We start from the raw sequence: 68,674 nt of genomic DNA, 5'->3' as shown, positions 1-68,674 counted from the left end.
CTCTAGACTGTCAATCCCTCATAACGACTTCTGCAGGAGTTGTCGCGACTAGGAAGAGGAGGAATCGGTCCCCCCACTTCTTCTGCCACTGCCCGGCCCTTGGAAATCGCCGTCAAACTGTGACCTGCGACAAAGTACCAAGCAAAGAAAACTCTGAGAGCCTTAAACCGTTCTGTGCGCTATTCAAAAGTTGAAGGCACGTTGGCGGCTGATTTTCAAATTCGATTTACTTACTCGTTACTTCAGCTCTTTGGATTATTTTTGTCTGCCCAAATCAGGTTTCTTAATTTCGTCCTTGTAAGTGAGCACTCACGGGAAGCACCGCTCTCATCGACACCACTGCCGGAGACAAGATAGCCATCGTTGTAATAAACTTTTTCACGAGGGAACACATCGGAAAATGGCATGGCTAAATTTAAAAAAAATAACCTTGATTCAGTGTGATACAACATTTCATTGCTCTAGCTCATATAGTCTCTAGTTGTCAAACAAGATGGACTAACACACATGGCTCTATCAATTCGGCTATGGATGCTGATTAAGAATCTGTATACCTTATGCGTTCGGAAACCCATATCTAATCAAATATATCCATCCATATAATAAATCAGTGGTGAAAACGAAAATACATTGAGCACGGAGATATCGCCCTCTACGGAAATAAAACGTTCGGCCAGCAAAACCGAATGAAAGTAGGAAAAGCTACTAACCCGAATTCGGTCACGCAGCAGATCCACAGATAGATCACTGCGCGATAAAGGACCCCAACTCACAGTGCGGAAGGACGTGTAACAAACTTGTAGCCTCGAGTATAAATAAAAGGTATTCAGGTATATTTCGGCGAAAGACGAAAAATAAAAGAGACGAGACGACTCTACAGACGAGACGCTTGTACACTGATGTTATAAAAAGCACAAACATTTTGTATAATGCACTTGACACATTTTTTGATTCTTGTATACCGCTTTCTTATCCGATTAGCTCTGGGAAACCCCTTACCAAATAGATTTAGTCTAAAAAACTTAAAATCAAGGCTTTATACAAAATTTCAATAAGTTGGTTCTCCTACTACTCTCTCTAGTTCTTAATATTCAATGTCATAAGAACTATCTATCTCGATGCAGGATGCCTTTTTCTCAGGACCCTAAACAGTTTTACTGCTTCGTAAACAGTATGCGTAGAATGTCCGCACACCCATCCTCGCTATCATTTCTTAATACGTTGGCAAATAATGATCAGACAATTGCCGATCTTTTTGTCCAATTTTTCCAAACCAACTATTCTGAGGAAAGCTACTCTGGTCATCCGCACCCATACGGTTTACCGAGGTCGAACGTCATTTTCAGTCACTTGTTAAATGAAGTAGGGATACTTCATGATCTTCGACTAGTTAAGCCGGTGTTTTCACCGGGTCCAGACGGGGTTCCAGGTTGTGTACTCAGGTACTGTGCCGAGGCTCTGTGGACCTTTGCTTAAACTATTCACCCTGTCCATTGATTCTTCTTGCTTCCCCCCGATCTGGAAGGAATAGTTTATAATTCCTCTCCATAAAAATGGTAGCAAGTCTGATGCAAAAAATTATAGAGGTATAGCAAAGTTATCCGCTATTCCTAAAATGTTTGAGAAGGTTTTAACTCCGCACTTGCAACATCTCTGCAAGTCACTTATATCTCCAACTCATATACTCATATATGGGGATGATGTTAAACTCCGTGTCCAGTATAAGAAAATTTCATTTCATTATTGCTTGCAATCCGATCTCAATAATTTGTGCCTCGAAATTCAAAATAATGACATTTCATCGTTCCAGCCGCTTGTTGGCTCGCTATACCCAATGCGGTAGTTCTCTTGATAGAATTACCTTTGTGAATGATATTGGTGTTATATTATATGCCAAGCTAAAGTTTTCTGAAAACATTTCTACCATGGTAAATAAGGCCATGAGCGTGCTTGGCTTTATAAAGAGGTGGTTAAAGGAATTTGACGACCCCTATAACAAAGACTCTCTATACCTTGTTCGTCCGATCTTAGAATACGGCTCCTGTGTATGGTGCTCTCAGTACAAAGTACACCAGGACCGTATAGAATCAGTACAGAACAACTTTTTACTCTTTGCTCTGCGGGGCCTTAACTGGGATGCATTTGTGAGAATGCCATCTTACTCTAATAGATTGCTATTAGTAAATCTCCCATCCTTAGTTAACCGTAGAAAAATGATTAGTCTGATTTGTATGCATAGCTTGATGGTAGGGTGACGTAGAAAGCCCTGTTCTGTTTAACCGCATAATCTTCACGATTCCTATTAGATTCACTATGAATATGAATTCACTATGAATTCCCTCTACCAGATTATATCCACCACTAATTCCCTTCCTCTTTCATTAAATTACTAATATCCCCAAACCTTTCTCGTAATTATAAATTATATTTGTGTTTTAAAAGCATGTTTAGTTCTCTTAGTAAGCTAAGTTCTAATTTTCCTGCATGTTCGCGTGCGGTTCGGCTACGCGCCGCGCGTTATGCGGCAGCGCCCTCGATCGGTTGGGCGGGATGAGTTCTGCGTTTTGCTTGGGATCCGCGCATAACAGCCTTCTGCTGGTGTCTCACGAGCCACTTGATGGTGCAGTAATTTCATTAAAAGATGCAGTCATTGCAAATCAAAGTCCAATATAAAGATAAGGCCCAATAAAAAAAAAAACCCGGTTCCGCTAGCTAATCTAACTTAAATAGTAAAATAATATTAGTACTGTAAAATGGGTGATAAGATTAAGATTTGAAAACTTATTGTTAGCTTCTAAAAAAGTTTTATATCCGTATCGTAATTCTCAAAAGCTGCGAACCTTATTTAATTTAACGTATCTCAGTGTTTATTATAAAGTAGAAAAAGAAAAAAAATGTCCTTTCATGAAAATCCAAGAGAAAACATTTATTCTCCTTTATATAGCGGGCAGCCTCTAACCTGTCGCACCTGACTATCGGGGATAGTAGTGCATAGTAGTAGTGTAGAGGGCCTTCGCCCTCGTAGTATGCTCTCCTTCATCCGTAGGTGGCTTCCGGTTTTGGCACACTCGTCAAATTCTCGTTTCCCCAGTGGAACTAACTGGATTCGGTTTAGTGCATCCAATTTCTCACATACGAGTCTCATGGTGGTTTTACAGGATATTTGAAGCGCTACTGCCCGAGGATATTGTCAATGCAGCCCTGTCCAATACCAGGCTCTATTGCTGTTTTAGAAGCTATGGAGTAATGGACGTATGCGATGTTGAAATTGATTGCAGCCAACAGGGAGGCCATTACAGCAGCTGGATTTTTGGTAATGCACACAGGAATCCTCGAAAGATGATGGGAACGAAGGATTCATGACGCTTCGATAGGGAACTGCATGGTCTTCGGGACTGCTAGATAAAGTAGAAAAGTCTGACGTAAAAACCCAGACAAAAAAATTGACGGGTACACATAAAATGATTTTATTGCCATGCATTTCGTAAAAGATTCTGTCAAGAGCTTATACTGACCGAAACGACTACGTTTTTAGTTTTTTCATTAGAGGGATTATTCAACATTTTAATGTCTTAAAAAGATTTGTAAGAAAATGATTTATACCTCACGCATTTTCGATAAGACCTTTCGAATTGTATTGCTCACTTCTATTTTATATACAAATACATTTTGGAAGAAAACTATTTGTACCAACTTTCAAGTGACTAATTTGACGTAATTTTCTAAAGCACCTTTTACGCACAATATGAACAAGTTTTATTAAAATCAACGTACAAAGTAACATTTCAATTATATATTCCATTACTTAATATCGTTTTGTTAAAATGAACTATTTCGGAGTATAAATTAGACAATATTGTTTATTTCTCATAAATAGCATCCACTATTTAATATACACAAGTCATTTCATGTTCTTTAAAATTTATATATAAATAAGTTGATAGTTTTTTAATATACACCATTATATTTTCAAAGAAAAAACCATACTCAAAAATTGCTCGTAATGTATTGTTATAACGCCGTCCATATCAGTATCATGTTGCCGGAATGCAGTTGTTAATGTCTGCAAAAAAATGTGGATCGGATTACTGGTACATATTCCTATGATTTATGCATCTTACAATATTTAATATATTCAGGCACTCCATCTAATGAACCTATTTAACAATTTTATAGCTGTTTTCATATCGCAGTATCAGTTACATATCTTCCTTGCTCTATCTAAAGTCTATAATGATTCGATAGTAACGTGTTCCTTACCTCGGCTCTTTAGTACCGTCAAAATTAGTTGGTTAAAATTTGGTTGCCCTAGCACTGATAATCTAGGAACTAGGCCACACAAACAAGGAAGATAGACAGTCAGACATGGCTATATCGACCCTGCTATTGATGCTGATATGTACGTACATATTTTCTTTATAAACTAACTATTTCATTTGTATATTAATGCACTTGTACCCTATTACTATATGTACTTTATTATCTAAATCTAATATTCATATACAAATGTAACGATCGATTCTTTAAAAAAAAAACTCGGAGAAGATAGATTTGGTATCAAAAAAATACTCACGTAAAGAACAATACAGCACTGTATGAAATCATCAAAAAGAATAGTGCCTCGACCAAAACGATCAAATTTTCTAAGTAAAACGTCGACGAGGTGGTCAGATAAACGGTACCCAAATGAAGTTAGTGCTGTCTTTAGTTCATTTTTGTCAATATTGCCAGAATTATCCCGATCAAATGAACGAAAGCAATTTTGCCAATCCGTCACATATTTCCACAGGGCTCCAAAATCTTGAAAAGATACTGTTCCTCTGTTTTCGCGATCGAACATTCCAATCATTAAACGAACCGTTTCAGGGTTAAATGCAGACCATGTACCATTAGAAAGGGCAACTTGTAGCTCATCGGCTGAGATGTGACCGCTTCTATCCTTGTCCACTCTTAAATGAAAACAATTTAATTTTGGCTTATTTGATTAGTTTCCCAGACTTGCCTCTGAAAAACATCCCAAAGGAATTGCTGATCTGGCATTCCACCCTGGTGATATGACATCGTTTCATACAAAATGTCGTACAGCAGATTTATACGCCTTTTTTAAGTGCATACAATTTATGAATTCTGACTCACGAATTTTGTGCAAACACTATTTTTCGTTGTAATACTATCGATTGGATGGTGAATAGGTCGATAGCTATGCTATTGGGCAAGGGTAGTCTGAGGTTAGAGTTGCGCTTTAAATAGATGAAAGTATTTCGGGTATTCCAGTAATGGTCGTATTCCGCCAGACTTCAACTTTAGAGCTAGTACTCAGATAGATACAGATTTTACTGACCAGACACCAGACATAAACTTAAAGCCTAGTACTCAGATAGATACAGTTTTTACTGATCGGAGAGTGCGTCGCCAATATTGAATCTTAATTTAATTCAGCGGACATAGATTAATAGTGAGCTTTCTACTATCCTATGATTTGTAATTGCTGTCTAGGTGAGCTTGCATGTCTCACTGGAGGTATGAGATTGTACTGTATATTCTGTAATATTAATAAGGTATATGTCCGTGATTGAACAGTGCTCTTCATACCTTCCTAAACACACAACGGGTTGCCGTCGAATGATGTTAACGGCGTTCGCTGTTTCATATTTAAACAAATGTATACCATCTATAGTAAATTTGATTCATTTTAAGTCAAATATGTTTACTTACTTTGGCATTGCTGTGTTTCTGCTTACAGAAGACAAACACGCAATGATATGAAATTAAACTACCGATTTTTTGCAAAACATCGATGCATCACTCAACACGATGCTCGATGCATCGATGTTTTTTTACATCACTAAGAGCGCCTCTAACACAAAAAGTACATATGTAGTGGTCATTCGGATCATTATTGTGTGACGCTGCTTATGTTATTTTCAAAACAATGGAAAAAAGGAATTTCGTGTGCTCATTAAACACTGCGTTTTGATGGGAAAAAACACCGTTGAAGCAAGACAGTGGTCGGACAAACATTATGACACCTCTGCCATAGGCATATCAACATTTATCGACTGGCTGATTTTAAACGCGGTCGTACGGACACTGACGATGCACACCGCTCTGGTCGGCCAAAGGAAGCAGTTGTCCCCGAAAAAATCAATCAGGTCCATTAATAGATTTTGTCCGACCGTAAATTGAAGCTAGATGATATTGCTGAAATCGTGAAGATATCCAAGGGTAGTGTTTTTACCATTTTGCACAATCATAGAGTTTTCTTTTTTCGCGTAACAAGTTTCGGCCTGGTGTCGCTTGGGAAACTTGACGGCGCATCCATTGCACGTCCTAAATTCATACAGGAGATCAACATACTTACGTATAGGCTATTTACATTGACTCGAGCTCGCTATTGACATATGACTTGAGACATTAGAACAACATTTTTTATTTCGTAATGTGAATGTCTGATTTCCTTTAAACATTCTGCCACATGTGTGGTTTCCGAAAGAAACTTATTTTGACAAAGACGCAATACGGTTAAGCCTAATACATATAAATAAATTAACTAACTAAAATAAATCAGACGAAAACAGATATTAGTTATTCACATACTGCATCTTTCAGGTTGAAAAAGAAGTAAAAATGTAATGTATAATTCTGTTTTTGGTATTTTTTATAATGTGTATTCATTGTTAGCAATATTCAATAAAAACTGGTCCGTTGCGTAGGCAGCTCCAAAGAAAAACCTTTTTTCCAAACCATCTAATTGTTAGGGTGTTTTTCAATTTTGGCTTGACTTTACAAAAATATATTTGGTCTTTTCCCGATATTTTTCTTGTGTATGTTTTTTAAATATTCCTTTATATAAGTTTAAAAGCGCATTTTTTACTGTTTGAAGAGTTTCAGCTTCAACGTCGATTTAACTGCCGTAAACTTAAAAAAAAAGATCGATTTATGATATTCAGGCAGGCTCCGTTTTTCATTTACTTTTGCGGACTACGTTTTTAGTCAAAACGTTTCGTTTTAAGGTTTTCCAGTTTTCACATAGTTTTGCTGTTTGCACCAAAAGGAAAATTGTTGTTGCCCTGGACAATTTTTTCCGAGCCAAATTTGAGGTTGAGTTAAAATAAAATTATTTATAAAGAAAGCAAAAGTTAAATTACCCTGATATAGGTGTCATGTTTTTGTTAATGCATAAATCAGTCATCTATTTTTTTCTTTTGCAATTAAGGGCCGTTTCGTTTTATAAAAAGCCGTTTACTTTTCATTTAACGAATATGTTTTCATATTGAAAACGAATAAATCGTGTGGAATGTGAAAACGGGAGCCGCAATTTATGTGTATTCAAAAGTAAATCGGAAAACTTTTGTGAATGTGAAAAACGGAGCCTGGCTGATTATATGGGATTTAATACGCTTTTATGTCAACTTCCCGGGCAGCTTGTTGATCTGACCAAATATTTTCAATCAAAATTTTGAGATTAGGTTAAAAAAATAGTTTTTAAAAGGAGAAAAATCTAAATTGCCCTGCTGTCAAATTTATGTTAAATGCATTAATAAGTCAACCTTTTTTTTCTTTTGCAATTAAAACTTGTTTTGTTGTATTAAAACCATTTATTTTTCATTTCGGCGAGGAAAATGTTTCCGTATTGAAAACAGAAAAAATCTTGCGTTTTAAACGGGAGAGCCAGTTTTGACGTCTTAAAACAAAAAATTTTTTGAAATACCTGCCTGTCTATAATGCTGTATTATTATTATATATCCAAATTATATTTCCAAAGTATGATTCTGTACTTTCCCTGCCGCTCTGCAATGCTGCTACCTGTTTAACCACAAAACCAAACTGGATCATATATTTCTCTCGCTCACACATCCTGCTTATGCGGTAAGGTTTTGTATATCTGGTCTCACTAGTTTTTTTTAAAGTCTCTTGTGGTTTGTCTGTGTTTCGTTTCTGTTTCTCTGTTCCATGAACCAGTTCATTTATTGTTCCCAATATATTCCAATCTGGCCAGTTTCAGTTCATTTATCTGTTTTCAGTCCATAAAGAACGAAAATTCTTTCTCATCGGTCTTCACATATTTGTTTTTTTTGGTGACACTGCGTTTAAGAAAAAATTTTAATTTGTATAAAATAGGCGTGCGTTATTTTAGAGAAATATAATAGATACAAACTTAATATGTCTGAACTTCAGTCATCTTTACTCTTAAAGAAACAATTGGCTGGTAAGTTGAATAAAAATATTTAGTATATATATGCATATATGTATATACATATCAATATGAATGCATATTTATATGAAAATATATATTTTCTAAGTATATACATATATGTACATAAAAATTGCCGTCTTGGTTTGTCTTTAAGGAATAGTCTTTGTATGTATGTAAATACTTATGTACATGTTTAGGAAACTGATTCCATATTACGATGTCACATGTTCCAAGAAAGAAAACTGCCGGGGTAATTTTAATTCAGAAAGATCTAAATTAGTATTTGAATTGGACATATAAACATATGTAAAGTTTTCTTAGTTAATAGTGGTTTTTATTTCGAATGAGAAAAGTACAAAGCTGTATCCAGCCGGATACATAAGTATGCAAATCCATAAATACATCCATCTGTGCATTTACTTTTCCATTTGTGCGAAAAAAGATTTGTATGAGACCGACTTTTTTATGTTTATATTTGCTTGTCGTAGAGTATATGGTTATATTGTACACGTGATAATGTAAGTAGCAACCAGGTATTGTTCAGCATAGACAACCGAGTCGACTTACATATATATGCACATACATGCATATATTTATATGTATGTATGTACATATTTTGTAGCCTTCACCGTGTGTATGAACACATGGATCGGGGAGACTTTCGAAGTTGAAACAACAAAATTTCATCTTCATAGTTCTTTGTCATCAGGTTAGGATAAATTTTGTTTTTATATTCTAGCCACGCCCTCTTGAGTCTCCATAAAGAGAGAAAGTGAAAACTCGTAAATTTATTTTCATTATAATTATCAAACCAAATGGTCGCCTGCCCGTATGAATATCAAAATTGCGGAAAATACACGATTTAGTCCTAGAACAGTACTCACAGTTTACAGGTTTTGAAAGAATATTATAATTTTACGGTATCTCCATCTCTATAATCACGAGCAATGTCATTGCTTTCTTTTCCTATGCAAACTTGTACCTTGGCTATGAAGCTTGAAATCTCTCGAAAGGTCAATATTTGGAGTTCTGTCTTAGACCCCAAAAGCTGTATTTCAGATGCGAATTTTGACTTTTTTTTACCGCATTTAAATGTAGGAAAACCATGGAGGTCGTGGGCACCATAAGATGTAGGTATGTATGTATGTTGCTGTCTCCTTTGGTTTTGTTTTTTTAATATTTTTGATAAATTTGTTGGCAGTGTTATCATTAAAATATTCGCATAATTTATGTTGATACAAAAAATGCCACAAAAAAAACAATAAAACCCATAGACGTTTCTAGGTATTTTCTTCTTTCCCAACTGTCTTTCCCAAATCGTCCAAAATCTCAAAAAATCTTTATCACTGCTCGTAAAATTCGTAAGTGATAGAGGATCTCGGGAAATTTAATTTTTCGGAGTTAGCGGGCAACAATGAGAATTGTAGCAAAGGGTTGTGGTCTTTAAAAAAGACTTTAAAAAAGACTCTTTAAAAAAGACTGAGAAAAGAGAGTCATTTTGTGTGACTGCTTTTAATTTGTAATACAAAAATTGTAAATTGAAGATCTTCGAACTGGCAAATATATATTCTTGGCGATTGTCTATGACTGGAAAATGTTCTCATTTTTAACATTTTAAATGACAAAATATATCCGAGAAGTTTTCCAATATCTGGTTTGCTAGTCTGAAATCTTTTAGGAAGACATTCAAATTTAATCCTGTTACGGGGTTCAGTTTTAACTGTTTCTCTATTGAACCTACACTATAATTATAACCTTAATACACTGAAGGTTGTTACCAAATTTAAATAATTTGAGAGGCATATTTTGTCCCTTTAATTTAACAGCATTAATGTCACCTGGAATTTAAACTCAATCATAAACACTCAATGGCACACGGATTTAAAAAATATGTAATTATTTATATTTGTTTCGTTTCAGAACTAAACAAGAATCCAGTAGAAGGTTTCTCAGCTGGATTAATTGATGAAAATGATATATTCCGCTGGGAAGTCCTAATAATTGGTCCACCAGATACGCTTTAGTATGTCTATATATTTAGATATTTAATGTAAAGTTAAACAGCTCTTGCAATGAGTTTTATGGATTTGATCAGATGTATGCACCGCATTTCCGATCGCATAATAAACATAAAACAATAAATCCCCTTAGTTTATAAAAAAAATAAATTTTGTTTTTCAAAATTGAAACTTTATGTTGCCGATTTAACACAGAAAAAATGTTTGTTCAGATTTGAATTCTTATTGGATTCTTAAAGATACATATGTAGATTCAGATCTAGAGAATCCACGTGTAGTCAAACGTATTCTTAGCATTTCCACGCCTCTCCGGTAAATGGTTTTGTAGTACTCCCAAAAAAAAAACGAATCAAACAACGTATTCTATTTTTTGCTTGGGGAATTTGTTTGAGGTTTTGGAACTTCTATTAGTTGCTGGAATCTTAATCTGGTGAGTTTTGTAGATAAAACCAATTCGAAATGAAATTCGTATAGTTCATCCATTTCTGACATGGCGCGTTGTCCTGACGAAATACTAAACACGCCAACACTTTTTCTGGCGTAGTTGTCTGCTATGGACGACCGAAGAGGTCAGCAGAGCTCCTCTGCGCATATGGGTTTAAATTTAGCATACCAATCACCAATTGCTGCCCTTCCTGGCAAGACAAGATACTTTTTAGCTTCAACGATACAAATGTCTGTAAGAAAATAAGAGTCCAAATAAGATCAATCTGTCAAATGTCTTCAAAAAATATTACCAAAAAATTGGTATCAGTTCCACTTGGGGGACTAATCGGAAACTTATTCCATGTTTATAATCAGCATTCAATCGATTTTGATTTTTGTAAAATAATCGTTTTACTGTACTGCATCTATAGGTTCAGTCTAGAAAGATAATACTTAAGATAAGTAACTTGTTTTACAGTCGGATTAATCGGCTATATTATAAATGTTTATACTTCTTGGATTTATTAAATGTTATTTCTTTCCCTGCAGTGAAGGAGGCTTTTTTAAAGCACATCTTTATTTCCCCAAAGAATATCCGTTGCGTCCACCTCGAATGAAGTTCGTCACAGAAATTTGGCACCCTAATATTGAAAAAAACGGAGACGTCTGCATTTCAATTTTACACGAGCCGGGAGATGATAAGTGGGGATACGAAAAAGCATCTGAGCGCTGGTTACCCGTGCATACAGTGGAAACTATCTTGATATCAGTGATATCAATGTTGGCTGATCCCAACGATGAGTCTCCAGCAAATGTAGATGCCGCCAAAGAATGGCGAGAATCTTATCCTGACTTTAAACGGAAAGTAGCTCGCTGTGTCCGAAAAAGTCAAGAGGAGTGCTCGTAGAAAGTGGATTTGCCCTATATTTGTATATTTATATTAAAAATTTGATACATTAAAAAGAATAACTGAATTAACAGACGAATATTTCATTTTTTTAAACAGGGTTGTAAGAATACTCTAGATTTTGATTAAAAGCAAAAAAATGTTCTAAATTTTTATTTGTATGTTATACCCGAAAAGGACAAATTAAAAAATATTGTCCAAAATTGCATTTTCATTGTTCGCTGACTTTTGAGTGCTGATATATTTATTTTTATTTTTTAGTAACTGTATTATCTGTTTAAGAAGCTTATCTTATCAGAATTCAAGAGAACACTATATAAAACTGAAGCAAAAATATGTCTGCGGCAGCCAAATTTACTTATAATTCTATATCCGGGAACCGGAAAAAGACTCCCGATGCTGACTGACGAATAATCTGCACGTACATGAAAAAAGACTACTATGCGCTATTTTGTATAACCTATACTCAAAAGAAGTATGGGAGGTGTATTAGATTTGTGGTGAATGTGGATGCGTGTAACACCCAGAAGGAAACGTTTCCGACTCCATAAATTATATACATTCTTGATCAGCATCAATATCTATCTAGACTCCTGTGATATGACACTTTAAAATTTTGCCAGGAAAAAAAAGCCTAAAAGGTGCCTTTTATTATTTATACCTCTGTGTTTTGGTTCAGGAAACAGATGTACTCATAGATCTGTATGTGATACCAATGTGTCGCGTTTTCTTCTTTGATACTACATATGTATGTATGTATGTAGTATGTGCTGAAAAGAGGAGCACAATTTAAGGCCATACAAGTAGGAAACAACAAGGGAAGTACCGAATCAAATTTTTCTAGGCTTGTTGATCAATAACACCATTTTTGTGTTTCTTGTGTACGGTGTATTTACTAGGGTGGTCTGATAAGTACTTAACCTAAAAAAGAAAATCGAACATTTTGGAAAACTGGCGATTTATTTCTCAGTAGTGTTGTCTAGTAGAATTTTTATACCGAAAATCAAATATTACAGTGCTACGTAAAATAGGTTTTAATTTGTATCTGTTTTTTTTTTGTGGATTTTTCCTTTTGAGTATTAAAATGTTGTCTACCAGGACGAAGCACTTGGGTGCTGTGGTGAATTTTTATGTCGGGCGTATATTCAAAGAGAACGCAGTACCACTCTCTATCGTTGTCTCTTTTCTGAGTAACGGGTATCTTAGTGTTGGGGAAAGTGTTCTTTAATTTCAAAGTTTCGACTGGTTGGTGCTCAATCACCAAGACGGAACACACTCAGTCTTTTCTGAACTCATCATCTAGACTCTTCGTCACACCTTGACGGATTACTCGTGACTTCAAAATGGAAACATTGTCGCCCTTTTGAGTTGGACTCTTTAGCAAATGTAACTCTTCTCCACTGATATCGAATTAATTCATAATACTGTCGTAATACTTTTACATCGTAATGGCAAACTTGTACGCTCGTTTATTATTAAAATATTTCAGCACGTAATTAGAATCTATTATATAATAAAAGGGTTTCTAAATTTTGCATCTAACTTTGTTTAATGCCATTCTTCACTTTTGAGCACAGCATTGCTACCCACTTGTGTCTAAAAATAGTTGATTTACTCTTTTTTACTCAATTTACTTAAATCTATATTTTTCATAAACGGCCATATCCTTTATGTTTTCGAATGCTTGATTTCTCGCACTCTCTGAATCAATCTGGTCTCAGTATCACATAGTGCATTAATTTCCACAAGATGAGCCTCCCTGCCAATCAGAAGCCCCGGTTGCATAGCTGATAGGGCCGGAACATCAAACAAAGAAATGGGTGCTTGCATACAAATAAACTAACCGTCAACCGGCAGTCCCGCGGACGGGAGCGATCGTAGTGTGGGATGTGGCAGACGGTTTCGCCGAGAACGCTCAGGCTATCGGCGGATAGCGCCTTCATGACCCCATCGAACTCAGAATTAATACGAAGGTCTTTGCTATGTGATAATACCGACAGGTATCGCCGAGAGTACCTAGGCTATCGCCGGACAGTACTTACGGGACCCCGCCGGCCTAAGAGTTACTACGAAGCGGAAGGGGGCTTTGCTAGGCGGAAATACCGACAAGTATCGCCGAGAGTACCTAGGCTATCGCCGGACAGTACTTACGGGACCCCGCCGGCCTAAGAGTTACTACGAAGCGGAAGGGGGCTTTGCTAGGCGGAAATACCGACAAGTATCGCCGAGAGTACCTAGGCTATCGCCGGACGGTACTTACGGGACCCTGTCGGCCTAAGAATTACTAAGACGCGGAAAGGGGGCTTTACTTTGCGGAGAAACCGCGAAACCGTCGGCGGCTTTGGAGAGGTGATGTTGCAGGAGGAGGTCTAGGGTTTCCAGTTTCCGCCACTCGCGCCGTCGAAGGTCGTATGTCGGATGCACGTTGGGTGATCTCCTGTACGACCTTGAATATTTCCTGTAGTCGTGTCGCCTTCTCGTGGGCAGGGTCCGGTTCACTTCCTAATCCTGGAGTCACCTCGTCGTACAAGGCTCCTGGTAGCCTTGGTTCTCGTCCGCGTACCAAGAAGGCCGGGCTGATGGCCGTGGTGTCCGACGTGCTGCTGTTTATGGCCAAGCTCAACTCGGTGAGGAGGTCGTCCCAGGTCCGTTGGTCCCCGTCAACGGGCCCTTAGCCTGGCTCACCTTAAATTTTTGGCAGCTTTCGCAATGTTTCACGTATCGGGCCGCGTCTCTGTAGAGTCCTAGCCAGTAGTATCGTTGGGTTACCCGAGTGGCGGTCTTCCGTATTCCTAGGTGTCCGGCGGTCGGGTGATCGTGGCATTCTTCCAACACTCGCCTACGATGATCACTTGCGCCGCATAACTTCCACTGGTGAGATTCTTCCTCGATTGGTCGGTGTCCAGGCTGCCGGTAGATCTGTTCGTTCTCGATTATGAATTCTCTGCATTCCTCAGGTCGTCACTGGATACGTTTAAACAACTTTTGTATCCAGGGGCAGGAGGGCGGTTCTTCTAAGGTTCGCTGTATGTTGTCGATAGGTTGCCGGGAAAGAGCGTCTGCTACGATGTTTTGGCTTCCGCGTCGGTAAAGCATGTCAAAGCGATACTGTTGGAGTTCCAGAGCCCAACGAGCGATGCGACCAGTCGGATTATTGATCGAGTTTAAGCACTTCAAGGCGAGATGGTCGGTGATGACGTCGAAGTGGTAGCCCTCCAGGTAGCATCGTAATTTCCTGATGGCCCGTGGCCAAGTAGTTTTCTTCTGCTTTCAAGAGCCTTCGACTGGCGTAGGCTATGACCCTCTCCTCTCCGCTGATCTGTTGCGTCAGGACTGCCCCTAGGCCGTAGTCGCTTGCGTCAGTTTGTAGGGCGAACCTCTCCGTGAAATCCGGACAGGCTAAGACGGGGGCTTGGGTTAACTTCTCCTTCAGTTCCTCGAAAGCGGCCTGCTGTTCGTCACTCCAGATCCACCATTTCTCCTTCTCCTGGAGGTTGTACAATTGGTTGTACAATCGTCGCGAAGTTTGGGACAAACCTCCGGTACCACGATGCCACCCCTAGGCAGCGTCGAAGTTCCTTTATTGAACTTGGTGGGGCCAACTGCCGGACGGCGACGATCTTATCTGGGTCGGTTGGTATACCCTGCTCACTAATGACATGTCCCAGGTATACGATGCTTTTCTGGAAGAAGCTGCATTTCTTTTGGTTCAATCTTAGATTCTCTCGCAGATGGTCGACGTGTTCCTCCAACGCCGCTCCTATGACAATGATGTCATCAAGGTAAGCGAAGGCCTTGGGTTCCATCTGTGGTCCGATGACGCTGTCCAAGGCTCGCTGGAACGTAGCCGATGTTGAGTGCAGCCTGAGTGGAAGAGTCCTCTGCCCGGAACGGTGAAGGCGGTACATTCTCGGCTCCCCTCGGCCATAGCGATCTGCCAATACCCGTTCTTGAGGTCCAAAGTCGAGATGTAACGTGCGTTACGGAGCCTCTCGATGATGTGGTTGATCCTGAGCAGTGGGTAGGCGTCGGGCAGTAGGCAGTGATTGCGCGTTGAGTTGTCGGTAGTCTACGCACATCGGCATCTCGCCTGTCTTCTTTCCCATCAGTACGATGTGTGCGCTGTGTGGGATTTTGGTCTACCTTGACCCGCCCATGTCCTTCGGGGCCGTGGTCTTCCAGGCGTAGCGGGTCGTGGTATAGAGCGATGCTGGTTTCCCGTGGGGTCGTTCGCTTTGACTAAGCCGCACGGCTGGGCATGTCTGATTCGGCTCGCGTCTATCGTGTTATATTTTTAGCGCCGCCGGGTCCATCTCGGTCGGGGCTTAGATGCGTTGTCCTTGTATTGCTACTGGGTCTGGCGTGGTCGAGGCTTAGCTCCGTTGTCTTGGTAGGGATACTCTGGGTGGTTTTCGAGGCAGACGGACTGGCCCTGGGTGCGTCCAGCGGTGTCGCAGTCGTCTCCGTCGAATCTTTGTTGCTCCGGACTCATCAACAAAGCTACGACGGAGACGACAGCGACACCGCTGGACACACCCAGGGCCAATCCTTCCGCCTCGAAGAACACCCAGAGCAACGAAGATTCGACGGAGACGACTGCGACACAGCTGGACACACCCAGGGACAGTCCGTCCGCCTCGAAGAACCCCCAGAGCAACGAAGATTCGACGGAGACGACTGCGATACCGCTGGACACACCCAGAGCCAGTCCGTCCGCCTCGAAGAACACCGTGTGGTCGGTGTGGTCGTATCGCATCGTAGGTTTGGTTCAGGTGGCGTCGCTGGGTCTGGCGAGATTCTGGTACTTTGTCACTGGTACATTGCTGGGTCTGGCGTGGTCAAGATTCTGGTACCTTGTCACTGGTACATTGCTGGGTCTGGTGTGGACGAGGCTCAGATGCGTTGTCACTGGTACATTGCTGGGTCTGGCGTGTTCGAGATTCTGGTACGTTGCTGGGTGTGGCGTGTTCGAGATTCTGGTGCGTTGTCACTGGTACACTGCTGGGTCTGGCGTGTTCGGGGTTCGGATGCGTCGGCTTCGTCCGGTGGATCGCTGTTGGATTGGTCAAGCGGGTAGGAGCAGCGGATGCAGTCGTGGGGCATTCGTCACTACAAGTAACCATGCGGGGACGAGTCGAGGAGGGCGTGGGGAATGGGCTGGTTTCCAGCTGGGTCAACTGCAAGTACGCCGCAAAGGAAATCGAGCCCCAGTATGATGTCGTCCACTACCATGGGTAGGACTAATAGAATCACCCGCGTTTCCTGTTGATCCACACGTACCTTGACTGACACTGCTTGCGTCACCTCCTTTGCTGTAGTCCTTATATTCCGCGCATTCCCTCCGGTACTTAATTCCTGTTCGATGCGTTGACTGATGAACGACCGAACTGCTCCCGTGTCGAGGGTGGCTGTCAGTGGTACTCCATCGATGGCTACCAGCACGGCGATCCTGCCTCCTTCCAGACTTAGGGGATGAGTTACTCCTGGGGGCCCTGGAGGTACGTCTCCGACCTGTTCCCTGACGAGCGGAGACTCGGTCCGTTTCCCGACTCGGATAGCCTGCAGCAGTCAATCGTCCGGATGCCGCAGCGGCCACACTCCCAACAGAATAGCACTCGCCGATTCCTGCATGAACTGCTGAAATGACCTTCTTCCCCCTCTTCGTATCTTCCAAGCGCTGAAAGTATCGCGGGGGTAGGAAGAACTCCAAGAATTCTTTCCGGAACTCGGTCGGTTTTCCTTGCATCTGTAACGTTCTAAACCATTCTTCTGCCTTGCCAGTTAGTAGCCCAGAGATGGCTCGCGGCAGTTGTGCTGTGCTTCCGACATATGAGTCCACCCTTTCTTCCAACTGTTCGATGAAAACCAGCGTATCCGAGGGTCCGTCGAACTTCAGGCCCCAATTGCGTAGTTTATCGGCCAGGGCAGCGAAGGAGATTTCTTCCCTTCCGGGTCGCGATGTTCCGGTGCGATGCTGGTGGTGATTGCCACCATGTCGCCGGTCAGTTGTGGTTTCAAGCCGGCCAGAGTCGTCGTGAGCTGCTCGGGAACTCGGGAATTATGATGGATAGGGGCTGTTCCGCACAGATCCGTTCCTTTTGCTCTCGCTGACTCGGTCCCGGCGACGGGGACGTGTTCCTCGGATTTCTCGGGCTGGGCGCGCTGTCGAAGACCATTCCGTGCTCTTTGATCCGTTTTTCGATCGCAGTCGGATGCTCACCGCGCGAGATGAAGGCCGAGATCCTGCTGCTCAATTCGTCCACTGTCCCGGTTTCACCGAGGCCGAATTCCGCGGCGATGGCTTGCAGTTCGTCCTTACGCCGACACGAAATCCACTGTACACCCATGTCGACGCACGGTGGTAGAACTGGCACTTAGACGTCTCTCGCGTTTCCGGCGGTAATATCACGTATTGACCTTCCAGTAGAGTCTTTACTGATGTAACGCACTGGATACCAGAGTCCTAGAGGTTAGTCACGGCGGCACGGCGTATGCACGGTTAACACGGTTGCCTCAGTGGAGGGTGCATCCTGCTGTTGCGTCCTTGGAGTCCTTGCTGCTTGGGGTCCTGGTCGATGGTCGTGGATGTCGTTGGTCTTTATAGTAGCCTTGGGATCGACCTTTGCTAGGCCGGTAAATGGTCCTTGCTATAGTTGTCCTTGTAGTCGTCCTGACTGTTGATCCTTACTAGGCCGGTCAATAGTCCTTGCTATCGTTGTCCTTGGAATTGTCCTTGCGGTCCTGGTCGTTTTGGGTTCGTTGACTTAAGCGCGGAATCTCGTCTCGTGTTGATGGCTGAACGCTGACCGATCACTTTGAAGGCCGGGCATTTACTGACTGCTATCGTTTTGAAGGCCGGGCGTTGACTGACTGCTATCGTTTTGAAGGCCGTGCGTTGACTGCTTGCGCTGAAGGCCGGGCATTGAATGACTGCTCTGAAGATCGGGCGTTGACCGATCGCGCTGAGGGCCGGGCATTGAATGATCGCGCTGAAAACCGGGCATTTACTGATTGCTATCGTTTTGCAGGCCGGGCATTGAATGATCGCGCTGAAGACCGGGCATTGAAGGACTGCTCTGAAGACCGGGCGTTGACTGCTCGCGCTGAGGGCCGGGCATTGAATTGTTCCTTCTGGTTCTGAGTCCGAAATATATAGCCGGGACAGTCGGTCTTCGGGAGGTTTCCGATGCTCGCTCGGCTTCTGCAGCTCACGACTCGCTGCTCGCCGCGTATCGTTCTCTTTCTCAGTCGTCTCGCTGCGGTGTTCTCTACTTGTGTGGGCGCGGCGGCCACGTGTTGACGCTATGGCTACGTAGGTTAGGGAAGCCAGCCTCGGCTGTACATGAATAATGGGCGGCCTCACGGTCGGTTTTACAGACACAGCTATTCCTATGCCTTAATGATGTTGACCGGCCGCGCTTGCGCGTGGTACAGTCCCGACGCCCTCTTCTATTCGCTTTTCTGATCAACTGTTCCCCTTAGCACCCCAAAACGTAACGGAACCCCGGAGTTCCTGTTCGGGCGCCATCTGTAATTTTATTTCTTTTGACAAACATTAAGTCTAACTTTGCGAAATGGTGACCAAAATAGGGATATATATTTGGTTAAACCTTTGAGAGTCTATAATCCACGCTTTTGACTTTTTTGGAAGTGGGTTTCAGTTCAGTTCAATTCAATTTGGGGTTTCTCGGTCCGACCCAGGAGACGACGTTGACGCTGCTTCAGACGCCGCTGGGATATCTGTCCCGTACGGCCTTTGTTGGCTTCTGCTGCTAGAGGCTTCTTCGGTATTGTCGCTGGGATCTTTTTCGGTTCTAGTGTCGTGTCATCCAGCAGTTTGTATTGTACACCGCAATTATCATGACTGCTTACTGTTGTTTCCAGCTCCGATACAGCGGATCCGTAGAAGCTGCTGTCGTTGGCGGTGTGGTAAGAGCCAAAATCGTTGAAGCTTGTTTTAGTGGTCGAGAGACTGCTGGTGGTAGTTTTCTTGGCTAGGCGTGTCTTGCGGGGCCGAAAGTATTCGGGATCCGTGATCAAGGGCATCCTACGATGGCCGTTGCAAAGCACTTGAATTGGACCCTTGGGCTCGGTCTCTTCCTTGAGCGGAAGCGGTTTCATCGATTCCACACCCATGGACATCAGGCCAAAGTGGCGCATCATGGCAAAGGCCTCCCGCTCCACGGTGCTTGTGTCGTTCCAGTCTTCCATGGTGGCGTGCTCTCCCAACGGCTTGGTACCGGCGATCTGTTGGATACGCTCCATCATGGCCAGGCAGTCCTGGATTCCCTTGGTCTTGGAGCTCGCCGGCCCGTGCAGCTTATCAATCACGGCGTTTCGCTTGTTGCGATCCGCTAAGAAGTCGTACGTGTCGCTGGGACGTGGAGTGTACTCCGCCTCGCGCTTCTTCTCATAGGCCATCTGGCCCAGCACAAAATTACAACCCGGCTGTGAATCGAGAAGATCGTCCTCGAAACGTGTAGACGGTTTCCAAGCCATTTTGTATCAAAACTAACTGATTTACAGATGTAAGATTTACAGTTAGGCTGAGCCAACAGAAAGTGCGTAGCTTACTTGTAGCGTTCTAGCCCCCCGACTAAACTGGCAATCAATCGTACAACTTAATTTTAAAAATAACAAAAACTAGGGGAGGGGTATTTTAAAACAAAAAACGCAACTTAAACTGCGTTTTAAAAAAGAGTTGCCGCGAGGAAAGAGAGGAAGCGATCTTGGCTGGGGTACATATCTCAATGTACTCGAGGGTCGAAATTACAGCAATATTTATAATTTGCCGGGATTCCGAATTTCGGTCCGACGATGGGGACGGGGCGACAGTCCCGCGGACGGAAGCGATCGTAGTGTGGGACGTGGCAGTCGGTTTCACCGAGAACGCTCAGGCTATCGCCGGATAGCGCCTTCAGGACCCTATCGAACTCAGAATTAATACGAAGGTCTTTGCTATACGATAATACCGACAGGTATAGCCGAGAGTACCTAGGCTATCGCCGGACAGTACTTACGGGACCCCGCCGGCCTAAGAGTTACTACGAAGCGGAAGGGGGCTTTGCTATGCGGAAATACCGACAAGTATCGCCGAGAGTACCTGGGCTATCGCCGGACCGTACTTACGAGACCCTGTCGGCCTAAGAATTACTACGAAGCGGAAGGGGACTTTGCTATGCGGAGATGCCGACAAGTATCGCCGAGAGTTCCTAGGCTAACGCCGGACAGAACTTACGGGACCCTGTCTGCCTAAGTATTACTACGAAGCGGAGGGGGCTTTGCTAGGCGGAGATACCGACAAGTATCGCCGAGAGTACCTAGGCTATCGCCGGACGGTACTTACGGGACCCTGTCGGCCTAAGAATTACTACGACGCGGAAAGGGGGCTTTACTATGCGGAAATACCGACAGGTATCACCGAGAGTGTCTAGGCTATCGCCGGATAGCGCTCTCGGGACCCGGCCGGACTAAGAACTACTACCACGCGGAAAGGGGGCTTTACTATGCGGAAATACCGACAGGTATCACCGAGAGTGCCTAGGCTATCGCCGGATAGCGCTCTCGGGACCCAACCGGACTAAGAACTACTACGAAGCGGAAGAGGGCCGACAGGTATCGCCGAGAGTACCTAGGCAATCGCCGGACAGTACTTCCGGGACCCTGCCGGTCTACTGGGATCATACAGTGCTCCAACAGATTTCGCCGAGAGCGCCTAGGCAATCGCCGGACAGCAGCCTCGGGATCCTGCTGGGCCACAAACTACGGGAGGGGGATCACGCGGGAACGCCAACAAGTATCCCCAAGGACGCCTAGGCAGTCACCGGACAGCGGCCTGGGATATTGTTGGGTAACGAACTACTGGAGGGAATCATACGAAGGGGGGGCAACAGGTGTCGCCGAGAACGCCTAGGCTATCGCCGGACAACGGCCTCGGGATCCTGCTGGGCCACAAACTACGGGAGGGGATCATGCGGGAGTGCCGACAGGGGTCACCGAGAGCGCATATAGGGATGCCAGTCAATAGAAGGACAATAGATTAAAGCAATATTTCTGTTCGACTTTTGTTTCTAGATTAGGTTTCGTACTTTTAACAAAAAAACTTCGTAGTGACTTTTTTTGATAATCAATATTTATTTATTTGTATGGACCCACCAGAAAATACAATATATTCAACAACCATTACTTAACTAAACAACATAGTTAATCAATAGTTAAGCAATCGGATATGCGTTCAAATCAAAATAATAGAGTACATTCCGATTGATATAAATATTCTTAAGTTTTAGGCAGACAAAGGAAAATATTTTTAAATCATTTGTATTCGATTAAATCAATACTTTGGTAAATGGGAGTCAATCCAATGTTGCACAATGAATATATGCAAAATGATTCAAAAATATTGCTCTATTTTTATACAAGCTTTAAACATTTATAAATATATATGTATGTATGAGTATGTGCTAATTGAAGAAATCACAATATCTCTTGGAAGAATGCATAATAATTTTAGTGATATATGTATGTATGTGTCTGTTGCCAATTAGAATTTAGCTTAACGTATTCGTTGTCCACATGTGTATGTAAATTTTAAATGGTCCCAAAAAGTATTTCCCCAGTTGTTCTATCTCATTATATTTGTGTTTGCTATTTTATTTAAGTTTTATTATTGCATCCTTTCATATCAACGTCATATCTACTACGTCTAGAACCAATTTCTTATATTTGGATGTATAATATCCAGATATTATTAAAAGTAGATAGCTTTAACAATCTTAGCAAGCAATTATTCAATCATAAAGTATAAAAACATTTTGTTCATATTTGCAACCCGTTAGAAATAATTACAAATATAACACAAAACCAATGGCTAATGCCAATATAACATTATCCATAAAAGCTATGTATATTTCATTGCAACTGTGTTGCTATTTGTATGCCAAATTAATAAAGAAAACAGATTTAAAAAAAATAATAATTTTATCTGCATTAAATCTAAATCAAATTAAATCTAAGTATCTTCACTAATTTTACTTGTAGAATGTTCCGTTAAAGATGGAAGTAAAGATTCCGTGGATGGTTGCCTGCGAAAAAATTATGCATTTAAATTGAACATTCTTTTTCCATGCTTGGGAGGACGTACTTAAACCTGTCTACTGACATTTGGTAGGAGCCTGGTGCTGAGTTTGATCGTCCAGCGCGTACGAATCTTTCTAATCGAGAACCGCCTGGTTGTAATGCCTTGCCAGATACACCTTTTATAAATGGATTTCCAAAAGAATGTTTTTTTAACATTGTTTTTATTAATATAAGAGTGTCCAACTTTGGAATGCTGCGGACAACGGAATTTATATCTTCTTCATCAACTTGTACTAGACAGCAGTTTTCTTCTTCAGTGGGCAATGGGTAAACACCGCTTGTGGTGACCCAATCGTTTATCTAAAAATATATAAAACAACATACTTTCATGATACATGATAGAAATATATTTTTATAAAAACCTTTAGCTCTGGCACTGTTATTCTCTGAGTAGCATTTTTTTCTAGCATGTGCAAAATGCATCTTTTTAAATTTTCACTGACTGTTAATTTTTGTGGGAACACTACCGGGTCTTGTTGTATTCTTTCATAGAGCAAGGGAATGGAATCTGCTAAGAACGGCACATTGCCAAAAATTAAGGAATACAGCGTCGCACCCAATGCCCAGACATCTGATGCTCTCCCACAATACACGTTCTGGTAAAAAATATTAAAAATAAAAGTTTATTATACATAACATATTCAAACATTTTTGATATAACCAATAGTGCATACCTGTCCTAATATCAAGGTTTCGGGAGCCCTGAAGGCAGGAGTTCCACCGGTAGAGCCATTGGACATTATAGCATCTTCTCCAAGAAATTCATTGCAGACACCAAGATCTGCTATTTTTATGTGTCCACACTCCGTTAACAACAAATTTCCAGGCTTTATGTCCGCATGGATAATTTTTTGATAGTGTACTGTAATGAAAACAATAAAATACTACATTCGTTTTATGTGCATGTATGTGTAAATTACAACTCAAATGAACCATCTTTAAGTCTTATTCATGATTGTAGTTTTATTTTCGTAATTAGGCGCAGAAGCGCCTAAGATTTTAGCTGAGTATCGAATTGCGATAATTGATGTGGTCTGGTCAAACGTCAAAAACCTTTTTTTCCAAGACGTTAAGAATAACTTTTCGTAATACATGAAAGCCCACACTTACAATATTCCAATCCGAGTAGTGTTTCCCGAAAAATACTCCATACGCGTTCTTCTGACAATGGATTGTCCGTTGGAATTCTAAGAACTTCGCCTTGTTTTACCCATTCGAAAACCATATATAAGGAGTCCTCGATGGGGTCATCTAATACTTCCACTAGCTTGACAACGTTGGGATGATCAAGCTTCTTTAAAACAGCGATTTCTCTGTAAACACGATCCAGCGGAGAAGTTGTTTTCTTAGGACCTCGGCGCATTAAGCCAGCTTGTCGTAAAAGTCGCTTCTTTGAAAGAATTTTCATTGCATAATGGGTGGAATCTTCTTCAGAATATGCCAATTTTACGAGACCATATGAGCCCTACAATTAAAAAATGGAATTAATTGTTAGCACAACCCTTGCAAACCGATCGTTTTCATGTCAGCTATTTATATGACATGGCAGGGATATGTCAAGTTTGCACAGTAACAACGAGATAGACGGATAGATATATACAATATCTATGTATGCTCTTTTGGGGGCTTTCTTTTTTGTTATTATTATTTATCTTTTCTAAACATTTACAAGTTGTTCAATAAAACTACATATGGGAGGTAAAAAAAATTGATTACCTGCCCAATTTGGTCCATTAGTTTGTATTGGTTTAATTGTAGAAAGCTTCCAGATCTTTCTATTGATATTCTCCGTGATTCGCGTAGAGGAGGTCGCCGTCGATTCGATCGAGGACTGCCAAATGGACTGCCATACGGACTATATGGAACATTCGGATAGATAGGACGAGTTTCCATTGATTGAAGGTTTAAAGGAATATGAGGCCGCTGAGCTAAACATGTAGCTTCACAAGTAGACTTATCGAGTTCTTCGCCATTCAAATCTAACAGATGGTCGATACTCTTTGTTAGCTGAGATACAGAGTCGGAAGCTTGCGCTGTTTGGTTTTGATTATCATTGGAATAGTTTTCATTAATGTTTGGTAACAGACGAGATTGTGTTATTTGGAAGCTATTTGGCTCATTGTATATTTCCAACGACTGTGATTTCAGAAAAATTGGTCGTGAATATACGCATTTTAATTGTGGATATTCGGATTCTGGCTTGTTTTGGGGACCGTCAATATCGCTTTGACGAAGATCACAGCAATCTTTTGATTGGACTACATTATGAAATCTCTTGCTACCTTCTAAGAACTTGCCTATCTGCACCCGCTTACTATTAGTTGCTGAAATATCTTCAGTTGGTAAAGTTTGAATTATTTTATCATCTACAATATTTCGGGTTTTTGGCTTAGCACCACTTGGGTCCGGACATATTGTCTCACTCATGGAATGCCGTCCATTTGATTGCTTAGATTCAATGCTAATTTGTTGTAATGTTTTGTGTGGTGTGCGCTGCTTTTCCATTTTTTGAAGTCTTGTGTATTCACAACCATTCTGTGCTTTATCCACAATAACGTAGTCATCGTCGTCCTCGGAAAAAGTCTGAACTTCTCGTCCATTTTCATTGCCCGTCGTCCCGGCAAAAGCAGTAACATGTTCCTTTTCTGGGCTCCTTAAATTCCCAGCTGTTATTGTTGATTGTTGTGCAGCGTCCATTTTTTAAAATCAAACTTCAGAAGCTGACGGTCTGTCTAGTATCTATCCATTACATCATTACTTAAGTCATCACATTTGTTTGGTATTTAATGATTTAATATCATATTTTTTGAGCCTGAACTGAAAGAGCTGAGAAATGAAAGCATTCAAATGTATTCTAGCATAATTTGTATTATTAAATTAAACATACTGGAAACCCGAATTCAGTTCCCTTGCAGGTCGATCGTACCTACATATGCTTAATACATACATATAGTACCATAGTGACCTGATTTGTATTATTTTTGGCTTATTCATTTAATTTGTTCAAAGTTTTCAGGAGCGCCTTCAGTTTGCTGTTGATGACGATCTCCTGAAAACTTTTAACAACTTTGTATATATATAGTATTGTATTGTATATTTGTATAAGTATATCTTATAAACACAAAATACAACATAATCTGCAACAGTGCTCAACGATGACCAGGTATAGCAAAATTCGACTTGGCTGTTGGCTTTTTCGACCGCGCACAGTATTTTTATTTTTAGCACTAGTTTCAATCATATATACCATATTTACATTAATTACATACAAATTGTGTATTGAGATCAACAAAAGTGTTATATGTTGGAGCTTAGATGTTAACAGACAACAGCTGAGACCGAATAACGAATATTTTGTTTTTGGAATGTTGAAATCGCTGGAAAGTTCGTTTACATCTTTTAATTTATTTGTGCTATTTTTAACATTTTTTTCAAACGAGAAAAAATGCCTTAGTCGAGGGTTCCGACTACAAAATACCCGCTTCTCAACGGCATAAATAATCCCAACAACGCGGTCACAATTATATAATAGAATTTGTCTTATGGTATATTTGGAATTTTTTTTTCTTTCGATCACGTCGCTATATAAAAGTTGTTTATTATTGATACTGATCCAGAAGGTAGGAAACGGTAGTTTGTTTTGGGTTGATGCGTTCATTAGCATGAACTCAATATACCCTGTTTCTCTACGAGAAACGGGTATATAAAAAGCTTATAGCATCTGCGATTTTTCAATCAGCGCTCTTTGCGTACGTTTAGTGTTTCTCGCGCATTGTCTTTACTAAAACGATTTGTATTAGATTGGTACAATGACTTTGTTTTTTTCAAAGGCGATCGTCTATAGCTGGTTTTTGTGGTTCGTTCAGTGTCAGAACGTAAATGGTATCCGTCAGTATCACCTGTCAGAAATTAGCTATACGCCACAGACTCGTACTATTCGAGGAGAACAAGTACCATTGGAATTTTATGAAGCCATCGAAAGATCGGATAAGAAAAAGAATGAGCTGCAACATCGACTGCACCACTTTTTGGAAAATCTACAAAAGAATCTTACCACGTCCACAGTATTTAGAGACTTTAAGCCTACAGCATCGAGCTCTGAAAACTATGCCACTAAGATGAGTGAACTTTCAACATTTTTTCATGATGCTTCCTTCGCTGCTGGACTATTTGCCCATGAGAACGAAAGGTTCTACGATGTAATTAAAAACTCAAGCTATGCGCTGTTGTTGAAATTACGACAAGTCCCTGCAGCACAGCCCACACAGGTAAAGACTGTGCTAACAAACTATTTTTCGGAAATGGAGTTCTTTCATATTATGTTTTCCGAAATTGTGGACGAAGCACTGGAGTATACTGTGGGAACATTGCGTGCTGTTCAACGAATATTCCTCCAATTCGCTGATGTTCAGAGTGGCATACTACAAGACTGGAAACTGAAGCTTGACTTTGAGTGCTGTAAAATGTACATGGATTTCTTACAATACCATTCTGCGCAGGTATTTAAATGTGCTGCAGGCCGTGAACTGAACGTTGCCTATGACGTGTACGCTATGACAAAGATAAATGCCAAATATATAATGAGGCAGCTTGAGTTCCGAATTCAAAGACTTTTCAACTGTTTTATATTCAAAAAGTACGAAATACGATGTCAATTTCTCCAAAACGCCGAGAGAGATTTCGAAAGCCTCTTCAATAAGCTCGAAGAACTAGAAATGTATTTGGATATAAAAACCAAGCAAGGTCGAGCTTCGGATTTAAGATTCCACCGACAAAGCTATATCCAGCATGACGATGTCACAACAAAATCGACTGAGCCTCTCAGTGACTGCCTACCACCAAATTTTCCCTTCAGTCAAATAAAATCGGAATTAAGATCCTGCTTTTATTTATTTGGTGGAAAATGACTCACTGGTTTTCAAAATACAACATTTGCCATAATACGTAACTTCTCTCGATGTATAAATTGTGGAGATAGTCACTCAATCTGGATGACTTCATTATCGTTTAAATCATTCTAAAATAAGTTTGAGGTTTAAACTTTGCATAAAGTGTTGTTCGATTTCGTTTTGGTGTACAAATTTGAATAAATAAATATTTTTCTATTATACAGATGCACAAATGTAAGAATTGATGTTTGAACTTTCATTAGAAACGTTATGTGGGTGCAAACAAATGAGATCAAATGGGTTCAACGAAATCAGACTCACAGTAAAAGTCCATTTGCTTTCGTTTGACAGAACTGTGACACAAATTCTGTGTCGTCCACTATAATGAAGATACAAGACAAGCGAATAGTCAGAATCATAAAGGGTACTACGCCCAATCAAGCACACGAGCTACCGATAACGGTTCTGCAGCACCCCCACCGAAATCCCTTCGGAAATTGGCAATGTTTCACTGAACGACTGTGTCGTTCAACCCGGACACTACTTCGTCCATCACGACACTTTGACTGTCGATTACATAGTCCACCGGTCAAAGGTTACTGGTCAGAGCAATTGTAGATAGCAAAAATTTAGGGGAATTCCCTTTTTGTGAAAATTTAAGGGGATTATTTTTTTGCAATATAAATTTGTTAGTGTTTTGTGAACTATCAATGCAATCTGACGTGCTTGGTAAAGACATTTTTTATACGCTAATTTTTTTTTCCAACGTTTCCTAATTTTTCTTGTAATTTTAATAGGTTTTAGAGAGATTTTTTACAGGTTTTTTTTTTAGGAACCCATCTACCGTGTAAAAACAGAATTAGGTTTACTTTATGGGGTCGGAAACGCTTCCTTCTGTTTCCATTTTCACCAAAATTCTAATGTACCCCTGTACTCATTTTGTGTATCGAGTATAATCACACCTTGAAAAAAAAAAATAAATTAAAAATAAAATTAAATAAACAATTTTAAAGGCCCCCAAAACTTCACTTTGTTTTGAAGCGTAAATATGGTGATGTAGAGTGTTATTATAAGTTGCGATGAAATAGCGAACGTGAGACGTGAGTGGCAGCCCTACCGTGACGAAGACCAGAAGTAAGTCAGGAGACTAAAATCGAATTGGGTTCTCTCTCTAACCAAATTTGGGAAATATCAATATTTATGTTAGATTTTTGGCTATAGTAAACAATTTTAAGTAGTTTTAATGAATTTGTTTAGATTGATAACACTATCAGCTATGCCAAAAAGGGCAATACTCTACAATAATCTACATACATGCACATGAGAATATATACTATGTACATATATATAAGTACATACTCGTACATAATTAAATAATCCATAGCTATACATGCGGTTGTTGCTTTTTCAGAATATAGTACATATACATACATTGCCGATCAATAGAATAGACTCAATGAATTTTCTATAAGAAATTTCATTTAAAAAATCAAGATACGAATGAGTCAAGTCAAGGTATCTTTAATCAACAAATTTGAGTTCTAAGTTTTTTTTTAATATTTTGTTTTGTTTTTGAACATAAAAACAGTTGACATTTTTATCGATCAATGCTTATAATTATTATAAACGACAAAGTTTTTCAGAATCTTCATATTAAATTGGTTTTTTGTGATTTTTAAAGTTTGTTAAATAATGAATGTAGAAATTAGAAATGACTTCATAAATTCGATTTGGCATTGAATCATACAGGGACTTCAGATAGTACAGGGATATGTCCCTTCAGATCTTCAAATTGTGTTCCGGATTCATACACTTTACGCGAAAGCCATCACCATACGTTCTCTTTATTATTTAGATCTGGAGAGTAAGGTGGCCTCCATTAATGCAACATTTTGGACTTCAATCCACTTCTTTACCACTCTAGCAGTATGAATTTGGGCATTGTCTTGCTAAAAAATACAATGTAATGTCGCAAAGATGTTGGAAAAGTAGTGAAATGACATTTGGAGTAGCTCTTTGTGGCGAATGGCTTTCAAATTATACGAAAAAAACTGGATTTCAAATGTACCATAATAAGAGATGGTACCCCACACCATTTTACTCCCCTTACGACTATGGTGACGGGCCAAATTATGTCCTTTCTTTCTTAAATCAAGAAAAGTAGTCATTAAACCCATGTGGTCCATCCAAATTAAAGCGTTTTTCATAAAATTAAAGCGTTTTGGTACCATTCGCTTTTCCATTTCATATGATCCCGAGCTAAAAAAGAGCGAGCTTTTTTCGAACGTCAGTAAATGGTGCTTTTTTTTGTGTTTTAATCTGTTTAGATGTTTTCGTATTCGTTACGAGTGATAGGTTGTGTGATACAGGTGCTATACTAGCTTTAACTTCAAAATTTAATCGATTTTAGCCGCAGAGCACGATTAGTTTGTTGGGAGCTTTCATATTATTTCCATAATTTGATGAATTTCCTAAGAAATGAGACACAAGACTGGCTTTTAAACATTTTTTTTGGCGATCTGCCTGGTTGAAAGGCTGCTGAACACATTTAAGCTTTTTCTTCCGCTGTTAGAACTTTACCACGACCCATTCTATATTGAAATAATAGGAAAGTGCAAGAGGTATTTAAATGCACCTTTTACCGTGTACATCAGTAACAGAAACCGTAGTCTCCGAGTCTATTCGAATGATCGCCTAAAAAGCTAAATTTTCGGCATAGGGTGAAGCAAAATGGAAATAAATCATAACTGTAAAACTTCTTCAGCCCACTCTTATTCCCCTGCTCTTACAAACACAATACAAATTTCGTCGAAAGCTTAATTCACAAATAAGAGAATCAAAGTGTTAAACCAAAAATGCATTGAGTCCATTCTATTGATTAGCCTCCATAGAGGATTCAACTTTAAGATCATTTTATATATACATATGTTTCAAAAACTTGCAATTCAAAGTGATTGCAATATTCTTATCAAGTAATCCCCTGACCTTATATATACTCTGAAATATGTATATAAGTATAATATAAATACATACATCAGGACGGCAGTGTGTTGATAACTATTTATAAACACTGTGCATCAAAGTATTTATAATTTTCTTATCATGAAATCGTAACTAAGCTGCGTTTACAGACTATTCAGTTGTCTATATTGAACTAGCGCAATGGGTGCCAAATTGAAAGCTGCGCAAATTTTGAAAATATTTATTTTCCTGTATGTTTTTTTTCTGAGAATTGTTCAGTCAGCTGAAGAAAAAACTATTCTCAGTAAAACAAGTATTTATCGGAATAGTAGCACTGATGCAGTTTTCGAGATAATGAGGGTTGTGTCTGAATTGAAAGCTGCTGTGCACAGGCTAACTTTATGTATAAGCCTTGGAAAAAATCCAAGTACGGTTAAGCTGGATGATCTTATTACGGACGTATTGAAATCACTTGGAGATATCGTGATGGAGATTGGAAATGTGGGTACAGTCATTGTGGAGCAGGTGTTTCCCACTTTTAGCCTTGAGCAATTTAAAGGCGCTCAGAAACCATTTGACTCTTTGACCGAAGGTATGGGAAGAACCGTTCACGGAATAAACGAAAGTCTTATGAACCAATCCGAAAACTTAGAGCAATGGACCGCTAATATCAAGGAACACTTAAGATACTTTAACCAGACACAAATATTCAGCAGTACCTGCCAGATTGTGGACAATGTGATACAAATTAGTACGATTGAGTTGCACAGCTGTTGCAATATCACTATGAAACCCATTCTTTCTCTCTGTCATAGCTTTCGGGCTCTTTTAGGAAGCATATTTAGTAATATGGCAGATGTGCTTCATCGCTTGCAAATTTGCATTGAGGATAAACAATCATATCTGGAGTATATGACACCATGCTTTCAATTGGCGTACGACGAGGTAATAGAATTGATTGAAACCTCAGTGCACCTGAGACGAAAATTTAAAAGACTAATGCAGCTTAAAATCTTATATTCTAAATGCTGCCTCTCATTAGCTTTTGTAGAACCTGATGAGAAAAATAATAATTATTCTTTGTATATTTGAATCTTTACACTGTTTATCTGTTAATAAAATAATTTACCACTTCCAACTTTACTTTTTACAATACAATACGTTGTAACGAAAATTCATCTTTGTCGTTTGACGCGTTTTGCGAGGGGGAACGTTGTGAGTTGCTGCGGCGACCGCAACTCTACATTTATACCCGATGCTTAGTCAGTATGGCTCTCCTCCGGCAGACGGTGCGAAATTTTGAAATATTCGTATTATAGTGAGATCTAACAGGAGTGTGGATACCAAATTAGGTTACTCTAGCCTTAATTGTCTCTGAGATCTGGGGATGTCACAGATTTTCGTCCTTTGCGGGGGCGGAAGGGGGTGTGGCGGAATTTTGAAACAAACTTGTCAAGGTCCGATATCACAGGAGTGTGGATACCAAATTTGGTTGCTCTAGCCTTTATAGTCTCTGAGATCGAGGAACTCGCATTTTGCAATAGGCAAAGCCGACCATGAAACCCTGTGTGTTAGAGAGAGATAGAGCGGGAGAAAATGAAATTGTTTTCTTGATTCTGGCTATAATAATTATACGATCTGGCTCAGATTTTGCACTAGAAGATATAGTCATCATCTACGATTCTGCTTTTACTATTTTCTCGGAATATCCGCTCGGCCGAACTCGTAGCGCTATTTTTATACCCGATACTCAAAATGAGTATTGGGGTATATTAGATTTGTGGTAAAAGTGGATGTGTGTAACGTCCAGAAGGAATCGTTTCCGACCCCATAAAGTATATATATTCTTGATCAGCATCAATAGCCGAGTCGATTGAGCCATGTCTGTCTGTCCGTCTGTCCGTCCGTCCGTCTGTCCGTCCCCTTCAGCGCCTAATGCTCAAAGACTATAAGAGCTAGAGCAACGATGTTTTGGATCCAGACTTCTGTGATATGTCACTGCTACAAAAATATTTCAAAACTTTGCCCCGCCCACTTCCGCCCCCACAAAGGGCGAAAATCTGTGGCATCCACAATTTTAAAGATACGAGAAAACAAAAAACGCAGAATCGTAGAGAATGACCATATCTTTTAGACTGCAGAATCTGAATTGGATCGTATTACTATTATAGCCAGCATCAAGAAAACAATTTCATTTTTTCTCGCCCTGTCTCTCTCTAACACACAGGTAGCATAGGCGACTTTGCTTAGAGTAAAACATTAGCGCCTAGATCTCAGAGACTATAAAAGCTAGAGCAACCAAATTTGGTATCCACACTCCTAATATATCAGACCGAGACGAGTTTGTTTCAAAATTTCGCCACACCCCCTTCCGCCCCCGCAAAGGATGCAAATCTGGGGATATTCACAAATCTCAAAGTCTATTAACGCTAGAGTAACCAAATTTGGAATCCGCACTTCTCTTAGATCTCACTATAAAACGTGTATCTCAAAATTTCGCCCCACCCCCTTCCGCCCACACAAAGGACGAAAATCTGTTGCATCCACAATATTGCAGATTCGAGAAAACTAAAAACGGGGAATCATAGATAACGACCATATCTATCAGATTGCTGAATCTGGATCAGATCAGATAATTTTTGTAGCCAAAAGGAACAAATCAATTTGCAGTGGCTACGCAGCGCGTGACATCACGCTCAGACTGATTTTCTGTCTCTCTCGCACGCACTCTTTGTCGTGTCGTTTAATATTAGCGGCGTCTGCCGGAGGAGAGCCATACTGACTTAGTATCGGGTATAACTGTAGAGTTGCGGTGTCCGCAGCAACTCACAACGTTCCCCCTCGTTTTACATTGGTGTCAAGTGGAAAGATCTGAAGCAATAATTCCCAGATGAGCAGCAAGACAACGGGCCCGTTCCGTGAACATGGAGACCGATATAGTTACATCGGCTTCACCGACACACATATTACCCGCTTCCCAGAATCAGATGGATAGAGACGATGTTCGAGCATTTTAATTTCATATTGTCAAAAGCCTATGCTATGTTCAGCTTTGTTCAGCGGAATTCATCCCAGTTAAGGGAACCATATACGAGGCTAAGTCTGTACTCATTTTTTTGTGCACTCGTGGCTTGAGTACGCTTCAATGGTCTGGAATCCCACTGGGGTTGTTCAAATTGCACGTGTCGAGAGATGTACAGGAAGTTTCTGAATTTTGCACTCGAGTCTTTGCGCTTTTCCATTCATTTACCGTCTTACCTCTTGGCCTGATCTGCTTAGTAGGATTGGCTTCAATACGACGGCCAGGGGCCGAAGGACCAATACACCCTTTGTGGATGATCCCTACCGGACCAATTATGACTTTAATGAGCCGATACGTAGGGCACTTCGCCAGCACAATGCATTGCCAGCTGGGAAGAGTGTATCATACAACATGCAGGTTCTAGGAGCATATCGAAACTAAATGAGGGTGAGAGATACGCTTCGGCTTCGGCTTTGGTCTCTGGTCGGCGGGGTGTGGATATTGAGGACATTTTACCACCAATTTAGCGCTCTAGCATATGTTCGAACTAAGAACTTTTAAGAATTGCGTACAAGTAGGGAAGGGATAATAGGAAATGGAATAAAGGGGGTCCAAGGGAATGATCAGCATATATACTGTAAGGAGAAGAATATTACCAGTCAGGTCTTCGTTGATTGAGTTATCGCCAATTTGCGAGAGCGCCCACCCTACCATGAACCTTCAAGGCCACCTATAAAACGTCAGGATCCCTTCAACAGCGAACGATGCCACGTGTATTGGAGCCCTTAATAGCACTTAACGTACAGGGTCAAGCCCAGAGATTCTGCAGGACAGTACCAGTCAACATAACTCGCAAGTATCATCAACTGGTAGTATCGATGCGAACAAAGTTCGCCTTAGTTTGCTAGGCAAGACACCAAGGAGTCCGTACTGGATTACGCCATAGAGCTCGAATAAACTCCAAACGCAGGGTGGGCGAAGCTCTAGTCGCTCCGTTCTATGTGGCAGTTTCTATGTGGCCGACGCCCTAGCGGCCAAGGATCGACCGGCACACCTCGCCATCGGGGTCGAGAGGCTATAACATCTAGTTCAGTGCCCAAACCGGTGGAAGAATTTGCGCGGGAAAACTAACTGATGTCAGTTCCAATTCAACGGACATAAAAGACTGCCAACGTATTACATACTTATCTACTTTAAATTTTAGCACTTCGATTATCCAATTTTTTTTTTCTAATGGAATATTCGTTCTCGCTGCAATTTTTTCCCGTAATTAATACAAAAATACTATTATGCCAATTTGAAAATGGTGTGTGGTAGTAGGAATCTTAAAAAATGTAGTAAAATATTGGCATAGCTTCTAAATATACATGAAAAATTTCATAAAAAGCGTTAGAGCCGTTTGGAACGAGCTGTAACAAAAACACCGTGGCAAGAGATTTGTATATACATATTAGATAATAATATTCTGGGTGTATTCATAATGACATGATATGATCCGAATTCTGTAATCTGGCTGTTATAGTTTGATATTTCTAGGCGCTAATCAAGAAGAACAGACGACTGGCAGTACAGACAGACATGGCTATATCGAATCGGCAATTAATGCTGTTCAATAAATTATATACTTAATGGGGCGAAAAGGCATCCTTTTTGTTACACGTTACATATACGAATCTAATATGCCCCTACACTCATAGAGTACCGGGTGGTCGGGTGAAACTCATTCAGAGTCTCTGTGTTAGAAGTCATTCGAACGAAGGAAAAGGAAAAGAGGCATTCGAGCATTAAGTTGTTACGGCTTGAAAGATAAATAATCTGGAGAAGATGAAGCTAATTCTGGGGGTCAAGAACATTCTGTGCCTCCCAGTTTAGTCAACTCCCTATTCCCAAAGCACCTGCAGCTAGAATCCCACAAACGACCATAAAGTATAAGTAAAGAAACAGGTTTAAAATGCGGTTAATAGTAAACACACTTCATATTGCGAGAATACGATCTGAATCCACTAAGTCCACAGAAATTCAATTTACATACGACATTGCGGAGCCATTCATAAAAATATTCATCGACTATCCCAATACTGCATTTAGATTTCATACTTAATATAATGAACGGAATGAGTGGAATGAATGAGTTTAAAATGCGGTTAATAGTAAATACACTTCATATTGCAGGAATACGATCTGAATCCATTAAGTCCACAGAATTCAATTCACATACAACATTGCGGAGCCATTCATAAAAATATTCATCGACTATCCCAATACTGTATTTAGATTTCATACTTAATATAATGAACGAAATGAGTGATCGGAATGGTCACTAACAATCCTTTGTATACTCTTGAAGAAGCTTATATAAAATTGGTCATACATTTGAAGCGCACTGAAGGAAAAATTAAAACTCAGCACATTAGTGAAAAGTCCTTTTTAAAGTTTAGCTTCCTTAGAGACCGTGACCCGATTGGAACAGATTGGAAAAAGAAAAGTTGTTAGCTAGAGGTAATGTGCGGAGAGGAAATAAAACGGGAAGACTTAGAAAGGATTAAGTGTTTTTATATCGGAACCGGACGGTTGCTTTTTCTTGGCTTCTGCTGTTCTACCATCCCCCAACCTGAAAGGAACATCCGCTAGGCCGCCTAGTAGCGAAATCTTGTTACAACATATTTTTTTCTTGATCAGGAAGAATAGGCGAATTGTACGTCCGTCGGATTACATTAAAACTAGTCTCTCAGTTTTAAGGATATCTCGAAAACATTTTGGTCATATGTGTTTTTCTTTCATGAATAGGCTAATCATTTGTCTATCTCCCGGATCCGACTACATATAACATATATATCTATATATATACATATGCATATATGTATGTATGTATCTGGCATAAGCTTTGCTTATAAAGATACAAGTTAGACTAGCAATCCAAATCGCAGTGCCCGATTTTCACATAAGGTTTATATTGCTGTTCTCATCAACTCGTTAGTTCAAGTCCAGTATAGTTAAATACGGTAAGGGTATACAACATTCGGCGTGAAGAAATTATCTTTATTAGTGGTTCCTAGTTTATACCTCGCTTTTCATAGAGCTCCGTCAACATCCATACATATCTATTCTTAAATTTAGCACTAATATATGTATGTATATCATGCAGTGGAATGTTCCCTAGTCTATCATAATATTTGTATCAAAAGGTCAAATGCTAATGCCTCCCCTAGTCCGGGCATAAATCGATTTGTGCATACATATGTACGTATAAAGGATATGTCAAAAGTGCATAAATTCGTCGCATAATATCTACAAATACTCATAAAAAAAAACTCGTTGGTTCATCGGAGCTGTGCTATTATTATCTGTGAGAAATGTCTTTGGGGCTATTATTCTGACCGCAGCTGTATGTGTGTAATATAATATAAGAGGTTAACTTACCAGAGGTAATTCGTCAATGGTTTCATTTTTGGATTGTAGTACAAATTGCGGCCTAAACACATGCAAAGGCTTATATTTACTTGTATGTGTTGTGTACATACTCATGTAAGTAAACACGTATTTAGTCTGCCTTTAAAGTTGTGGCCGAAACGAAAGCATTCAATTCAAGCTTTAAAGTTTGTAAACATCTGTACGTACGTACATACACATGTATATACTTACATACATACATACGTACACTTTAATAACAACTCGCAAGAAAATAATAAATGGAAATACAAATATGTACATGCATATGTAGGTACGGTAAATGTACATATGCTTATATTATACAGCACACATGCAAAGCTGAGTTCGGAAGTAGTGATAACCCCGATTGACAAAGCTGCTGCCTTTCATAGAACTTCTCACAAAACCGCAACAAAAGATTATTGTATGTTCGGACATGGCTGTAAGCCCGTTCACTAACATATGTGCACATAACATATTTATGTTCACATTTTCACTAAACTGTATAAATACAGTACACAAAACAAGGATAAGCAGTAATGTTCATGCATTTGTATACAATCTGCAACACATGCACAGATATTTAACAGAATACACATATACATAGGTACGCATATGTCCATTTGTCATTTTTGGTGTTAACATTTTCAGGTATAGAGCTTGAAATCCCGCCTATTTTACATTTTTGCCATTTCGTTTAAATTGTTTTTGGTTTCGATTGGTACAACGTTTAGTTAATAATTTTGATGAAAACTAACCCTCTGGTCTTGTATCTACGCCTACACCTCAAAACCCAGCGCAAATAATATCCCAACGTAGACTGAAGGAATTACGCGTGGTAGTTAAGCTTTATACCAAAATGAAATGAAGCTTTTACATGCTGCTTTGAAAGCTTTTTTGTCAGTTGTGTACAATGGGTGCCTAATATCAAATCCTGGTAAAAAATATATGTTTGAGTACTTGTTCGAATCTATGTATGTATGTATGTATTTACATCCATATGTAGGTGCCCACATGTATGTGTATGTATGTCTCGGGTTTTGGATTACTATTTGATTCATTATCAATTGCTTGGCAGTCTTTTTTCACTAAGAGCGTCGAATTCCTTGGTTTATGCTGAGACAAGCTTTGCGAAGCCTTACTCCATTCATATGAATATACTCACACTCCTCACCACTTGAATAGGACAACCCATGAAGTCAGTTTTCTTTCACCCGCTGCTCACAAACCAAGCACGTTAGAGACTTAATTAATTTTAATGATTTTAATTTTACCAAAAGTAAGATTAAATGCTTCGGAGCCGAATAGGTCCACTCCTCCCCTCGCAGTCTTTCTGGTATCGCTGCTCGTTAAAAAAAAACAGCTTGATTTTTTGGTTATTGTCGAGAGGAGGGATTTTGGTAAGACGGCAAAGCTGAGCGCGCAGTTTTCTCTCTTTCCAACGAAGTTCAGGCTCTTCTATCTCGCTTCCTCCTCTAGGTGGCGCACACTGGATGAGGAATAGAGTGTATGAAAGAGGGACTAAGCACGTGGCAGGGGGTAGCCAATTAGCCAGCCGAAATGGTTTTCTTTATTCTGGCTCTAATAATCCTCCGATCTTAACCAGATTAGGCAATATGGTAGATATTGTTTTGGTTATGATTCTGCGTTTTCGGGTTTTCTCGTATCTTTACGCAAATATCTTGTCGCGAATGTTCACCCTTTGTAAGAAAGGTAAATGGTGGTAAATTTTTGAAGCATAATTATTTTTGTGTGATATCACTAGAAACAAAATTAGTTTGCTTTGGCTAACAAGTCGTTAAACATGACGGACAGTCGGGCAAGCAAAACGTGACTATATGTATATATACTTTAAGGGGTCGAAAACACTTTTTTCTGGCTGTTTCGTACATCATTGCATACACAAATCTATTATGTATGCACATATGTACATATATATACATATAAAGTATAACAATATGCGCCATGGTCAGGGGCGAAGCATAGTCGAAAAGAGAACTGAATAACCTATTTCTTATATTCACGGCTATCCTAATCAATATAGGAGAACTTGTCGTGGATACACGAATGATTTGTTCGATTTGGAATATCTCTTGAAAGGCAGTTTTTGAGTAACAAATTAGAGTTTCTATTCGTCAAAGCAAGCATGATATGATGTGAACAGCTAAGTCATTGGTGCATAATTAACGCTCTTCCTCTTAACATTTGCAAATGTAACGTCATGACCTTCCATCACAACAAGCCTTACCTTTTTGACTTCACGATTATTAACATTTCCTTGGAACGCCTGTATAAAATTAATGACTTAGGCATTATCTTCGTACCTAACTTATGTTTTAATTCTCATATATCCGCTATTTCGAATAAAGCCATAGGAGTCCTTGGCTTTATCAAAAGATGGTCGAAGAAATTTTCTGACCCCTGTACCACTAAACTACTAAACGTTTCTCTGGTCCGGCCTATCTTGGAATGTGGTTCCTGCATCTGGTCTCCTCATTACCAAAAATATCAAGATATGTCCGTTCAAAAAGAATTACTTATCTTTGCCCTGCGCGGTCTTAATTGGCACCCCTCTCGTCATCTTCTTTTCTATGAGAGTCGGCTGCGTCTTATTAACTTGCATTCTCTTGAAAGCCGGAATTCTTGTCATGGAATTCTATTTCACCATAAACTTCTCCTAGGCGAGGTTGAATCCTCGGCCCTCATTAGCCTTATCAGTGTTGCTGTCACACCCCGCCCGACTAGGCATTACTTTCCTATCCGTCTTCCTCTCTGTTCTTCAAACTACTCCGACCATGAATCTTTCCGTGATTGCCGCGATTACAATATTATTTTCCATCTTTTTATACCCGATACTCAAAATGAGTATTGGGGTATATTAGATTTGTGGTAAAAGTGGATGTGTGTAACGTCCAGAAGGAATCGTTTCCGACCCTATAAAGTATATATATTCTTGATCAGCATCAATAGCCGAGTCGATTGAGCCCTGTCTGTCTGTCCGTCCGTCCGTCTGTCCGTCTGTCCGTCCCCTTCAGCGCCTAATGCTCAAAGACTATAAGAGCTAGAGCAACGATGTTTTGGATCCAGACTTCTGTAATATGTCACTGCTCCAAAAATATTTCAAAACTTTGCCCCGCCCACTTCCGCCCCCACAAAGGGCGAAAATCTGTGGCATCCACAATTTTAAAGATACGAGAAAACTAAAAACGCAGAATCGTAGAGAATGACCATATCTTTTAGACTGCAGAATCTGAGTTCGATCGTATTATTATTATAGCCAGCATCAAGAAAACAATTTCATTTTTTCTCGCCCTTTCTCTCTCTAACACACAGGTAGCATAGGCGGCTTTGCTTAGAGTAAAACATTAGCGCCTAGATCTCAGAGACTATAAAAGCTAGAGCCGCCAAATTTGGTATCCACACTCCTAATATATCGGACCGAGACGAGTTTGTTTCAAAATTTCGCCACACCCCCTTCCGCCCCCGCAAAGGATGCAAATCTGGGGATATTCACAAATCTCAGAGACTATTAAAGCTAGAGCAACCAAATCTGGTATCCGCACTTCTGTTAGATCTCACTATAAAACCTTTATCTCAAAATTTCGCCCCACCCCCTTCCGCCCCCACAAAGGACGAAAATCTGTTGCATCCACAATATTGCAGATTTGAGAAAACTAAAAACGCAGAATCATAGATAACGACCAAATCTATCAGATTGCTGAATCTGGATCAGATCAGATCATTTTTATAGCCAAAGGAAACAAATCAATTTGCAGTGGCTACGCAGCGCGTGACGTCACGCTCAGACTGATTTTCTGTCTCTCGCACGCTCTCTTTGTCGTGTCGTTTAATATTAGCGGCGTCTGCCGGAGGAGAGCCATACTGACTTAGTATCGGGTATAACCGTAGAGTTGCGGTGTCCGCAGCAACTCACAACGTTCCACCTCGTTTTGTTTGATACTTCCACTTCCAAAGATCCAAAGATCTTCTCTAATAAATAATTTAAGTTAAATTTCTTCTGCCTTGTGTTAGTGTACTTTCAAGTAGTAGATAATTTTAAGATTTTTACATTCTTATTTCTACACTGTTTATCTGTTCATAGTTGAACTCTAAACTCTAAACAATAAACAATAATAAACTTAAGGTCCAACTCTTACTCTCTCTTTTATTTTTTGTATTTATTTAGTTCATACTCTATCTTAGCGCTACAAGCTTAAACTTATAATTATTGCGCCAGTCACATTATGTACATTTTTAGAAAAGCTTACGTTATTCTTATAGTTGTGAGTTAACATCATTTTGTTTACTTTTTTTTCAAATGAATAAATGACTTTATTTATTTATTTGTTAACATATTTATATCGATTTCCTGAGAATTCTTTAATTTTGTAGTGAAATTGAGTTGCGCTCCTAATTTTTTTAATATCATCGGGAAGATTTCTCCATAAGCGGATAGCAATGATGAAGAATAGCCTCTTCAAGCAGAGCGTTCAGTTCGAGGTCATAAGCAATTGTTTGTTCTTTGTGATGTAGAAGGGGGAAGTTTGCGGTAAAGGTAAATCGGTTCTTGGGTGGTCCCAATTTTATGAAAGTATACTTAGGTTCTAAAATCTATCCATAAAGTTAAGTATTTTATAAGTCAGGTGTAATGCATGGTCAAAACTACTAGGATTAATAACATGGCACTATTGAATTAACGGCTACTACTAGTGTGTGCATGTCACGAGCGTTACAATGACCAAAAATTGCTACACCGTAAAAGAGAGTGGTGATCAGAATGATTTTAGAAATAAATGGTCTTACATTTTCCGCACAAAAGTTTTAGATGCTGAAAGCTGATTTAACGGACCATATGTACGTTCAGTTGCCTTTGAGGTTATTCCTAGATTAACTTCAAAAGGTCTTCAAAAGAAATGCATGTATTGCCTATGTATTCGTTCTCGAGATTGTTTGTATCAATCAGTTATTTGGCAATTACAATACATTTTTTTTAGGAGTTATTTCCAAGCCATTATCTTTTGCCAATTTCTCAATTTAGGAAAGCATTTTGTTAGTTGCTCCAAAAGTAAAAGCAAACAACATATTGTATTATTATTTTATAATCAAATACAAGGCCTTTATTAAATGAAAATAAAAAGTTAGACGTGATGACACAACAAATTTAAATTCATTATCGAGATTCTTAACATAAATTGGACGTCATTGGCATATATATGTATGTACTTCACATTCTTTCAAGACACTAGGTAGATCATCAACATGTGTGGAAAACAATAGAGTACCTAGCTCTGATTCCTGAGGGACTCCCCGCGTAAGTATCCTAAAAGTGGAAGCATACATACGTACTAGATACGCAGTGCCTGAGGAGTTGAATAAGTCCGTCTGTTATGTGTAAAGAATATTATGATTAACTGAGTCGTAACCTAGTCCTTGTCGAGTTTCTGTCGAATACATATCTTCTATAATATCCGTTATAGAATACAACATTTACAACAATATACAACACTTTTTTTCGAAAACCTGAATGCTTTTGGTTCAATTGCGTGTTGTTAGTCCCGTGAGAGTTTGACAATCTTTTGAGAGGAACGGAAATATTGAAATGGGTTTGAAGTCATTGTTAGTTTTTTGGATTGGTAAAATTTTCCATACATTCGGAATTGCCGTGTTCAAGGTAAAGGTGATGTGGACAAAATCTTGCGATTTTGATTGACACACCCAAAGCAAAAACTATTATCACAGAATGGAATGGTATTCAGGTACGTGTTACTTGTCGCTTCAGTTACATCAATTGTCGAAAACTTGTTGATAAGTTCTTCGACATTTATATTAAGCTGAGTCTTCTGTTTACATTTCTCTATGTAATGGCTGTAGAAAATGATGTTGATGAAACCATGTTCCTATCCTATATTCCGCGACCCTTGCGAACACCTTACCTTACACCATGCACATACCATTTAAGATCTAAAACTAAAGTTTAATATTTAGTAATAAATGATGGCTTTTAGCAGTTTACAGCTTAGTAAAAATTAAGCGTAGAACGTGGGCACACCCATCCCGTTATCATTTCATAATACATCGGTAAATAATGACAAGGCAATTGCCGATCTTTTTGTCCAATTTTTCCAAAACCTATTATTAGGAAAGCTACTCTGGTCACTACCTACTGCACCTTCCACTTTTCGAGCCATACCTACAGGTCACTATCTGGCTTCCCTACATGCAACAAAGTTAGGCATCGCCAACCGTGACAGTTCCAGGCAATATGATCAACCTGAGGTCATCGAAACCCTGGAACATCTCATCTGCAACTGCCCAGCTCTTTTATTGGCAAGGAGGAAATACCTGGGCGCCCAGGTGCTGGCATCGCTGGAAGAGGACGCAACAGGAACTACTCGCCTATGCAAAAACACTTGGATTCTCGAGGACTTTAAAATCACATGCGTGTCCCCGTTGAGGGCCGTGCTTGGATTTATAAAGAGGTAGTCAAAGGAATTTGATGACCCCTGTATAACGAAGACACTCTATTATTAGGGTAAGATGGCGATCTCACACTTGCATCCCAGTAATATTTCGTAATTTGTAATTTTTGTATGTAATTGTATTCTGAATGCGTAAGTTGTGTTCTAATTTTCCTCGAATAGGCTAACATCTATTTTTCGCGATCGGTTCGTTTAACGCGTCGTGCGCAATGTGGCGGCGGCACTCGGTCTACTGGACGGGAGAAGGGCTGCGTTTCTGCCTGGAATCCGTGCGTAATAAGCTTCGTCCAAAGTTAAAAAAAAAATAATTTGTTCGATTTTAATGTAAAACTTTTTATTTAAACATCTTAACAAATGGCAGCAACATACACATTGAATATTATTTTTGTTTTTAACGGATGGATACTTAAATAACTACAAAAATGCTCCATTTCCACATTGCAGTACATTAAAACATACGCTGCAAACCCTGACTGGCTTATTTATTCCGAATTTAATAATAGGCACATCGTTGCTGGAACACTTTGAGCACAAGACGCGTCCACAATGCCGACTTAAAAAAAAAATCGAATGAGTGAAAATATAGCAAGATTTGGTTAGTCAATTAAGTTTTAAAATACTTACCAATGGTGTTTTCGCATTGTAATAGAAAACTTTGTGGTACATTCTTGGCACAAGTCGGACTCTGCCCACGGACTCTCCTGTGGCAGTTGGTCCAACAACTTATGGAGAAGTTGATCTGTGGCAAGTTTGAAATTAAAAATATTAATTCCTTCCCTATTTTCAGTACCCAAACATGCCCCAGCTTTTACAAGGACTTTGCAAAGAGGTGCCTGGCCACGCATGAAGGAAAGCAGTAACGGCGTATTACCATCCATGTCAGGAGTGTTGATGGGATACTTTGGCATACATTCAAAAAACAGCTCACAAATGGCCGCCGCAGTGTTGTCCTCTACCACACGGCACAGTTCATGCATCGGATTGCGCCCTTTTAAATTTGTTGCCTCAGCGTTTACCCTAGACTCCGTCAAAAGCTCACGGACAATTGAAAGCTGACCACCGCGCACCGCCAGGTGCAAGGCATTGTTACCTTCGGCATCAGGTGCATCGTAGTCTGCACTGTTTTGGATCAATGCAGACACAGCTGAAATATTTCCCCGCTCAATTGCAATGTGCAGCGGTATCTTTTGAACAGCATCCCGCTCGTTTATACGGGCACCAGCTAAAAGTAAATTCCGAGTGATCATTTCGTTTTCGGAAGCAGCTGCCAGATGCAAGGGTGTAGATTGGTTGGCATCGTGCACACGTGAATTGACATCTACCTGTATAGCTAGCAAAAACAAAACGCTTTCTAAATCATCTTTCATGATTGCTAAATGCAAAAAGTTGCGCCCACGCTGATCCATTTGCTCCGCCGCAGTAGGAAGTCGATCTAATATGCGCTGTGCGGCCTTGTGGTTGCGTATGGCCAAAGCGGATGCGAAAGGTGTGTTTCCAGATATATCACGTAACTTTAGATCTATACCAGGGTGACAAAGAAGAATTGTTATTATCTCTTCGTGTTGGTTTTCAATCGATATGTGAAGAGGCGTCTTTTTCTCAGCATCCAGTACGTTTACATTAGCTCCATGATCAATTAGAGTCTGAAGTACTTTGGTTAGACCCCATTGACAACAGAGATGCAATGGAGATGCTTTTTCTCGAACCTCGTCTCCACCTTCGCCATTCGGGCCTGGTTGACGGGCAGAGTCCAGGTCACATTGGCTGCGAATAAGAAATACCGCAATAGACTCTTTATTCTCATCTATTGCGCGATGTAGGAGCGTCTGCTGGCATCCATCAGGACCTTCGCTCCAACAGTCTGTATCAACACCATGCCGCACAAGTACCTGTGCAACTTCCTCGAATTCTAATTCCAAAGCAGTCCACAATGGCGCATCCCCTTTGCCATCGGCGGCATTGAGTGCAACTCCCCGTGCGCACAGCGCATCCACAACTTTTGGGAGGTTTTTTTTAATGGATAACTGCAACGCGGAATCCTTTTTACCTAGAGATGGGATCAAATATAAAAGTAAAATAATTTAAAGCCGTTTGAATGTTTTCTGTTTTACCTGCCACCGCGTTTATATCTGCACCATTCTCTATTAAAAATAGGGCCGTGTCACTATCGCTGTTGAGTATTGATTGATGCAACAGGGTAAAGTCGTCTCTATTTCTTGCGTTTACATCCGCGCCTCCTTTTATAAGAATGGAGACCAGATGTGTTTTATTCAGAGATAAGCATAGACTAAGCGGCGTGTCGCCATTTATATCTTTGCAGTTGAAATCAGGAACTTCTGTTCCATTGACTTCCACCTGAGCAAAAGCTTCTATTGCACCAACGGCATTTGCTTCGACTGCCATATGTAGAGCTGATTTCATTCCGGTTTCAGTTGTTTGCAAATTACACGGTGCACCATTTGTAAGCAATTTTTTTACTAGGTTGGACATATTTTGGCTGGCTGCAATGTGTAAAGCAGATAGTCCAGTAAAGTTTAAGTGGTCGAGATTAGCAAAGTCTGCCAAAAATATGGCGGCTTCCTCGAAGCGTTGGCCACCAATAGCGAGTATCTGAAGCAGGCTGTCTCCAGTTGCAGATTTAATAGGGTTTGGACGTGCGCCCATTTTGAGCAGTTTGTGAGCCAACTTGTAATCTACGTCATCTAACGTCAAACATAGTTCAAGTGCGCACTTTTCATCGAAAGTGCACATGTTAATGTCGATATTAGGCACATCAAGTAGTTGACTTAGCATTATGGTATTTTGGCTTGCGATCGCAACGTGCAAAGGTGTTTCGCCCCGAACATTTTGAATGTTAACGTTAGCTTTGCGCTGTAAAATGTTTTTCCCCAGTTCATTTATTTGTTCGAATGTCTCGCGGTCTGTCTGACTCTCAACGTAACTGCATATGATATGAAGCACGGTATCTGCAGAAGGTCTAAAATAACAAAAGTTTTCAACCCTTTATAGTTATTGCATATGATAGAGCTGAATTTTTTACCTGGATATAAGATCTAAAATACAATTTTGATCCAAAAGAAATTTCGCTGAAAAAACATCGCCTTTTTTTAAAGCATCAATTAGTAGCGTGGATCCCTGTTGAAATGTATATTTACTTGAAGAAAAGTAGTTTTTTGTATTTTATGCCTACCTTGGCATCATACGCATTAACATTGGCCCTTCCGTTTTTCACAAGTGTTTGAGCTATCTGGGAATTTTTCGCCGATAGGGCCATTTGAAGCGGCAGTTGCCCTTGCTCAGACAAACTGTTTACCAACTCTGGTAGCTAAAAAATTACGAACAAGACACAAATTAGAAAATCGATATCACTGTAAGAACAATTGTATTAACATGTTGGATACTTTCATTACATGTACAAATGTACAAACATAGATTAATTTTTAATTTAAAATGTTTATTTCTAATTGCCCTTTTTGGGAAGACAAATGAAAAAGACAAAAGCTACTCCAACGGGAACTATTAGATTCTCGGAAAATATACCTTTAAAATTACGTAATATATTTAATTCGTGTGTATGTATGTAAGGTACATATATTTGTGATCACCGTTAGTTCCGTGGCAGACTCCACTGCCTCACAGACTCTCACTCTTTCTTATAAACGGAGGAGCTAATCAGTGAATGGTTGACATGTCTAGCATTTACCTAAAGAATGCGCATCAACTCTCTTTCTTTCTCACTCTTGATAAATCGTGTTCCATCGGGGCCATTTGTTTTGTTTCTTAAGCAAGTGAGACGTTAGTTGGCGCACGGGAGAACTAATGAAAGCAATTAAAATTCAACTTAAAATTTAACGTTTTCTACCAACAAAAATTGACTCAATTAAGCAGGCTCCGGTGTTCGCTTACTTTTGCGGATTACGTTTTCATCCAATACGTTTCGTTTTTGTTTTTAGGTGCTACCGTTTCCACAAATTTTCGGTATCGATCTGTTTCATTTTCTCATCGATTCTGGCAAACAAAAATAGCTGACCTGGTTGCTTTAAAAATATAACGTTATAAAAATCAATTTAAATTTTAAATTTAAAATACTAACGAACTGTTACTAACATGCATATTGAAAATTAGATTGCTAATGGTCAAAAAATTAATTTTTTTGCACTTAAATTTGGAACTAAATGTGGCGGGAAACAGGTGTCTTTAACCACATTTTCTGCTACTCGAATGTTACGAGACAGTCTGTGCTATTATGCGCAAAAATGTATTTCTTGCCAACGTATCGATAGGCAAAACGGACTGCGTCAGCTGTTTGCAAGAATCCGAAAAATGTTGTTGCCCTGACCAATTATTTTCGACCCAAATGTGAGGTTGGGTTAAGACAAAATTACTTAGGCATTATAAGACCCAAGCTAATTTGCCCTTGTAATGTTGTCGAATTCCCTTAGCAATTAAGATTCGTTTTGTTGTATAAAAAGCCGTTTACTTTTCATTTCTTCGGGGAAAATATTTTCGTTTTTTAAACGATGAAATCTTTGGGAATGTGAAAACGGGGCACCAATTTCTGTGATATCAAAGGTAAATCGGAAAATTTTTGTGAAAGTGAAAACCGGAGTCTTGCTGCATTCCTTGATTCAATATTAAAGGAACTCCTGTGTATGTTATTAAAATAACAACGAAATATTGTTTTAAGTCTCTCACCCCTTTTTCGATACATACATACATATGTACATACTATAATACCACAGCATTTGCTCGATCTACTTCGTGTATTCTTTCATTACTGCACTGCTTTACATTCTTTTTTTCTTCTTCTATCCCCAACGCGCTGCAAAACAGCAAATAAAGAGCACTTTTTTTTGTTGTCTCTACATATTTAAAAGCAAGCAAAAAAAATGTTTGACATTCAACTGTATTGAAAAATCATTCAATTGTTGCCTCTTCGTTCAAATGTTGTGCGTCTTACGTGAGCGCACTCACTGCCATTCGTGCAGACCTCTAGTCCGTACATGAACATACATACATATGTATGTGATTTTATGTACGGCCTTACGAAGTTTTAATACGTATGTAAACATGCATGTAGATGCTAGTATGAATGTATTTATTTATTAATATTGTTTATAATAACTCGCAAATAATAAATATGTATAAATATATTGAATACAAGTATATGTACATAGGTGTTTGCACCGATTCATCTAAATGTACATACATATGTATGTATGTATTTACTTTTTACTTATGTACGAAAGCATGGAAGCTCTACGCATAAAACTTAAACTAAAGATGGGCGGATCAGCTGTGCTTTAGAAACACTAACCAACATGGTTATTTATCGAGAGCTTCCGAACACGCACGAGCTGGAACATCCCATATTTTGCATAGATATGTACATATGTAGATGCACATCTGTGCTATTTTTAGTTATTTGTAAAATTGTAATCTATGATTAATCTTAAGTTACAATCTATAGTTACTGCCAGAGCGACATGACGTTCAAACTTTCATTTTCTAATTCATAAATGTTTAAAATGTTACGCGAATGATATTTATCGATAGCATGATATGTTTAGACTCTTTTTCATGTTTTTGTTGTTGCTCTCGAAATTGAGTATATCAGGCGTGGAGTTTACAGCCGGTCCCTGACCATCTCTAGTTTAACATGTCGATCGATATATGTATCTAAGTATGTACATATGAACGAAAATTTCATCGCTGTTTAAATTCTATTGAGCACAGCAGGGGCGGCTAGTATGTTTAGTTACAAGTGAAGTAACGAGTGCCTCGCAGTTTCTGCCACTTGCTCTGTTTTGCATAGAATAAACCGTACATGAATAAATACATATGTACGCTTTTGGGGTAAGATATGTTTTTTAATTTAAATTTATTTTGTTGATACCTAAACATGTATCGAAGGTGGCATATGTGCGAATGTATGTACAAATGTATAGAAATCACAGCAGCGCGGAGCTAATTCCATGCATACATACCTTGTATGTATGTGTGTGTGAGTATTTGGCTCATGGCCACTTTCGCCCATTACCAGCGAACTGGTATCTGACCAAATGTGAATGTGCGTACAAAAGGAAATGATGTACATGCATGCATACATATGCACACATTTACATACGTAAAAATATGCAGTAAACTTTTACACTTTCGATTTCTAAACTCTAGTTCAATTGTTACGCGCGGGAGCCTTGGCAGCAACACTGAGATACAATAATGGCATGCAGTCCTCAATCCGGTAGCAGAGGCTACATATTAAACGGAGTATTTTCATTTTTCGTTGCAGTAACGTTGGGTTTGTATAATTGGTGGACAAATAATTAATTTAAGTTCCTCCCTATGTTTAAAGGTTTCAAGTAATAATTCCAGAAATTATTGTAGTCCTTTTGTACATATGTATGTATGTATGTACATATATGACCAGTATCAACAGCTGAGTTGATACCATATCCGTCAGTTTTTTCTATAATGCTTCTCCCTGATGTGCGCAGTAGAAAAGTATGATCGCCTTATCATAATAGCATAAGTATGTACATATGTAAATAGGTATGTAATTGCCACACATAGTTATGGCTGTGTGAAATGTCTGTGTCGATGACCGATCCGACTTCCTTACATATGTAGTACATATTACATACAAGTTATCTCTATGTCAACGGATATTCGACAATATTACTATACTATGGTAGAATGCACTTAAAGATAACACTTTGAGCCCTGCATAAATTCACAATGTCGTGCAAAACAAAAAACTTATTGTAGGCGAAAGCAGTGAGTGATTAAAAAGTGCTCATCAACAGAGAAATATTTACATACAAATTTCCCAAGAATTAAAAAAAAAAACAAAAAACAACAAATACTTATATACGGAATATAAGTTTCCTCTTACTTGAATTTATTTCATGTGCACTAAGCAGAAAACAATTTTTTGGAACGTGGATGGCGCGAACTTGTTTAGCAATCCTCTTATTTAGTTGTACTAAAACTAAACTAAACATTTTGCTATGACCTTCATTGAGATCAAATCTCGATGGTCAGAACGAGAATTTTTCTCTCTTGAGACGACTGCTTGCTTCTGATAAACTGACTCAAGAATATCCGCAATTTTGATAATGGAACTTGTTTTCGTGACTGCGTGGAAAAATGATCTTTTTACTGATAAATAAAGCGGATGTAGAGAAATTAAGAAGTATTTAATAGTCTGGTTAAGCCAAATATGCTATATATAAACATGGACAACTTATTTTATTACTGCAATACGCACCCCAGGAGATAGCCTTTTAAATTTAAATGTGCATGCAATATTCCAGAAGATGTATATTTTAATGCATCTTTCCTATTAAAACCAGAAAACCTTTTTTAACTTTCAGGAAAAGGTTCAGTAGCTGATATCCTACAATGTTATAAGTGCTCCGTAACTATAGAAAAATACGTCGTAGAAAACCGAACAATTACGACCCCCTTGTGCTCGAAATTTGAGGAGAACGCCGGTTACACGACCCCCTGCCCATACTCAACAATGTGCTTGAAAACAATTTCAATTTTACACTTGCAGAATGGTCAAAAGCAAGAAGCTGTGACAAGAGGATGTGCCCAGCAAAAGAATACCACTCAGGTTTGAACTGTTATAGACAAAACGCGATATTTGTGATTGAATATTCAATGTTAATACTCTGTTCTTTTCTTAGATATTCCGCAATAAACAGTGGGAACAAGAGCATCTAGTCCAGGAAGTGTACGATGAAGGATGCACAGAAGTAAAGGACAATCACTTGGCGGGATCAGCAAAAGTACACTGTTACTGCCGCGGAGAACTATGCAACAAATCAAGTCTGCCTCGCATTGACCCAAATATGGGGATCCTGATTGTTTTGCTTCAAGCCTTGTGGCTCATGCATTCTCCAAGTACCTAATCCTGCCGAGTGAAATTATAATCAATATATTAAAATGCTTTATTGTGATAAATGATTAAATATGCAAATTTAACATACGAGTAAATGTTGCATAGTTCGTTAAAGTACTCAGTAAAATTGGTTCTATTAAATACTGTATAAAAACGAATGCTACCACATGGTTCAATATATTCTTAGCTGAAACTAAGCGCTAACAATAGCGATGCAACTATAAGAACTGTAGTCTTATGCTCGCCTTGGTTATTGTGTACTGAAACTACGGACAGAACAGGCTCACATCCGCACACATAAACCCAAAACCAAATGCTTTACCGACTAAAAACATCCCATAAAAAACAGCTACCTGATACCAAAACATAAATGGATTTTCACCCGTTAACTCTTCCTTCAAACACTTTAGTCTGTCGAAACTAACTCTCAATGGGAGGCAATAAATACCACGCAAAGCTTACCAATGGCCACTTAATGGACAAATCACTTCCCAACAGATATCCATTGTTCAACATCTCGTGATTAGGGTCAAAGATCTACATTCTCTAGCAATACCTAGAAAAAGCACAGTTCATTCAAAGAACAAACAAAAATTAAACAACTACTGAAGTTCAATAAGTAGCCGAACTATTATTGAATATTATAAAGAAACCAATTGTTTTGTAGTCCAATGTTCTCTTAAAATTTCAAAATTCTTGTGATAAATGGTTTTTAAGTCTCACCAGAAAAACTCGTCAGACTTAATTACTCGATTTATAGTTTTTGGCTTGGTGAATTTCTTTTAGTTTTGGGAAATGCCAAAAAAGTAATACGAAATAAAATTCTTCAGTTTAGTCGTTTTTTTCATGGATTTTGGAGCGCGTTGTCCTAATAAAACAACTAAAACGCTACGCATCGCGCAAAAACTTTTTATGCTCAATTGATCGTGTTTTGAAGTAAAATCGTATTGATATTTTTCTGGTCTCTGCTATCTCAAGCCCTTATATTTTTCGATTGACAAAAATAATTTTCTGCATGTTTTTTGTGTGTTCTCTGAGGTAACTGCCTCATTTGAACGATTTGAAAAGCTCAGCACACTGAGCTTCCGTCTCATTGATCAAGTCACTTTAAGGCTTAAACGATAATTATACCCGATACACATTCTGGACCAGAAGGATACTAACAACCAGAAGGAAGCGTTTCCGACCCCATAAAGTACTCATCTTCTTGATCAGCATAAAAAGCCGAGTGGATATAGTCATGTCTGTCTTTATGAGCGCTTAGATCTGGGAGACTATAAGAGCTACAGCAACCAAATGTTGTACCCATTTTTCGGTGACATCACACTGTTACCAGTGTGTGTTCAAAGTTCCGCAAAGGACGAAAATCTGTGACACGCACAATTTCGAAGATACGAAAAAACGCAGAATCATAGAGAATGACGTAATCCAGCATACTGTCAAATCTGGATCAGATCGAATCATTATTAAAGTCAGAAGGAACAAATGAAATCGCATTCCCTCTCTTTCACACACTATTCCTGGTGCGGTGTGGTTCCTCTGGCGGAGGGCAGCCATACTGACTCAGTATCGGATATAAAAGTAGAGTCGCGGCCATAGCTGCGACCAACAACGTTCATGCTCGTTTTTAACTTTAAAAGGTTTTGAATCAACATCAAAATTTAGTTTTAAATGGCTGCTACAATTTTTTAGAATAAATAAATTAGAATGTAACAGTAAAAATTAAATAAGTCTATGATTTTTGTTACAAAATTAGCAATTGGTTTAAGTACATATGTATATACATGCCAACAAAAAGGGGCGCAAGTTAACAAAACTTTATGAGGTCAGGCGAGAGCCATGATCGAGCTAGAACTAGAATTAATTGAACACACTCAACGCAAATGCAAGTTTCTTTTCGAACTAATAGAAGCCTTTAGTTAGGGTAGCCCAATATAAACATTTAGTTTAACGATGAAGAAATTTCCCATGCCAGCTATATGCTAAAGAAGTCCGAATTTAATCAAATCTTACTGTGTTGTGTAAAAGTTGTGTAAAAATCGTTTCAAGGGAAGCTTTATGATATAAGGGATAATCTGATAATTTGGGACGTGGGCACAGGTCCCTGCCGGCTCGGGTTAGATCAGTTTCTTCTGTTTTCTTTCAATTTGTTCTGTGCAGAAAACCAATGGAAAAGGTCCCCAAAGCAAGAGATTTTGGAGAGACCCATTTACATATGGTATGTATGTACAAAATTTAAAGCGATTCGGAGAAAATATAATTTAAATGTACATATCTACGTGTATACCAGTCATATGAAGGTACTGATCTAACAGGTTCAGGTTTTCCCACTCTCATTTTTTAACATAGGTTTTAAATACACTTACTGCGTCATCATTCTCCACAAGACATAGGAACACGACGTCTTCCCTCAGGAGTCTCACTGCAGCATGTAGTGGATATTTGGTTTTATTCTTAAGCATTTTAAACAGTAGTGGTCCAGACATATGTTCAAAGTCTTGGGCTGTTAGGTCATCCCAGTGTGTTGATATAATGCCGGAACAATATTCTAGGAGCGTTGAGGCTGCCACTTCTTCGGCCACACAATAAAATCGTACGCAAGATCTCACTCCAACCGAAGCTACTAGTGCTCGCTCACACAGGCCTAAAAGGGCAGGTAACCCAAATCTATGCGCAGCTTTAAGTAGATCTAATGCCAATCGGTCGTGCTGTAAATCAATTAAATCTGTATAAATCCAACGCAACAGAGCCATGACAACATCCTCATCTAGATCGCTCCAGTCGAGCTCTTGAGTGCTGCCCAATACATCGTCGCGCCATTTCTCAGATCGTGCATGGAGGACAAACTTATGTGCTGGAACTGTTTTTGCGCTTGTTCGGATGTTAACATCCGAATAGGTTGTACGCCCATACAATGAAGCCACTGTCAATGCTAGTCTGGAGACAAAACTACTGAGCTCTCCAGTGAGCTCTGCATCCGCTGATGAGGCAACAACTTCGTTAAACTTTCGTTCTAGTTCCGCATAACTACGCTGCAACTTTGTATATTCTTCCTTTAATAACGCCAAGTGGTTTTCCAGCTTTTGAACGGACGCTGCGTCGTTGCAACCTGTAAGTATGAATTCAAGTAACTTAAAGAACGTACATATAACAATTCTTAATAACAAAAATGAATACATAGATATTTTTTTTTACAAAAACATACAAACGTACAAGCTAAGCTACATCCATGCATATGTATGTAAAACAAATAAATAAAACAATTGATAGTACGTAAATATGTACAAACACCAGAAACTAAAATCAATTTCTACCTATTTGCAAAACATACCCATTTTATATAGAATTCTTTTTCTTCCAAATGAATAGTCAAATTTTATTTTATAAAAACGCTGTGCATTTAATATGAGGCGTAGACGGCTGTTTTTGTTATCGCTGGAATAGCAGCTGTGTTCGACTCACATTAGAACTAGTTCTTTTTGAACTAGTTATTTTCATTTAAAATGCCCATTTTGCTTCAAAACAAGCTACAGCTTTAAAATACCCACTTTTTAATTTAGTTTATATGTATATTAATAGCTATATAATGGCTTTATATATATATTAATGGCCTTCGCCATGCAACAGGCGCGACGGTCCCAGCCACTCGATGTATTGAGATGCTAATAATGATTAAATGTAGATTAAGTAAGCAATCTATAGTAATTTTTTGAACGAAATCTGGATTCAGATGACCAGCTGACCCTCAAAATCCAAAGAAATTACTAGATTTGTTTCCAACATAAATTTTAAGATAGATTTTTACAAACTATAACTTAAACGCCGCTTTATTACGAATCTAAATATGTTTAGATATATAAATGGAGTAAAAATTTATTGTTTTACACAACTTTAGAACGGCTGGGCCCATTTGGCTCAAATTTCAGTAGTTCGTATTTGCTAGAAAATATTGGAAAAAAATACCCGCGATCGCGAACAAAATTAATTTTTTTCTCTTATGGAAAAAGATCTTAGCCGTACTTTCACATAAATTGGTGCTCCCGTTTTCACAATCTAAAAGATTTCTCTGAGATGAGATATAATTGGCTTTTTATACAACAAAATTAATCTTAATTGCATAAAGAAAAATATAGATGACCGCGCACTTTCTGCCGTCATTTGGCTTTAAAACAAGTATTTAAAAAATAAAGACTTATACCGCTGTTTTTAACGTTTGGCCGAAAACGTAAAACAAAACCCGGAGCCTCCCTGAAACAATCAATTGAGAGAGTTTATCTGAGGGCGTTAAATTGAGGCAAGACAATCATGAGAAAAATTACCATAACATACCATAAACAAAATTTGTTTAAAATATTTTTAGCCCCAAGTCCCTCTTATAAATGGATTTTGTTGTCTTGTAGGTTATACAATAACAAAGACAATCACGATAGTGTAACTAATTTAGTAACTTTCAGAAAAAACGAGGCAAGACATCGCTGTTTTTAATTCGGATCCATTGCAGAAAGCTAATCAGTGGGACGGTCAGGCTGATGTCCAGGACTGATCGTGTTTTCAATCAAGTTTACTGGAGCCCACTCTTAAGTTTTCTGACATCCGTATCAGCTCCAAGCTGGGGAATACCCACCCATCCAAGTTACAACAACCATGCCAACAGGCTTACAACTTGGGAGATCGACCGATCTTGGGATGATGCTATTGGGCCCAAGCGACCGTCCTTAACTCAGTAGCTCAGTATTGATGGTCCTCGCACACAGTAAAAATATGTACATATGTAATACATGTAAGTCGGACAGTCACACAGATCGGATATTGACCTACACCATACAGCTGCCGTACCTATTACAAAGACCGATCGAAGAAGTTCGTCACTGTTTCTGGAATACCTCGGCTTCATAAAAATACCTATTTATCTGTAGTTATTCGTAGTCGGAAATATCCAAGTACATTTGTACGGTAGTAAAAGTTAAGAGAAATTTAAAAAAGAATGTAAAGCGCAAAAACAACGAATTCACGAGCTTCGTTTATTAAACTACTGATTTGTTAACAAATATTTTCAAAGAATAAGCTTTAGCTGTATTCATGTTTAATTACTTCAGCTTTGAGAACAGACTGTGTGCAACGCAGTGATCCAGTTCCGCAACATAGTCAAATAACTCTTCCATGCACGTCTCCGTGGTCTTGGATCGCCCGTTAACGCGATCATTGCACTCCTGGTATTTATTGTACAAGGACTCGATATGACCCTTTGATTGGCATTTTTCCTGATGTATTAAAAAAACCGTATATGTAATCGCATATGCAGTGCAAGAATTAACTCTTACCCTCAAGACTGCTTGGGGATCAACCAACTCCTCTTCATCGTCGGCCTTAACAACGGGCATTGTAAACAAACTTCTAAAGGCCATATTGTAGCTGTAATTGTTAAAAATGTCTGTAAATTCTATTGTAATTTTTTCATATACGTATGTAAGTAACACATAAACAAGATTGCAAGAAACTCAAATGAAAACCAGAAATATAACAGTGAAGACAAATATGGTCAATGAATTTTAAATCTATTTATATTATCCACTAAGTCACAAAACAACTTTAATATTAACCTTTTTCAGAAATTGTGAATACTTGAGTGATGCAACACGACGGACGATGACAGTGTGACCGCGGACTTATCGTTAAAATATACCTAAATACGTCACAAATTTCAAAATATACCGTAAATATACTGACGAATTCAAGTTCTATTCTACATATTCCAATTTTGATATTCCGTTGAATATTACTGGCTATCTAGAACTCTCAGCCCTGCCCAGATAATTTTATCCGATTCCATTCCATTCTATTTTAAATACTTGCTTTTATTGGATTTTGCGTAAACAAAAAAAAAATGATGCAACTAGACAATTTTTTTCCAAAGCAGCTCTGTGCCTATTATCTTGCTTTGTAGAAAAATAACAATGGTATCCCTGTAGAAGTTGTAACTCAAAACAATTACCCAACTAAAACTTTAGCCCTTCAGACCGTGATGCATTGCTTGCACGATTGTAGTGAAAAATGATTGAAATAGACTTATTTTAACTGAATAACATAATATATTTGATTGTTTCAAATGAACTTCAAATCATTTGATGCAAAAATATACTGTTCAGCTCAAGTTCTAAAGCGAAATGCATACTTATTAGGTGTCCCTAAAACCGGTGACGAATGTTTAAATTTCAATTAGCCAGGTTCCGGTTTTTACTTTCACAAAAATTCACCGTTTTAGTGCTCGCGTTTTCACATAACGCAAGATATCTTCGTGTTTTAAAACGTAAGAACTGTACAAATTTTCGTCGACGAAATGAAAAGAAAAGATTTTTTTATACAATAAAACCAGTCTTTATTGAAAAAAGGAAAAGAAATAGATGAATATTGATGCATTAACATAAATTTGACACCATTACCAGACCAATTTAGCATTTGCCCTCTTTATAAACTGGTCAGGACAATAACACTTTAACACGAATTAATCAATTGAGTAATTTTCTTGACTAATGCCTGCTATTAGACGATCAAACGTTTCATCGTTCTAGCCCCTTGTTGGCTCCGCGTATTCGAAGGGGGTTCTCTTGAGAGAATTACTCTGGTGGATGATCTTGGTGTTGTATTAGATGCCTAGTTAAGCTTCTCTGAACACATTTCTACCATGGTAAATAAGGCCATGGGCGTGCTTGGCTTTATAAAGAGGTGGTCAAAAGAATTTGACGACCCCACTAACAAAGACTCTATACCTCGCTAGTTTGTCCGATCTTAAAATACAGCTCCTGTGTATAGTGAATTTAGTACAAAGTACTCAGCCGGGATGCGGCTGAGGGACTGCCGTCTTACTCTAGTAGACTGCTATTAGTAAATCTCCCATCCTTTGTTAACCGTAGAAAAATGCTTGGTGTGTCTCATGCTCGGACTATAATTCCTTCAACTATATTACATCCACCACTTATTACCTTCCCCTTATGAATTTACTAATCCTCTTATACATTTCTCGTAACTAGTAATTTTAGTGGTATTTGTATTTTATTTGCATGCTTAGTTTTTTAGTAAGTTTAGTACTAATTTTCCTCGCATATTAGTCTAACTGCTATCTTTCCTGCATGTTCGCGCTCGGTTCTGCTAACGCAAGCGTCATGCGGCAGCGCCCCTCGGTCAGTTGGGCGGGAGGACGGGCTGCGTTTTGCCTGGGTTCTGCGCGTAACAACCTTCTTCTGGTGCTGAAATTGCATCGCCACTTGAAAGATGCAGTCATTGTATATCAACGTCCAGATACAAAAAAAAAAATTAGACAGAATGTCTGGTGTAACCTAATGCAAGACGAACGTGCAGAAGAAATTGAAAGGAGAAGGCACATCTTACACAAGTACGCTCATTGAAGTTTCAGCCAAATCGATCACGAAACCGAAAAGTGTTGTTGCTCTGACCAATTATATCCGAGCCAAAAATATATTCATATTCATTGACTAAATTGATTTTGATAATGCATCAAAATGTCATTTAGCAATAAGAAAAGTTTTGTTATAACAACGCCGTTGAAACGGAGAACTCTTGCTTTTAGTGAAAAGGGGAGCACCAATTTGTGTGATTTCCAAAGTAAATCGGAAAAGTTTTGCGCCTGATAGATTAGCTATAAAACGTAAAATTAAACACAGTTGATTTTGTCTTTTGATGGTGTGTGCATATTACTTCCTAAGAATGTAAGAAAGTATATCCATGTACAAATTTTATGGCATTCTTTGTAATTAAAACCAAGTTGTCTTGCATGAGCTGATTTAAATTGTTTAAATGTTGTTGATATATGGTCTCACAGTTTTCAAGTGTAGTGAAGTTAAGTCAAGTGTACATTTGTGACAACATACATCGATAAAACACGGTTGCATCCCTACGAGTACGAGGCCTCGTTTTCTGTGTATTTTTGCTTCGCATTTTATATTTTGAGTATTGTGCTGTTTAAGGATTTTCACAATTTGCTTAACCGATTGAGAACCAAGTAAAGAAAAAAGGACCTGCTATGCACAATTCCTTCAGAGAATAAAAAGAGCTATTTGAATGAAAAAAACACAATAAAACTGTGGAGCCTGCTATTCACCCTTTTCATAATTTTACAGACACGAACTGAAGCCGAGAGCCCGTAGGAAAGTAAAGCTGGCGCCTGCCGCGTTCTCAGCTGAGGCAATCCGACAGATCAGATACATTTGTGTGGTATGTTTTGTTATTTTGTTTGAAAACCATAACATTGCATTATTAACGAAAATGTTACGTGTTGACTCTGCTAAAAATATCGTATAATATTTTAGGAAGGTTCTGTGAACGTGGCGAGCGGCTATGTCCATAAAGACGGGCGACAGCGGTTCCAGCAACGGATATTTACGGACAATGCCCGAAAGCACGCGTTCGCTTATAAACGGCTCTGAATCGTTGGCTAACCAGACTCACTGTTTGATGCAAATGCAGAGCGACCGCGACATCAACACCTCCAACACGAGCAGTAACAATGCACTGGGCATATCGCAAACCAAAATGCACCGAAATTTTAAGCTACTAGCTGACCCGCAGCTAGTGAAATGTGGCGCCAAACTATATCGTTACGATGGCGTCGTACCGGGCGATCCTATATTTCCAACAATAACACCCAGGGATCCACGCAACCCTCTTATTCGCATTCGCACCAGACCCGTAGAGCCGCTGCTGTTGCTTATACCTAGGTAAGTTTTAAGAAGGCGCCTAGCTTCCAGGCAGAAACTAAGACTATATGCAGATTTGTGATCGATGCGGACTACGTGGGCACGCCACCTGCCATTGAAGTAACTGTGGTGAACCTAAACGACAACATCGATAAGCAGTTTCTCTCCAGCCTATTGGACAAGTGTGGAACATCAGACGAAATAAACATATACCATCATCCCACAACAAACAAGCACTTGGGTATTGCTCGTATTGTGTTTGAGAGCACGAAGGGTGCACGGCAGTTCGTTGAGAAGTACAATCAAAAGTCGGTGATGGGAAAGGTATGGAGGCTGTTTTTTTGTTTTTGCATCAACTGTATGTACCTTTTTGTTGCAGATCTTAAATGTGTTTTGCGATCCTTTTGGGGCGATTTTAAGGAAACATATTGAGACTTTAACAAATCCAGTTGCGCCGAAGCCAGTGTTGGGTGCCACCACCACAAAAGCTCCACCACATCCGGGCACTGCAGTGGGCTCACAGCCCGACTTGGCTGACTATAGCCACGATTACAGTGAGAAAAGCGCTGTGGATAATTTAAATAGTGCATACAGCTCTTTTCCAAAGAACTCTGACATCGGAGAACGAAGCCGGGATCGCAACTGGGAGCGGGATCGTGAGCGAGAGCGTGATCGTGACCGAGATCGAGATCGATATTACAAGGACAGCAGTCAACATTCCGCAGAGAGATCCTATGATCGTGATCGGGCAATGCGAGACAAGTACGGATCCTCTTTACGCCATGATCGGCATTTTTATCGCCGGCGGTCTCGAGATAAAAGTCCAGATCCCTCTCGAGATAGTCGGGATAGACTGTTCACTGGACGAGAACGTGATAGGGCTAGAGACCCTGATGCCAGGTCGCGGGACTATCACCGTTCAAAGGAACGCGATTATTTTCGAGAGCGAAATAGATCCCGCGACCACTCCCGTGATCGTTCGAGGGAAAAGAGAGATCTTCGGTTTAGTGTATCAAAGGAGCGGGACTACAGAGAGCGAGATCGTGATCGGGATCGGGATCGGTCGCCCGACAGAGATCGAAGAGATCGTGTGAGTATAAAGTATAAAAAGCGTTTCACCAGTCATGAATACGCGGAAACGGATATACACAGCTCTTCGTCCTCAAAAACCCATCAATATTATACTGCCGCCTCAGCATCTGGCTTGCCTGCTGGGAGCTATGCCTACAGCAGCCACGCTTACTCCATGACGGACAGTACTCAGTCCTGGTCAGAGCATAAGAGTTGGAATGCTCCGCAGCCTGATTTCCAACCAAAGCCAAAGCCACCCCCACCTCCACCTCCAGAGGAAGAGGAGAACTGGGACGACCCACCAGTTCTCCCACAAAAATTTGAACAACAAACTGTTTCACTCTTGGAATCAGCGAGCACAAAACTCCAATCACCGAAGGCGGGCACAGCTGTTGCGGAGCCAAACGCAGAAACAGAAAATGTCGACTTGGACACTCGAATAGCCCTCATATTTAAGGGAAAGACATTCGGAAATGCACCCCCATTTCTTCAGATGGACAGTAGCGACTCAGAAACGGACAAGGCAAAGCCTGAGGGAGGGGTTGAGGCTAATGAAACTCGCTCGCTTTCCGATTCAAATAATTCGGATAACAAGAAAAAGTGCGACAAGAAGATATCAGAACTGCAACAACCGCATGGGGCAAGCGATATATCAAGTGATGACGATATAATGGTGAAGAATAAGAGATGTAAACCCGGTTTTACACAATGTGAAAAGGACGATGACAACATGTCTCTGTCGAGTTTGTCATCTCACGAGGAATCCCCCACTGCACTAGCCAATACGGCCGATCGCGGCAACAAGAAACCTTTATCACCATATATGTATCCCAATTCCTCCAACCAGCATCCCTATTATTATCATCCTTCAGACTACGGGCATTATCCCTCCGGCATCTCGTCAAACCCCGTGTTGACAAGCCGCTATTTTTCAAACCCCGCCTATATGCAACCGGCCTACTTGGCTGGTGTTGGCGCTTTCAACTTGGATCCCTATGTCCAGACATATGGCTACCAGTATCCCCCTTCCGACCAGAACGACGAGATAAAAGAGAACGTGAAAAAGGTTATTAACTACATTGTAGAGGAGCTAAAGCAGATCTTAAAGCGCGATGTGAACAAGCGCATGATTGAGATAACCGCCTTTAAGAACTTTGAATCTTGGTGGGATGAACACACATTGAAGGCACGGTCCAAACCGTTGCCCGATTCGGTGGAGGGCATCACCAACTTAAGACAGAGTAGCGCGAACGCCAATTTGATGAAGGAAAATGCTGACTGTGAGAAGCCTCCCAACATGAATCAACTTACCAATACTCAAGTGGAAATGTCCGATTTTAAAAGCTTTTCAAGCATAGGCATAAGGGCAGCAATGCCCAAATTGCCATCATTTCGACGCATTTGCAAACATCCTAGTCCTATACCCAATCAAAGGATATCACTCGAAAGAGATCTGAGCGACCAAGAAGAAATGGTGCAACGTTCCGACTCTGAGAAAGAGGACTCGAATATGGGCGGCTTTGAGGCACCAGGATCGAATGCAAAGGACCGGGTATTGGATAGAGAAATGGCGACTATTCGACTGCCGTCACCTGAAATGCTTTCAAAACGAAAGGGAAGCGCGTCGAGCTTCTTTTCATCGTCCTCATCCTCTTCTAGCGAAGCAGAAAATGAAGTCAACGACGCTGCTGATGGTACAGAAAAGGAAAAAAGCAGCGATGATGATAGCTTTGACGACGATCATCCACCTAGAAATCTTAATCGAAAAAGCAGACTGATTAAGAAGAATAGGCGTGTGGCATTCAAGGAACCTGGAGATGATAATATTGAGAACATATATTCAGACTCTGAGGACGAGAAAAGGCACACAGATCGAATGCATGTTCAAAAACGGGGTCGAACGAAAAAGAAAAATATCTACTCCGACTCGGATGCCGACATTGAAAGTACTGCCGGAAGAGGTTTCTTGCCTGCGTTGCGAACAAAGGTAATTTCCACTATACCGTCTGATCTTGAGGACATTAGCAAAGACAGCAGCTTTGGATTGGACGAAGAGGACCCGGACGACAAAGTTGAAGCAGAACTAAAGACTATCCGAAAAATGGTGGATGAATCTCGACGATCTCTGACCCCTGTTCCACCGCCAGACTACAATGAAGAGCCAGTTGAGAAGTACGATGATACTGATCTCCGCAAGCCAGTTTATGAATACGATCGCATTTACAGCGACTCGGATGAAGAACGCGAGTATCAGGAAAAGAGACGTAGAAATACCGAGTACATGGCTCAGATAGAGCGCGAGTTTTTGGAAGAACAGCAGAAGAATAACCAAAACTCTTTCTCGGAAGGTCGTTCAATTTCGGAGCGTAAATTAGAAATTGTAAAGAAACCTAGTGGGGATATGGCAGATACTGTGGATGTTCCAGAGGTTCCACTGACCCCCGGCATTAACATTCTAGCTGAACTTGTAGATGAGATTAATAAACCGATTCTGGAAACTAACATCGAACAAAATGCAAGCAAAATTGCAGAAATTGATGGAAAATTGAAGAGTAATCTCAACAGCTCAGATGTGGTTGAGGCAACAACGATTTTAAACGGAGATGTTCAATCGTTCTCCAACACAAACACAAGCAAAAAGGGAACACAATCACCGGCTTCTTCAGATGGAGGCTCCAGCCAAGCGTCGCAAGCAAGTCAAGTAGCTCTCGAGCACTGCTACTCCTTGCCGCCACATGCGCAGTCTGCTTCCTTCACAGACGCCACCTCAGGTCGGCTTGGACTGGATGCCCAGAATAAGAATAGATTTGATGGACAGGAAAATGTGGCTGGTGGTAGCCAAATGCAAAGGCCAGGCCCAGGAAGACCGCGCAAGGATTCAACGCGACTGCAGAAGAAAAAGAAGGACTCAGTCCCTCGGCAGTCAAACGCAAAGAATAAAGTCGCTCCTATTACTGATGCATTGGCTGAACTGGCCCGTCAAACGGCCAACTTTGTTCCCTACGAGATGTACAAAGCTCGCGATCAAAACGAGGAAATGGTTATTTTGTACACTTTTTTAACGAAAGGTATCGACGCGGAGGACATCAAGTATATTAAGATGAGCTATATTGAGCATTTGCAGAAGGAGCCTTATGCGTAAGCTATTAATTTTATTTCGCTCAGGTATATTTTTGTTTAATCCGTAACCTTTTCTCTTCTCAGCATGTTCTTGAACAACACGCATTGGGTAGACCACTGCACAACAGATCGTGCATTTTGGCCACCGCCGCCGAAGAAGCGCAGAAAAGATGACGAATTGATGCGCCATAAGACAGGATGTGCTCGCACCGAAGGCTACTACAAGTTGGATGTACGAGAAAAGGCAAAGCACAAGTATCACCATGCAAAGGCCAACATAGATGATGCTGAAAATGAAGATCGTTGTGATGAGCCCACAGCACTCACGAATCACCACCATAACAAATTAATATCCAAAATGCAAGGCATTTCGCGAGAGGCGCGCTCCAACCAGCGACGACTTTTGACAGCCTTCGGATCTATGGGCGAATCAGAGCTTTTGAAATTTAACCAGCTCAAATTCCGAAAGAAACAACTCAAATTCGCAAAATCAGCCATACACGATTGGGGACTGTTTGCGATGGAGCCTATAGCAGCAGACGAAATGGTAATTGAATATGTCGGACAAATGATTCGACCGGTGGTGGCCGATTTACGAGAGACAAAATATGAGGCAATTGGAATTGGCAGTTCCTATCTGTTTCGAATCGACATGGAAACCATTATCGATGCCACCAAATGTGGAAATTTGGCCCGATTTATTAACCACAGCTGCAATGTAAGTATCGCTTGTTCTGTTCTTTTCTGCAATTACGAACACAAAATAATATACACACATTATTTCTCCAACTTTTAATTGCAGCCGAACTGCTATGCAAAAGTCATTACAATAGAGTCTGAAAAAAAGATAGTCATATATTCAAAGCAACCTATTGGGGTCAATGAGGAAATAACATACGATTATAAATTTCCTTTGGAGGATGAAAAAATTCCATGTCTGTGTGGCGCTCAAGGCTGCCGGGGCACGCTCAACTAAAGATGACATACATAATTTTAGGCTTCAGAAGAGTCTATGTTGGGTTGTTCTATTCACACATGTAAATTAGGTTGATATTCAATATCCGAAGTAGATGTATATGTATGTACATATAAACATAACTTATTTGCTTAATCTACCTACAAAGTAGACATTTAGAAGTAACTGCAGATACAGATTTTAAAGAACTACAAATTAATTATAGCTTGACCTAACTTGTAGATGTCGGCTTAGTTTTTATTTATATTTTCATTTTCCTGTGGTGAGTTTTCTTTCGCTAAAATGTTGCAAAAATAAATCAATTTATATTTTACTAAGCCATAAACTAAGAAATAAGTTAAGTCCTGCAATGTAAATACATCGCCGATGCTCGTCATCATTAGTATCCGTACATACAGATACATTTGTGACTATGTATACAGTTTACAAGCGAAATGCATTCAAGGTGTTATGCTGTTATGTGAATAAATTAAACGCATATGCAAAGCAAATATGATCTTCAAATATTTTTATTACTGGACTTGAGTGTTATTTGCATATCAAGTTGAGCTTGAGCAATGTTCTCCAGAGCAGACTGAATTTTCTCAAGCAAAAGCTCTCCTTTTTGAACCACTTTCTCAAGGTCAAGAGCGGTCTCTTGATTTTCCATTTCTAGCCTCTTGAGACTTGAGTTTTGGAGTTCAATCGAGCTGTCTTCATTTGGCAACGACTCAATCAATGTGTCAATATCTTTGGCGCATCGTGCAATTAGCTGTGCGAATAGCTGAGCATAGTCCTCCTGGGGCTGACTTGGGTTCGGCGTTTGTGACCCTGTGCGGTCGAAATTTCCAAATTTACTGGGATAAGATGTCTGTTGGATTACACCTATGGCGTTGCAAAAATGCTCGGCCTGCTGAACGTACAAATAAATACATTAATAAATACAATTGGGATAACTAAACTATAAAGCTTACTTGGTTTACGGTATCCTGTAGCTGCGTTAGCCTGTCTGCCATCGTTGCGTATGTTGCAACTTCTAAAAGTTTTTGTTTATATATTTTAGGAAAAACAATGGCAGCAGTGTGACCTCGGATTTATCGTTAAAATATACGGTCTCACCCTCCGAAATATACCTAAACTACGTCACAAATCTCTAAATATACCGTAAATATACTGACGAATTATTTGTATTCAAGTTGCATCACATTCCTCGCTTTGGATATTCCGTGGAATATAACTAGCTTTATATCTCTCATATAAGCCCCATGGAAGCGCCAGTGTGAAAACCTCCGTTATCCATTTTTTGACATGCCTTTTTTCTGACATTTTTTAAAAAATTGAGATTTTGATGGAAAATTATCAGCAATTCGATTCTGGTTACGAATTAGTATTCGATGTGGCCTGGGACATGGCTCTAAAAGGTATTTCTACACGGTTTTTACATTTTTGCATTGGACAAGAGGGTGAGTCCATAGCGCGTCTTAATATATACTGAAAAATACTGGAAAAAACTATGAAAAGTAAAAAAATTGCAAGGTGTATGAGTTAGACGTGGTGGCAAGAAAACAAGAAAATCCAATAAAGTATTTGGTCTGACGGTCTGGGATGTTTCTAAATCGCAGGTTTCTATGCGATATTTAGCCGATGGTTTTCAACTGCAACCCTAAAAAGCAATGAATGGCAATAAAAAAATAGTTCGCGCCTAAACATATTTCAAATCGTTATTGGAATTTTAAATCGTTGAAGACTAAATAAAGAAATACAACAGACACAGTACAAAATGGAGAGACTAGAAATTAATGGTATATAATAAGTAAACATATCTTTTTTTTTACGAATAGTCGATGTGGACTGCATAAATGGGAAATCCCGCCATAAACATTTGGCGAAGAGTACTGCGTATTTGCGGGGGACCCGAAACAATTCAACCGGGACAGATCCAACTGCGGCTCTAGTATTATTTCTGCGGATTAAGCGGATTAAACTGTACAATCTTCTGAAGATTGTTGGAAAAATGCTTGAAATCCAGAAGGAGCAGTTACAGGATGAGCACCAGGAAACAACGCGTGATATACTCCAGCAAATTGCGAGGAGCCAATGCCAAAACAACTTCCAAACAGAGCTGATGCAATTTTTAAGGTAGTCCAAAAACTAACGTTTATTTTACTTATATGAATTGTTTTATTATAGCTTACAAAATTGCCAATAAAATTTCAACGGACGGAAAAGGAAATAGACGGAGGATAGAAGGAGTGCAAGAATTAACAATCAAACATCGTCGTTGTTCCATTTTTATACCCGATACTCAAATTAGTATATTAGATTTGTGGTAAAAGTGGATGTGTGTAACGTCCAGAAGGAATCGTTTCCGACCCCATAAAGTATATATATTCTTGATCAGCATCAATAGCCGAGTCGATTGAGCCCTGTCTGTCTGTCTGTCCGTCCGTCCGTCCGTCTGTCCGTCCCTATCAGCGCCTAGTGCTCAAAGACTATAGGAGCTAGAGCAACGACGTTTTATATCCGGAAAACTGAAAACTCAGAATCGTAGAGAACGACTATATGTTCTAGAGTGTAACATCTGATCATATAATTATTATAGCCAGAATCAAGAAAACAATTTTATTCTTTCTCGCTCTTTCTCTCTCTAACACAGGTTTCATGGTCGGTTTTGCCAATTGCAAAATGTGAGTTCAAGGATCTCAGAACCTACAAGAGCCAGAGCACTCAAATTTCGTATCCACACTCCTGTGATGTCGGACCTTGACCGTTTGGTCTAAAAATTTCGCCACACCCCCTTCCGCCCTCGCAAAAGAAGGACGAAAATCTGTTGAATCCACAATATTGCAGATTCGAGAAAACTAAAAATGCAAAATCATACATAATGACCATATCTATCAGATTGCTGAGTCTGGATCATGATTAATATTATTTTATAATAAATAAATATAAATTAAATAATAATAAAATTGTTATATAATATTTAAGAATAATAAGTTGATACAATGTGGTGAATGGATTCAAGCATAAGACCCTGAACGGTTCCTCCATGGCAGAACTAGATCTACAAATCAGAAGGAAGAATGGATGGATTTCTAGTCGATCTAATAGGGTGAATGAATAATATAGATTTTGTGGCTCAACAAGTAGTGATATCTATTTATTTATTTATTAAATTAAGAATTATCTGCTAATAATGGTACTTAATTACAAAAGGAGGAAAAAAGAGAAGTTAAAAGTTAGTTGAATTTAAATGATTATAAATATTGCATGCAATTAGTCTAATGGACAATTCAGGGGATAAGGAATGACAGAGGAAGTTATAATTATGGCATATAACCCTAAAAGGTTCATGTTCGGCATAATTTGACCTACATATGGGTAAAAGGATTGGCCTAAAAGTACGGCTAGGTCTAGATGGGACGGCCAAGTCACCGGTAG

The 68,674-nt window shown here is 39.6% G+C and overlaps 10 protein-coding genes and 1 long non-coding RNA gene across 14 annotated transcripts; 5 read left to right on the top strand and 6 right to left on the bottom strand.

The window, feature by feature from the left end:
- Window positions 1-3,842: 3,842 nt before the first annotated feature.
- Window positions 3,843-5,096, bottom strand: LOC6594374 (programmed cell death protein 6). The gene is made up of 3 exons (XM_002019306.2): window positions 5,003-5,096; window positions 4,574-4,949; window positions 3,843-4,063 (listed from the first exon to the last, which is right to left on the bottom strand). The coding sequence occupies exons 1-3, from the start codon at window positions 5,059-5,061 to the stop codon at window positions 3,962-3,964; spliced, it is 537 nt and encodes a 178-aa protein (XP_002019342.2). The 5' UTR covers window positions 5,062-5,096; the 3' UTR covers window positions 3,843-3,961.
- Window positions 5,097-8,148: 3,052 nt separating this feature from the next.
- On the top strand, window positions 8,149-11,623 carry LOC6594373 (ubiquitin-conjugating enzyme E2 G1). The gene is made up of 3 exons (XM_002019305.2): window positions 8,149-8,209; window positions 10,118-10,220; window positions 11,191-11,623. Exons 1-3 carry the CDS (start codon window positions 8,164-8,166, stop codon window positions 11,546-11,548), a joined length of 507 nt encoding a protein of 168 aa, XP_002019341.2. The 5' UTR covers window positions 8,149-8,163; the 3' UTR covers window positions 11,549-11,623.
- A 7,489-nt stretch (window positions 11,624-19,112) lies between these two features.
- On the bottom strand, window positions 19,113-20,079 carry LOC6594371. The gene has a single exon (XM_002019303.2). It carries the CDS (start codon window positions 20,045-20,047, stop codon window positions 19,211-19,213), a length of 837 nt encoding a protein of 278 aa, XP_002019339.1. The 5' UTR covers window positions 20,048-20,079; the 3' UTR covers window positions 19,113-19,210.
- A 2,294-nt stretch (window positions 20,080-22,373) lies between these two features.
- Window positions 22,374-25,340, bottom strand: LOC113565258 (calcium/calmodulin-dependent protein kinase kinase 1). 2 transcript variants are annotated; one of them, XM_026987094.1, is made up of 7 exons: window positions 24,404-25,340; window positions 23,798-24,152; window positions 23,362-23,549; window positions 23,050-23,283; window positions 22,872-22,987; window positions 22,692-22,803; window positions 22,566-22,632 (listed from the first exon to the last, which is right to left on the bottom strand). In XM_026987094.1, the coding sequence occupies exons 1-6, from the start codon at window positions 25,190-25,192 to the stop codon at window positions 22,692-22,694; spliced, it is 1,794 nt and encodes a 597-aa protein (XP_026842895.1). In that variant the 5' UTR covers window positions 25,193-25,340; the 3' UTR covers window positions 22,566-22,632. The 2 variants fall into 2 exon arrangements, with proteins under 2 accessions (XP_026842890.1, XP_026842895.1); XM_026987089.1 differs by having other exon boundaries at window positions 22,374-22,632; window positions 22,692-22,987.
- Window positions 25,341-26,251: 911 nt separating this feature from the next.
- LOC113564898 lies at window positions 26,252-27,674 on the top strand. Its single transcript, XM_026984174.1, has one exon. The coding sequence runs from the start codon at window positions 26,497-26,499 to the stop codon at window positions 27,592-27,594; it is 1,098 nt and encodes a 365-aa protein (XP_026839975.1). The 5' UTR covers window positions 26,252-26,496; the 3' UTR covers window positions 27,595-27,674.
- A 15,332-nt stretch (window positions 27,675-43,006) lies between these two features.
- LOC113565573 lies at window positions 43,007-43,697 on the top strand. Its single transcript, XR_003408686.1, has 3 exons — window positions 43,007-43,066; window positions 43,128-43,520; window positions 43,630-43,697. It is a non-coding gene; the product is annotated as an uncharacterized LOC113565573 (long non-coding RNA).
- A 108-nt stretch (window positions 43,698-43,805) lies between these two features.
- Window positions 43,806-54,737, bottom strand: LOC6594370 (rabankyrin-5). Its single transcript, XM_026987980.1, has 7 exons — window positions 54,708-54,737; window positions 53,743-54,485; window positions 46,658-46,792; window positions 46,508-46,602; window positions 45,579-46,444; window positions 44,092-45,514; window positions 43,806-44,020 (listed from the first exon to the last, which is right to left on the bottom strand). The coding sequence occupies exons 1-7, from the start codon at window positions 54,709-54,711 to the stop codon at window positions 43,882-43,884; spliced, it is 3,405 nt and encodes a 1,134-aa protein (XP_026843781.1). The 5' UTR covers window positions 54,712-54,737; the 3' UTR covers window positions 43,806-43,881.
- LOC113565572 lies at window positions 49,029-51,534 on the top strand. 2 transcript variants are annotated; one of them, XR_003408685.1, is made up of 4 exons: window positions 49,029-49,323; window positions 49,642-49,768; window positions 51,029-51,088; window positions 51,162-51,534. XR_003408685.1 is itself a non-coding variant. In XM_026987987.1 (4 exons), the coding sequence occupies exons 2-4, from the start codon at window positions 49,690-49,692 to the stop codon at window positions 51,384-51,386; spliced, it is 549 nt and encodes a 182-aa protein (XP_026843788.1). In that variant the 5' UTR covers window positions 49,161-49,323; window positions 49,642-49,689; the 3' UTR covers window positions 51,387-51,534. The 2 variants fall into 2 exon arrangements, 1 of the variants encoding a protein (XP_026843788.1); XM_026987987.1 differs by having other exon boundaries at window positions 49,161-49,323; window positions 50,844-51,088.
- A 1,626-nt stretch (window positions 54,738-56,363) lies between the features above and the next one.
- Window positions 56,364-56,995, bottom strand: LOC6594369 (cytochrome b-c1 complex subunit 6, mitochondrial). Its single transcript, XM_002019301.2, has 3 exons — window positions 56,977-56,995; window positions 56,698-56,788; window positions 56,364-56,637 (listed from the first exon to the last, which is right to left on the bottom strand). Exons 2-3 carry the CDS (start codon window positions 56,779-56,781, stop codon window positions 56,464-56,466), a joined length of 258 nt encoding a protein of 85 aa, XP_002019337.2. The 5' UTR covers window positions 56,782-56,788; window positions 56,977-56,995; the 3' UTR covers window positions 56,364-56,463.
- A 2,340-nt stretch (window positions 56,996-59,335) lies between these two features.
- Window positions 59,336-65,745, top strand: LOC6594368 (histone-lysine N-methyltransferase SETD1). Its single transcript, XM_002019300.2, has 7 exons — window positions 59,336-59,393; window positions 59,512-59,605; window positions 59,701-60,108; window positions 60,162-60,411; window positions 60,467-64,296; window positions 64,363-64,996; window positions 65,081-65,745. Exons 3-7 carry the CDS (start codon window positions 59,729-59,731, stop codon window positions 65,252-65,254), a joined length of 5,268 nt encoding a protein of 1,755 aa, XP_002019336.2. The 5' UTR covers window positions 59,336-59,393; window positions 59,512-59,605; window positions 59,701-59,728; the 3' UTR covers window positions 65,255-65,745.
- LOC6594367 (mediator of RNA polymerase II transcription subunit 21) lies at window positions 65,746-66,294 on the bottom strand. 2 transcript variants are annotated; one of them, XM_002019299.2, is made up of 2 exons: window positions 66,208-66,294; window positions 65,746-66,146 (listed from the first exon to the last, which is right to left on the bottom strand). In XM_002019299.2, exons 1-2 carry the CDS (start codon window positions 66,247-66,249, stop codon window positions 65,754-65,756), a joined length of 435 nt encoding a protein of 144 aa, XP_002019335.1. In that variant the 5' UTR covers window positions 66,250-66,294; the 3' UTR covers window positions 65,746-65,753. The 2 variants fall into 2 exon arrangements, with proteins under 2 accessions (XP_002019335.1, XP_026842200.1); XM_026986399.1 differs by having other exon boundaries at window positions 65,746-66,143; window positions 66,208-66,293.
- Window positions 66,295-68,674: the final 2,380 nt, after the last annotated feature.

The sequence above is a fragment of the Drosophila persimilis genome, unplaced genomic scaffold, assembly GCF_003286085.1.
Source record: "Drosophila persimilis strain 14011-0111.01,24,50 unplaced genomic scaffold, DperRS2 tig00000000-arrow-pilon, whole genome shotgun sequence".
Taxonomy (NCBI): Eukaryota; Metazoa; Arthropoda; class Insecta; order Diptera; family Drosophilidae; genus Drosophila; species Drosophila persimilis.
Note: the sequence above shows the minus strand (reverse complement) of the source record. Positions and strands in the feature narration are given on the sequence as shown.

Excerpts from the sequence above, each read along its gene's own strand:
- LOC113565572 (XM_026987987.1), top strand. The coding sequence starts at position 49,690 with ATGGCATGCAGTCCTCAATCCGGTAGCAGAGGCTACATATTAAACGGA. Across the intron at positions 49,769-50,843 it reads TTTCGTTGCAGTAACGTTGG|GAAAAGGTTCAGTAGCTGAT; the intron begins GTTTGTATAATT and ends TTTAACTTTCAG. Across the intron at positions 51,089-51,161 it reads AGCAAAAGAATACCACTCAG|ATATTCCGCAATAAACAGTG; the intron begins GTTTGAACTGTT and ends TTCTTTTCTTAG.
- LOC113565258 (XM_026987089.1), bottom strand. The coding sequence starts at position 25,192 with ATGGAAAAGCAGCGCACACCACACAAAACATTACAACAAATTAGCATT. Across the intron at positions 23,550-23,797 it reads ACTACTCGGATTGGAATATT|TACACTATCAAAAAATTATC; the intron begins GTAAGTGTGGGC and ends TTTTCATTACAG. Across the intron at positions 23,284-23,361 it reads AAACCTTGATATTAGGACAG|AACGTGTATTGTGGGAGAGC; the intron begins GTATGCACTATT and ends ATTTTTTACCAG.
- LOC6594373 (XM_002019305.2), top strand. The coding sequence starts at position 8,164 with ATGTCTGAACTTCAGTCATCTTTACTCTTAAAGAAACAATTGGCTG. Across the intron at positions 8,210-10,117 it reads CTTAAAGAAACAATTGGCTG|AACTAAACAAGAATCCAGTA; the intron begins GTAAGTTGAATA and ends GTTTCGTTTCAG. Across the intron at positions 10,221-11,190 it reads GGTCCACCAGATACGCTTTA|TGAAGGAGGCTTTTTTAAAG; the intron begins GTATGTCTATAT and ends CTTTCCCTGCAG.
- LOC6594368 (XM_002019300.2), top strand. The coding sequence starts at position 59,729 with ATGTCCATAAAGACGGGCGACAGCGGTTCCAGCAACGGATATTTACGG. Across the intron at positions 60,109-60,161 it reads CTGCTGTTGCTTATACCTAG|ATTTGTGATCGATGCGGACT; the intron begins GTAAGTTTTAAG and ends GACTATATGCAG. Across the intron at positions 64,997-65,080 it reads TTATTAACCACAGCTGCAAT|CCGAACTGCTATGCAAAAGT; the intron begins GTAAGTATCGCT and ends TTTTAATTGCAG.
- LOC6594367 (XM_002019299.2), bottom strand. The coding sequence starts at position 66,249 with ATGGCAGACAGGCTAACGCAGCTACAGGATACCGTAAACCAA. Across the intron at positions 66,147-66,207 it reads TACAGGATACCGTAAACCAA|CAGGCCGAGCATTTTTGCAA; the intron begins GTAAGCTTTATA and ends TTGTACGTTCAG.
- LOC113564898 (XM_026984174.1), top strand. The coding sequence starts at position 26,497 with ATGACTTTGTTTTTTTCAAAGGCGATCGTCTATAGCTGGTTTTTGTGG.
- LOC6594370 (XM_026987980.1), bottom strand. Across the intron at positions 46,445-46,507 it reads ATTTTAGATCTTATATCCAG|ACCTTCTGCAGATACCGTGC; the intron begins GTAAAAAATTCA and ends TTGTTATTTTAG. Across the intron at positions 45,515-45,578 it reads AGATATAAACGCGGTGGCAG|GTAAAAAGGATTCCGCGTTG; the intron begins GTAAAACAGAAA and ends TCCCATCTCTAG.
- LOC6594371 (XM_002019303.2), bottom strand. The coding sequence starts at position 20,047 with ATGGCTTGGAAACCGTCTACACGTTTCGAGGACGATCTTCTCGATTCA.
- LOC6594374 (XM_002019306.2), bottom strand. The coding sequence starts at position 5,061 with ATGTCATATCACCAGGGTGGAATGCCAGATCAGCAATTCCTTTGGGAT. Across the intron at positions 4,950-5,002 it reads CTTTGGGATGTTTTTCAGAG|AGTGGACAAGGATAGAAGCG; the intron begins GCAAGTCTGGGA and ends TTTTCATTTAAG. Across the intron at positions 4,064-4,573 it reads AGTGCTGTATTGTTCTTTAC|ACATTAACAACTGCATTCCG; the intron begins GTGAGTATTTTT and ends ATTTTTTTGCAG.
- LOC6594369 (XM_002019301.2), bottom strand. The coding sequence starts at position 56,781 with ATGGCCTTTAGAAGTTTGTTTACAATGCCCGTTGTTAAGGCCGACGAT. Across the intron at positions 56,638-56,697 it reads ATCCCCAAGCAGTCTTGAGG|GAAAAATGCCAATCAAAGGG; the intron begins GTAAGAGTTAAT and ends TTAATACATCAG.